Source organism: Danio aesculapii, chromosome 4 (assembly GCF_903798145.1).
Source record: "Danio aesculapii chromosome 4, fDanAes4.1, whole genome shotgun sequence".
Lineage (NCBI taxonomy): Eukaryota > Metazoa > Chordata > Actinopteri > Cypriniformes > Danionidae > Danio > Danio aesculapii.
Genome location: NC_079438.1, coordinates 16,320,472 through 16,392,114, shown reverse-complemented (window position 1 = coordinate 16,392,114; position 71,643 = coordinate 16,320,472). Strand labels below are relative to the sequence as shown.

The 71,643-nt window shown below is 36.0% G+C and overlaps 1 protein-coding gene and 6 non-coding genes across 7 annotated transcripts; 2 read left to right on the top strand and 5 right to left on the bottom strand.

Annotated features, from left to right (window-relative positions):
* Positions 1-19,195: 19,195 nt before the first annotated feature.
* trnak-uuu (transfer RNA lysine (anticodon UUU)) lies at positions 19,196-19,268 on the bottom strand. The gene has a single exon. It is a non-coding gene; the product is annotated as a tRNA-Lys (tRNA).
* Positions 19,269-19,775: 507 nt separating this feature from the next.
* On the bottom strand, positions 19,776-19,847 carry trnah-gug (transfer RNA histidin (anticodon GUG)). The gene has a single exon. It is a non-coding gene; the product is annotated as a tRNA-His (tRNA).
* A 1,900-nt stretch (positions 19,848-21,747) lies between these two features.
* trnag-ucc (transfer RNA glycine (anticodon UCC)) lies at positions 21,748-21,819 on the bottom strand. The gene has a single exon. It is a non-coding gene; the product is annotated as a tRNA-Gly (tRNA).
* Positions 21,820-25,966: 4,147 nt separating this feature from the next.
* On the bottom strand, positions 25,967-26,053 carry trnay-gua (transfer RNA tyrosine (anticodon GUA)). The gene is given in 2 exon segments: positions 25,967-26,002; positions 26,017-26,053. It is a non-coding gene; the product is annotated as a tRNA-Tyr (tRNA).
* Positions 26,054-27,489: 1,436 nt separating this feature from the next.
* Positions 27,490-27,608, top strand: LOC130224043 (5S ribosomal RNA). Its single transcript, XR_008837144.1, has one exon. It is a non-coding gene; the product is annotated as a 5S ribosomal RNA (ribosomal RNA).
* A 1,602-nt stretch (positions 27,609-29,210) lies between these two features.
* LOC130224016 (5S ribosomal RNA) lies at positions 29,211-29,329 on the top strand. Its single transcript, XR_008837118.1, has one exon. It is a non-coding gene; the product is annotated as a 5S ribosomal RNA (ribosomal RNA).
* A 29,555-nt stretch (positions 29,330-58,884) lies between these two features.
* On the bottom strand, positions 58,885-66,595 carry LOC130222177 (gastrula zinc finger protein XlCGF57.1-like; the record flags this gene model as incomplete). The annotated part of the gene is made up of 2 exons (XM_056454804.1): positions 58,885-61,348; positions 66,556-66,595. Coding segments are annotated over 2 exons (1,461 nt in total), but the record flags the coding sequence as incomplete, so codon positions are not given.
* Between the last annotated feature and the right edge of the window lie 5,048 nt (positions 66,596-71,643).

Sequence of the window (71,643 nt, the reverse complement as noted above, 5' to 3'; positions counted from 1 at the left end):
TGCCCAAAAAAGCAATCCCATCCCCCTCCCTTGGCCTCCAGCTCCACATTCAAACGAAAAGTCCAGCCCTACTCTTTCAGCCTACTCTAGCAACACCTTAGGAACCACCTAGCAACAGGTTAGCAACTGCTTGGCAACACCTTAGCAACTGCCTAGCAATACCTAAGCAACCAACTAGCAACACCTTAGCAACCAACTAGCAACACCTTAGCAACCAACTAGCAACAACTTAGCAGAGATGTATAAAGTACTGGGAGACCCAGACTTAAGTAAAAGTACAGACACTCTATCAAGTGACTTGAGTAGAAGTAAAAGTGCTCTTTAAGCACCATACTTAAGTGGAAGTAATAAAGTATTCAACATTTTTGTACTTAAGTATTGCAAGTAGTTTATTTCAAAATGTACTACTCAAGTACTGAAAGTAAAAGTACAAGTATTGTGTAATGTAGTTATTAAAGAAAGCAGTCAAAAGACATCATATTGTTTTGTTTATTTTTTTGGGGCACGTGATTAAACAGAACAAAAAGAAACATGGCGTACAATACTGTTTTTCTCTCGCGCTTGAACCACAGATCTGACAGATTATAACAGCTTTAACACACACCTTTCAAAGTTGTCACAAAAACACTCTGTAATCCACTCAAAACGCTATTGAAACCCATTTTCAGAGTGCAAATTACCGGTTGTAAACGCTGTAAACGTATGTTCTAAACATTCTACCGGAAGACGCTGGTCGCTATGGCACCCTCCATGCAGCAGCCAAGAAAAAGGTCTATAATTGTAATGAGTAGGGGTGTGAATTTACACTGGTCTCACGGTTTGGTTTGGTTACGATTATCATGCCATCGATTCAGTTCAATTCTATATCTAAACATTGACGATGCTTTCCACACATAATTAGATTTTTTCTTCACAACACAAGATTTTTTTTTCATAATAATCTATAAATATATTATTATTTATATATTATCCCTTTAACTGCCTGCTCGACCAAAGGGTTGACATATTTTGACTGACCATATCGTATTGAGAGGAGTACCTAACTTAACTAAACCTGATTGAGCCATCTCTACCCCTTGGTTGAAGTATGTTATGCCAAAAAAAATCCACTAGTTGTCACTAACTCAATCAAAAGCACTCGTCACAACATTGCTTTTACACTGAAATCAAAAACAAGGAAATCAGTCCTGACATCATGTGAACTTGTAAAAATTTACAAGGTAAGCATATTTTGTTTTGACATATTACCCTCTAAGAGCCCTAACTTTACAAAGTTATGTTACTTGGTGCCATGAAAAATATTCAGTGTGTTTGTATTAATGTTTCAAAAACATGCTCGACCAAATGGTTGATTTGTCACTTTATGGTAAGAGTAGAAAAGTAAAACTAATGATTTCATATCATGCATTTCTGCAGTCTGAATGGACTGTTTGCTGAGAAATATCAACTTTTGATCAGTCACAGAATAAATATGACACAGCTTGTTATTTATTCATGAATATACTGAGATAATTTCTTAAGTATATATATTTTTTGACACTTTTAGGATATTTTTGGAGTAAATATAATGGATTTTTAGAACTTATGTGTGGAAATTACAACTTTAAAAGATGATTACCTCTTAAATGGCAAATACTTGTGTACCAGCATTAGCACAATTGTAAGAAATTGATATTTGATTGTTTGTTTGTAGATATTTGATGGATATCAATAGTTTCTATAGTACAAGAACTCACATTGTCAGACCCTTTTACCAGAAAATCCCTTCACTCATGAGATAATTCAGCATGTTCACTCACATGCATACTCTCTCTCTTTCTCTCTCTCTCTCCCACACACACACCTAAACATTTTGTCTGATTTTGTCTAGTTTTGTTTAGTTTTGTCTAGTTTTGTCCGATTTTGTCTACTTTTGTCTAGGTTTGTTTAGTTTTGTCTAGATTTGCTTAGTTTTGTCCGATTTTGTCTACTTTTGTCTAGTTTTGTTTAGTTTTGTCTGATTTTGTCTACTTTTGTCTGATTTTGTTTAGTTTTGTTTTGTCTAGTTTTGTTTGGCTAGTTTTGTTTGTCTGATTTTGTCTACTGTTGTCTAGTTTTGTTTTGTCAGATTTTGTTTACTTTTATTTTGTCTAGATGCATTTTGTCTGATTTTGTTTTCCTTTTTCTAGTTTTGTTTTGTCTGATTTTGTCTAGTTTTGTTTAGTTTTGTCTAGTTTTGTTTGTCTAGGTTTGTCTAGTTTTGCCTAATTTCGTTTTGTCTGATTTTGTCTACTTTTGTCTAGTTTTGTTTTGTCTAGTTTTGTTTGTCTGATTTTGTCTACTTTTGTTTTGTCTACTTTTGTCTAGTTATGTTTTGTCTGATTTTGTCTAGTTTTGTTTAGTTTTGTCTACTTTTGTCTAGTTTTGTTTTTTCAGATTTTGTCTACTTTTGTTTTGTCTGATTTTGTCTAGATGTGTTTTGTCTGATTTTATCTACTTTTGTCTAGTTTTGTTTTGTCAGATTTTGTCTATTTTTGTCTAGTTTTATTTTGTCAGATTTTATCTACTTCTGTCTAGTTTTGTTTCGTCAGTTTTTATCTACTTTTGTCTAGTTTTGTTTTGTCTGATTTTATCTACTTTTGTCTAGTTTTGTTTTGTCAGATTTTGTCTATTTTTGTTTAGTTTTGTCTAGTTTTGTTTTGTCTATGTTTGTTTAGTTTTGTCCGATTTTGTCTACTTTTGTTTAGTTTTGTCTAATTTCTTTTTGTCTGATTTTGTCTACTTTTGTCTAGTTTTGTTTTGTCTAGTTTTGTTTGTCTGATTTTGTCTACTTTTGTGTAGTTTTGTTTTGTTAGATTTTGTCTACTTTTGTTTTGTCTGATTTTGTCTACTTTTGTCTAGTTTTGTTTTGTCTGATTTTGTCTACTTTTGTCTAGTTTTGTTTAGTTTTGTCTTATTTTGTTTAGTTTTGTCTAGTTTTGTTTTGTCTAGGTTTGTTTAGTTTTGTCCGATTTTGTCTACTTTTGTCTAGTTTTGTTTAGTTTTATCTAATTTCTTTTTGTCTGATTTTGTCTAGTTTTGTCTAGTTTTGTTTAGTTTTGTCTAATTTATTTTAGTCTGATTTTGTCTACTTTTGTCTGATTTTGTCTACTTTTGTCTAGTTTTGTTTGTCTGATTTTGTCTACTTTTGTCTAGTTTTGTTTGTCTGATTTTGTCTACTTTTGTCTAGTTTTGTTTTGTCAGATTTTGTCTAGTTGCGTTTTGTCGGATTTTGTTTACTTTTGTCTAATTTTGTTTTGTCTGATTTTGTCTAGTTTTGTTTAGTTTTGTCTCATTTTGTTTAGTTTTGTCTAGTTTTGTTTTGTCTAGGTTTGTTTAGTTTTGTCCGATTTTGTCTACTTTTGTCTGATTTTGTCTACTTTTGTCTAGTTTTGATTCGTCTAGTTTTGTTTGTCTGATTTTGTCTACTTTTGTCTAGTTTTGTTTTGTCAGATTTTGTCTACTTTTGTTTTTTCAGTTTTTGTCTAGATTCATTTTGTCTGATTTTGTCTATTTTTGTCTAGTTTTGTTTTGTCTGATTTTATCTACCTTTGTCTAGTTTTGTTTAATTTTTTCTAATTTTGTCTAGTTTTGTTTTGTCTAGGTTTGTTTAGTTTTGTCTAGATTTGTTTAGTTATGTCTAGTTTTGTCCGATTTTGTCTAGTTTTGTTTAGTTCTGTCTAATTTCGTTTTGTCTGATTTTGTCTACTTTTGTCTAGTTTTGTTTAGTTTTGTCTAATTTCTTTTTGTCTGATTTTGTCTACTTTTGTCTAGTTTTGTTTTGTCAGATTTTGTCTATTTTTGTCTAGTTTTGTTTTGTCTGATTTTATCTACTTTTGTCTAGTTTTGTTTTGTCAGATTTTGTCTATTTTTGTCTAGTTTTGTTTAGTTATGTCTAATTTTGTTTAATTTTGTTTTGTCTATGTTTGTTTAGTTTTGTCTAGATTTGTTTAGTTTGTCTAGTTTTGTCCGATTTTGTCTAGTTTTGTCTAATTTTGTTTTGTCTGATTTTGTCTACTTTTGTCTAGTTTTGTTTAGTTTTGTCTAGTTTTGTTTGTCTGATTTGTCTACTTTTGTCTGATTTTGTCTACTTTTGTCTAGTTTTGTCTGTCTGATTTTGTCTACTTTTGTCTAGTTTTGTTTGTCAGATTTTGTCTATTTTTGTCTAGTTTTGTTTTGTCAGATTGTATCTACTTTAGTCTACTTTTGTTTTGTCTGATTTTGTCTAGATGCGTTTTGTCGGATTTTGTCTACTTTTGTTTTGTCTGATTTTGTCTACTTTTGTCTAGTTTTGTTTAGTTTTGTCTCATTTTGTTTAGTTTTGTCTAGTTTTGTTTTGTCTAGGTTTGTTTAGTTTTGTCCGATTTTGTCTACTTTTGTCTAGTTTTGTTTAGTTTTGTCTAATTTCTTTTTGTCTGATTTTGTCTAGTTTTGTCTAATTTTGTCTACTTTTGTTTCGTCTAGTTTTGTTTGTCTGATTTTGTCTACTTTTGTCTAGTTTTGTTTTGTCAGATTTTGTCTACTTTTGTTTTGTCAGATTTTGTCTAGATTCATTTTGTCTGATTTTGTCTATTTTTGTCTAGTTTTGTTTTGTCTGATTTTATCTACCTTTGTCTAGTTTTGTCTCGTTTTGTTTAGTTTTGTCTAGTTTTGTTTAGTTTTGTCTAATTTCATTTTGTCTGATTTTGTCTACTTTTGTCTAGTTTTGTTTAGTTTTGTCTAATTTCTTTTTGTCTGATTTTGTCTGATTTTATCTACTTTTGTCTGATTTTGTCTACTTTTGTCTAGTTTTGTTTCATCTAGTTTTGTTTGTCTGATTTTGTCTACTTTTGTCTAGTTTTGTTTGGTCAGATTTTGTCTACTTTTGTCTAGTTTTGTTTTGTCAGATTTTGTCTACTTTTGTTTTGTCTGATTTTGTCTAGATGCGTTTTGTCTGATTTTGTCTACTTTTGTCTAGTTTTGTTTTGTTTGATTTTGTCTACTTTTGTCTAGTTTTGTTTGGTTTTGTCTCGTTTTGCTTAGTTTTGTCTGATTTTGTCTATTTTTGTTTAGTTTTGTCTAATTTCTTTTTGTCTAGGTTTGTTTAGTTTTGTCCGATTTTGTCTACTTTTGTTTTGTTTTTCTTCTAATTTCTTTTTGTCTGATTTTGTCTACTTTTGTCTAGTTTTGTTTTGTCTAGTTTTGTTTGTCTGATTTTGTCTACTTTTGTGTAGTTTTGTTCTGTCAGATTTTGTCTACTTTTGTTTTGTCTGATTTTGTCTACTTTTGTCTAGTTTTGTTTTGTCTGATTTTGTCTACTTTTGTCTAGTTTTGTCTCATTTTGTTTAGTTTTGTCTAGTTTTGTTTTGTCTAGGTTTGTTTAGTTTTGTCTAGATTTGTTTAGTTTTGTCTAGTTTTGTCCGATTTTGTCTAGTTTTGTTTAGTTCTGTCTAATTTCGTTTTGTCTGATTTTGTCTACTTTTGTCTTTTTTTTGTTTAGTTTTGTCTAATTTCTTTTTGTCCTGTTTTGTCTACTTTTGTCTAGTTTTGTTTTGTCAGATTTTGTCTATTTTTGTCTAATTTTGTTTAATTTTGTCTAGTTTTGTTTTGTCTAGGTTTGTTTAGTTTTGTCTAGATTTGTTTAGTTTGTCTAGTTTTGTCCGATTTTGTCTAGTTTTGTTTAGTTTTGTCTAATTTCGTTTTGTCTGATTTTGTCTACTTTTGTCTAGTTTTGTTTAGTTTTGTCTAATTTCTTTTTGTCTGATTTTGTCTACTTTTGTCTACTTTTGTCTGATTTTGTCTACTTTTGTCTAGTTTTGTCTGTCAGATTTTGTCTACTTTTGTCTAGTTTTGTTTTGTCAGATTTTGTCTATTTTTGTCTAGTTTTGTTTTGTCAGATTGTATCTACTTTAGTCTACTTTTGTTTTGTCTGATTTTGTCTAGATGCGTTTTGTCGGATTTTGTCAACTTTTGTTTTGTCTGATTTTGTCTACTTTTGTCTAGTTTTGTTTAGTTTTGTCTCATTTTGTTTAGTTTTGTTTTGTCTAGGTTTGTTTAGTTTTGTCCGATTTTGTCTACTTTTGTCTAGTTTTGTTTAGTTTTGTCTAATTTCTTTTTGTCTGATTTTGTCTAGTTTTGTCTGATTTTGTCTAATTTAGTTTCGTCTAGTTTTGATTGTCTGATTTTGTCTACTTTTGTCTAGTTTTGTTTTGTCAGATTTTGTCTACTTTTGTTTTGTCAGAATTTGTCTAGATTCATTTTGTCTGATTTTGTCTATTTTTGTCTAGTTTTGTTTTGTCTGATTTTATCTACCTTTGTCTAGTTTTGTCTCGTTTTGTTTAGTTTTGTCTAATTTTGTTTAGTTTTGTCTAGTTTTGTTTTGTCTAGGTTTGTTTAGTTTTGTCTAGAGTTGTTTAGTTTTGTCTAGTTTTGTCCGATTTTGTCTAGTTTGTTTAGTTTTGTCTAATTTCGTTTTGTCTGATTTTGTCTACTTTTGTCTAGTTTTGTTTAGTTTTGTCTATTCTCTTTTTGTCTGATTTTGTCTACTTTTGTCTGATTTTGTCTACTTTTGTCTAGTTTTGTTTCGTCTAGTTTTGTTTGTCTGATTTTGTCTACTTTTGTCTAGTTTTGTTTAATTTTGTCTAATTTCTTTTTGTCTGATTTTGTCTACTTTTGTCTAGTTTTGTTTCATCTAGTTTTGTTTGTCTGATTTTGTCTACTTTTGTCTAGTTTTGTTTTGTCAGATTTTGTCTACTTTTGTCTAGTTTTGTTTTGTCAGATTTTGTCTACTATTGTTTTGTCTGATTTTGTCTAGATGCGTTTTGTCTGATTTTGTCTACTTTTGTCTAGTTTTGTTTTGTTTGATTTTGTCTACTTTTGTTTGGTTTTGTCTCGTTTTTCTTAGTTTTGTCTGATTTTGTCTATTTTTGTTTAGTTTTGTCTAATTTCTTTTTGTCTAGGTTTGTTTAGTTTTGTCCGATTTTGTCTACTTTTGTTTTGTTTTTCTTCTAATTTCTTTTTGTCTGATTTTGTCTACTTTTGTCTAGTTTTGTTTTGTCTAGTTTTGTTTGTCTGATTTTGTCTACTTTTGTGTAGTTTTGTTTTGTCAGATTTTGTCTACTTTTGTTTTGTCTGATTTTGTCTACTTTTGTCTAGTTTTGTTTTGTCTATTTTGTCTAGTTTTGTCTCATTTTGTTTAGTTTTGTCTAGTTTTGTTTTGTCTAGGTTTGTTTAGTTTTGTCCGATTTTGTCTACTTTTGTCTGATTTTGTCTACTTTTGTCTAGTTTTGTTTTGTCAGATTTTGTCTACTTTTGTTTTTTCAGTTTTTGTCTAGATTCATTTTGTCTGATTTTGTCTATTTTTGTCTAGTTTTGTTTTGTCTGATTTTATCTACCTTTGTCTAGTTTTGTTTAATTTTTTCTAATTTTGTCTAGTTTTGTTTTGTCTAGGTTTGTTTAGTTTTGTCTAGATTTGTTTAGTTATGTCTAGTTTTGTCCGATTTTGTCTAGTTTTGTTTAGTTCTGTCTAATTTCGCTTTGTCTGATTTTGTCTACTTTTGTCTAGTTTTGTTTAGTTTTGTCTAATTTCTTTTTGTCTGATTTTGTCTACTTTTGTCTAGTTTTGTTTTGTCAGATTTTGTCTATTTTTGTCTAGTTTTGTTTTGTCTGATTTTATCTACTTTTGTCTAGTTTTGTTTTGTCAGATTTTGTCTATTTTTGTCTAGTTTTGTTTAGTTATGTCTAATTTTGTTTAATTTTGTTTTGTCTATGTTTGTTTAGTTTTGTCAAGATTTGTTTAGTTTGTCTAGTTTTGTCCGATTTTGTCTAGTTTTGTCTAATTTTGTTTTGTCTGATTTTGTCTACTTTTGTCTAGTTTTGTTTAGTTTTGTCTAATTTCTTTTTGTCTGATTTTGTCTACTTTTGTCTGATTTTGTCTACTTTTGTCTAGTTTTGTTTGTCAGATTTTGTCTACTTTTGTCTAGTTTTGTTTTGTCAGATTTTGTCTATTTTTGTCTAGTTTTGTTTTGTCAGATTGTATCTACTTTAGTCTACTTTTGTTTTGTCTGATTTTGTCTAGATGCGTTTTGTCGGATTTTGTCAACTTTTGTTTTGTCTGATTTTGTCTACTTTTGTCTAGTTTTGTTTAGTTTTGTCTCATTTTGTTTAGGTTTGTTTAGTTTTGTCCGATTTTGTCTACTTTTGTCTAGTTTTGTTTAGTTTTGTCTAATTTCTTTTTGTCTGATTTTGTCTAGTTTTGTCTGATTTTGTCTAGTTTTGTTTCGTCTAGTTTTGTTTGTCTGATTTTGTCTACTTTGTCTAGTTTTGTTTTGTCAGATTTTGTCTACTTTTGTTTTGTCAGATTTTGTCTAGATTCATTTTGTCTGATTTTGTCTATTTTTGTCTAGTTTTGTTTTGTCTGATTTTATCTACCTTTGTCTAGTTTTGTCTCGTTTTGTTTAGTTTTGTCTAATTTTGTTTAGTTTTGTCTAGTTTTGTTTTGTCTAGGTTTGTTTAGTTTCGTCTAGAGTTGTTTAGTTTTGTCTAGTTTTGTCCGATTTTGTCTAGTTTTGTTTAGTTTTGTCTAATTTCGTTTTGTCTGATTTTGTCTACTTTTGTCTAGTTTTGTTTTGTCAGATTTTGTCTATTTTTGCTAATTTTGTTTAATTTTGTCTAGTTTTGTTTTGTCTACGTTTGTTTAGTTTAGTCTAGATTTGTTTAGTTTGTCTAGTTTTGTCCGATTTTGTCTAGTTTTGTTTAGTTTTGTCTAATTTCGTTTTGTCTGATTTTGTCTACTTTTGTCTAGTTTTGTTTAGTTTTGTCTAATTTCTTTTTGTCTGATTTTGTCTACTTTTGTCTGATTTTGTCTACTTTTGTCTAGTTTTGTCTGTCTGATTTTGTCTACTTTTGTCTAGTTTTGTTTTGTCAGATTTTGTCTATTTTTGTCTAGTTTTGTTTTGTCAGATTGTATCTACTTTAGTCTACTTTTGTTTTGTCTGATTTTGTCTAGATGCGTTTTGTCGGATTTTGTCTACTTTTGTTTTGTCTGATTTTGTCTACTTTTGTCTAGTTTTGTTTAGTTTTGTCTCATTTTGTTTAGTTTTGTCTAGTTTTGTTTTGTCTAGTTTTGTCCGATTTTGTCTACTTTTGTCTAGTTTTGTTTAGTTTTGTCTAATTTCTTTTTGTCTGATTTTGTCTAGTTTTGTCTGATTTTGTCTAGTTTTGTTTTGTCTAGTTTTGTTTGTCTGATTTTGTCTACTTTTGTGTAGTTTTGTTCTGTCAGATTTTGTCTACTTTTGTTTTGTCTGATTTTGTCTACTTTTGTCTAGTTTTGTTTTGTCTGATTTTGTCTACTTTTGTCTAGTTTTGTTTTGTCAGATTTTGTCTATTTTTGTCTAGTTTTGTTTTGTCAGATTGTATCTACTTTAGTCTACTTTTGTTTTGTCTGATTTTGTCTAGATGCGTTTTGTCGGATTTTGTCAACTTTTGTTTTGTCTGATTTTGTCTACTTTTGTCTAGTTTTGTTTAGTTTTGTCTCATTTTGTTTAGTTTTGTTTTGTCTAGGTTTGTTTAGTTTTGTCCGATTTTGTCTACTTTTGTCTAGTTTTGTTTAGTTTTGTCTAATTTCTTTTTGTCTGATTTTGTCTAGTTTTGTCTGATTTTGTCTAGTTTTGTTTCGTCTAGTTTTGTTTGTCTGATTTTGTCTACTTTTGTCTAGTTTTGTTTTGTCAGATTTTGTCTACTTTTGTTTTGTCAGATTTTGTCTAGATTCATTTTGTCTGATTTTGTCTATTTTTGTCTAGTTTTGTTTTGTCTGATGTTATCTACCTTTGTCTAGTTTTGTCTCGTTTTGTTTAGTTTTGTCTAATTTTGTTTAGTTTTGTCTAGTTTTGTTTTGTCTAGGTTTGTTTAGTTTTGTATAGAGTTGTTTAGTTTTGTCTAGTTTTGTCCGATTTTGTCTAGTTTTGTTTAGTTTTGTCTAATTTCGTTTTGTCTGATTTTGTCTACTTTTGTCTAGTTTTGTTTAGTTTTGTCTATTCTCTTTTTGTCTGATTTTGTCTACTTTTGTCTGATTTTGTCTACTTTTGTCTAGTTTTGTTTCGTCTAGTTTTGTTTGTCTGATTTTGTCTACTTTTGTCTAGTTTTGTTTTGTCAGATTTTGTCTACTTTTGTCTAGTTTTGTTTTGTCAGATTTTGTCTACTTTTGTTTTGTCTGATTTTGTCTAGATGCGTTTTGTCTGATTTTGTCTACTTTTGTCTAGTTTTGTTTTGTCTGATTTTGTCTACTTCTGTACTTTTGTCTAGTTTTGTTTAGTTTTGTCTTGTTTAGTTTTGTCTGATTTTGTATATTTTTGTTTAGTTTTGTCTGATTTTGTGTACTTTTGTTTAGTTTTGTCTAATTTCGTTTTGTCTACTTTTGTCTAGTTATGTCTGATTTTGTCTGCTTTTGTCTAGTTTTGTTTTGTCTGATTTTGTATTCTTTTGTCTAGTTTTGTTTTGTCTGATTTTGTCTACTTTTGTTTTGTCTGATTTTGTCTACTTTTGTTTAGTTTTGTCTCATTTTGTTTAGTTTTGTTTTGTCTAGGTTTGTTTAGTTTTGTCCGATTTTGTCTACTTTTGTCTAGTTTTGTTTAGTTTTGTCTAATTTCTTTTTGTCTGATTTGTCTAGTTTTGTCTGATTTTGTCTAATTTTGTTTCGTCTAGTTTTGTTTGTCTGATTTTGTCTACTTTTGTCTAGTTTGTTTTGTCAGATTTTGTCTACTTTTGTTTTGTCAGATTTTGTCTAGATTCATTTCGTCTGATTTTGTCTATTTTTGTCTAGTTTTGTTTTGTCTGATTTTATCTACCTTTGTCTAGTTTTGTCTCGTTTTGTTTAGTTTTGTCTAATTTTGTTTAGTTTTGTCTAGTTTTGTTTTGTCTAGGTTTGTTTAGTTTTGTCTAGAGTTGTTTAGTTTTGTCTAGTTTTGTCCGATTTTGTCTAGTTTTGTTTAGTTTTGTGTAATTTCGTTTTGTCTGATTTTGTCTACTTTTGTCTAGTTTTGTTTAGTTTTGTCTATTCTCTTTTTGTCTGATTTTGTCTGATTTTGTCTACTTTTGTCTGATTTTGTCTACTTTTGTCTAGTTTTGTTTCGTCTAGTTTTGTTTGTCTGATTTTGTCTACTTTTGTCTAGTTTGTTTAGTTTTGTCTACTTTTGTCTGATTTTGTCTACTTTTGTCTAGTTTTGTTTCATCTAGTTTTGTTTGTCTGATTTTGTCTACTTTTGTCTAGTTTTGTTTTGTCAGATTTTGTCTACTTTTGTCTAGTTTTGTTTTGTCAGATTTTGTCTACTTTTGTTTTGTCTGATTTTGTCTAGATGCGTTTTGTCTGATTTTGTCTACTTTTGTCTAGTTTTGTTTGTTTGATTTTGTCTACTTTTGTCTAGTTTTGTTTGGTTTTGTCTCGTTTTTCTTAGTTTTGTCTGATTTTGTCTATTTTTGTTTAGTTTTGTCTAATTTCTTTTTGTCTAGGTTTGTTTAGTTTTGTCCGATTTTGTCTACTTTTGTTTTGTTTTTCTTCTAATTTCTTTTTGTCTGAATTTGTCTACTTTTGTCTAGTTTTGTTTGTCTGATTTTGTCTACTTTTGTGTAGTTTTGTTTTATCAGATTTTGTCTACTTTTGTTTTGTCTGATTTTGTCTATTTTTGTCTAGTTTTGTTTTGTCTGATTTTGTCTAGTTTTGTTTATTTTTGTCTAGTTTTGTTTTGTCTAGGTTGTTTAGTTTTGTCCGATTTTGTCTACTTTTGTCTAGTTTTGTTTAGTTTTATCTAATTTCTTTTTGTCTGATTTTGTCTAGTTTTGTCTGATTTTGTCTACTTTTGTCTAGTTTTGTTTCGTCTAGTTTTGTTTGTCTGATTTTGTCTAATTTTGTCTAGTTTTGTTTTGTCAGATTTTGTCTACTTTTGTTTTTTCAGTTTTTGTCTAGATTCATTTTGTCTGATTTTGTCTATTTTTGTCTAGTTTTGTTTTGTCTGATTTTATCTACCTTTGTCTAGTTTTGTTTAGTTTTTTCTAATTTTGTCTAGTTTTGTTTTGTCTAGGTTTGTTTAGTTTTGTCTAGATTTGTTTAGTTTTGTCTAGTTTTGTCCGATTTTGTCTAGTTTTGTTTAGTTCTGTCTAATTTCGTTTTGTCTGATTTTGTCTACTTTTGTCTAGTTTTGTTTAGTTTTGTCTAATTTCTTTTTGTCCTATTTTGTCTACTTTTGTCTAGTTTTGTTTTGTCAGATTTTGTCTATTTTGTCTAATTTTGTTTAATTTTGTCTAGTTTTGTTTTGTCTAGGTTTGTTTAGTTTGTCTAGTTTTGTCCGATTTTGTCTAGTTTTGTTTAGTTTTGTCTAATTTCGTTTTGTCTGATTTTGTCTACTTTTGTCTAGTTTTGTTTAGTTTTGTCTAATTTCTTTTTGTCTGATTTTGTCTACTTTTGTCTACTTTTGTCTGATTTTGTCTACTTTGTCTAGTTTTGGTCTGTCAGATTTTGTCTACTTTTGTCTAGTTTTGTTTTGTCAGATTTTGTCTATTTTTGTCTAGTTTTGTTTTGTCAGATTGTATCTACTTTAGTCTACTTTTGTTTTGTCTGATTTTGTCTAGATGCGTTTTGTCGGATTTTGTCAACTTTTGTTTTGTCTGATTTTGTCTACTTTTGTCTAGTTTTGTTTAGTTTTGTCTAATTTCTTTTTGTCTGATTTTGTCTAGTTTTGTTTCGTCTAGTTTTGTTTGTGTGATTTTGTCTACTTTTGTCTAGTTTTGTTTTGTCAGATTTTGTCTACTTTTGTTTTGTCAGATTTTGTCTAGATTCATTTTGTCTGATTTTGTCTATTTTTGTCTAGTTTTGTTTTGTCTGATTTTATCTACCTTTGTCTAGTTTTGTCTCGTTTTGTTTAGTTTTGTCTAATTTTGTTTAGTTTTGTCTAGTTTTGTTTTGTCTAGGTTTGTTTAGTTTTGTCTAGAGTTGTTTAGTTTTGTCTAGTTTTGTCCGATTTTGTCTAGTTTTGTTTAGTTTTGTCTAATTTCGTTTTGTCTGATTTTATCTACTTTTGTCTAGTTTTGTTTAGTTTTGTCTATTCTCTTTTTGTCTGATTTTGTCTGATTTTGTCTACTTTTGTCTGATTTTGTCTACTTTTGTCTAGTTTTGTTTCGTCTAGTTTTGTTTGTCTGATTTTGTCTACTTTTGTCTAGTTTTGTTTAGTTTTGTCTAATTTCTTTTTGTCTGATTTTGTCTACTTTTGTCTAGTTTTGTTTCATCTAGTTTTGTTTGTCTGATTTTGTCTACTTTTGTCTAGTTTTGTTTTGTCAGATTTTGTCTACTTTTGTCTAGTTTTGTTTTGTCAGATTTTGTCTACTTTTGTTTTGTCTGATTTTGTCTAGATGCGTTTTGTCTGATTTTGTCTACTTTTGTCTAGTTTTGTTTTGTTTGATTTTGTCTACTTTTGTCTAGTTTTGTTTGGTTTTGTCTCGTTTTTCTTAGTTTTGTCTGATTTTGTCTATTTTTGTTTAGTTTTGTCTAATTTCTTTTTGTCTAGGTTTGTTTAGTTTTGTCCGATTTTGTCTACTTTTGTTTTGTTTTTCTTCTAATTTCTTTTTGTCTGATTTTGTCTACTTTTGTCTAGTTTGTTTTGTCTAGTTTTGTTTGTCTGATTTTGTCTACTTTTGTGTAGTTTTGTTTTGTCAGATTTTGTCTACTTTTGTTTTGTCTGATTTTGTCTACTTTTGTCTAGTTTTGTTTTGTCTGATTTTGTCTCATTTTGTTTAGTTTTGTCTAGTTTTGTTTTGTCTAGGTTTGTTTAGTTTTGTCCGATTTTGTCTACTTTTGTCTAGTTTTGTTTAGTTTTATCTAATTTCTTTTTGTCTGATTTTGTCTAGTTTTGTCTGATTTTGTCTACTTTTGTCTAGTTTTGTTTCGTCTAGTTTTGTTTGTCTGATTTTGTCTAATTTTGTCTAGTTTTGTTTTGTCAGATTTTGTCTACTTTTGTTTTTTTCAGTTTTTGTCTAGATTCATTTTGTCTGATTTTGTCTATTTTTGTCTAGTTTTGTTTTGTCTGATTTTATCTACCTTTGTCTAGTTTTGTTTAGTTTTTTCTAATTTTGTCTAGTTTTGTTTTGTCTACGTTTGTTTAGTTTTGTCTAGATTTGTTTAGTTTTGTCTAGTTTTGTCCGATTTTGTCTAGTTTTGTTTAGTTCTGTCTAATTTCGTTTTGTCTGATTTTGTCTACTTTTGTCTAGTTTTGTTTAGTTTTGTCTAATTTCTTTTTGTCCTATTTTGTCTACTTTTGTCTAGTTTTGTTTTGTCAGATTTTGTCTATTTTTGTCTAATTTTGTTTAATTTTGTCTAGTTTTGTTTTGTCTAGGTTTGTTTAGTTTTGTCTAGATTTGTTTAGTTTGTCTAGTTTTGTCCGATTTTGTCTAGTTTTGTTTAGTTTTGTCTAATTTCGTTTTGTCTGATTTTGTCTACTTTTGTCTAGTTTTGTTTAGTTTTGTCTAATTTCTTTTTGTCTGATTTTGTCTACTTTTGTCTGATTTTGTCTACTTTTGTCTAGTTTTGTCTGTCAGATTTTGTCTACTTTTGTCTAGTTTTGTTTTGTCAGATTGTATCTACTTTAGTCTACTTTTGTTTTGTCTGATTTTGTCTAGATGCGTTTTGTCGGATTTTGTCAACTTTTGTTTTGTCTGATTTTGTCTACTTTTGTCTAGTTTTGTTTAGTTTTGTCTCATTTTGTTTAGTTTTGTTTTGTCTAGGTTTGTTTAGTTTTGTCCGATTTTGTCTACTTTTGTCTAGTTTTGTTTAGTTTTGTCTAATTTCTTTTTGTCTGATTTTGTCTAGTTTTGTTTCGTCTAGTTTTGTTTGTGTGATTTTGTCTACTTTTGTCTAGTTTTGTTTTGTCAGATTTTGTCTACTTTTGTTTTTTCAGTTTTTGTCTAGATTCATTTTGTCTGATTTTGTCTATTTTTGTCTAGTTTTGTTTTGTCTGATTTTATCTACCTTTGTCTAGTTTTGTCTCGTTTTGTTTAGTTTTGTCTAATTTTGTTTAGTTTTGTCTAGTTTTGTTTTGTCTAGGTTTGTTTAGTTTTGTCTAGAGTTGTTTAGTTTTGTCTAGTTTTGTCCGATTTTGTCTAGTTTTGTTTAGTTTTGTCTAATTTCGTTTTGTCTGATTTTGTCTACTTTTGTCTAGTTTTGTTTAGTTTTGTCTATTCTTTTTTTGTCTGATTTTGTCTGATTTTGTCTACTTTTGTCTGATTTTGTCTACTTTTGTCTAGTTTTGTTTCGTCTAGTTTTGTTTGTCTGATTTTGTCTACTTTTGTCTAGTTTTGTTTTGTCAGATTTTGTCTACTTTTGTCTAGTTTTGTTTTGTCAGATTTTGTCTACTTTTGTTTTGTCTGATTTTGTCTAGATGCGTTTTGTCTGATTTTGTCTACTTTTGTCTAGTTTTGTTTTGTCTGATTTTGTCTACTTCTGTACTTTTGTCTAGTTTTGTTTAGTTTTGTCTTGTTTTGTTTAGTTTTGTCTGATTTTGTATATTTTTGTTTAGTTTTGTCTGATTTTGTGTACTTTTGTTTAGTTTTGTCTAATTTCGTTTTGTCTACTTTTGTCTAGTTATGTCTGATTTTGTCTGCTTTTGTCTAGTTTTGTTTTGTCTGATTTTGTATACTTTTGTCTAGTTTTGTTTTGTCTGATTTTGTCTACTTTTGTCTAGTTTTGTTTTGTCTGATTTTGTCTACTTTTGTCTCGTTTTATTTAGTTTTGTCTGATTTTGTCTACTTTTGTCTCGTTTTATTTAGTTTTGTCTGATTTTGTATATTTTTGTTTAGTTTTGTCTAAGTTTGTTTAGTTTTGTCAGATTTTATCTACTTTTGTCTAATTCCGTTTGTCTGATTTTGTCTACTTTTGTCTGATTTTGTCTACTTTTGTCTAGTTTAGTTTTGTCTAGTTTTGTTTGTCTGATTTTGTCTAGTTTTGTTTAGTTTAGTCTGATTTTATCTACCTTTGTCTAGTTTTGTTTAGTTTTGTCTCGTTTTGTTTAGTCTGATTTTGTCTAGTTTTGTTTAGTTTTGTCTAGATTTTTTTAGTCTATGTTTGTTTAGTTATGTCTAGATTTGTTTAGTTTTGTCCAGTTTTGTCTATTTTTGTCTAGTTTTGTCTGATTTTGTCTAATTTTGTCTAGTTTTGTTTTGTCTAGGTTTGTTTAGTTTTGTCTAGATTTTTTTAGTTTTGTCCGATTTTGTCTAGTTTTGTTTAGTTCTGTCTAATTTCGTTTTGTCTGATTTTGTCTACTTTTGTCTAGTTTTGTTTAGTTTTGTGTAATTACTTTTTGTCCTATTTTGTCTACTTTTGTCTAGTTTGTTTTGTCAGATTTTGTCTATTTTTGTCTAATTTTGTTTACTTTTGTCTAGTTTGTGTTTTGTCTACGTTTGTTTAGTTTGTCTTAATGTATTTTGTTTAGTTTGTCTAGTTTTGTCCGATTTTGTCTAGTTTTGTTTAGTTTTGTCTAATTTCGTTTTGTCTGATTGTGTCTACTTTTGTCTAGTTTTGTTTAGTTTGTCTATTTCTTTTTGTCTGATTTTGTCTACTTTTGTCTGATTTGTCTACTTTTGTCTAGTTTTTGTCTGTCTTAATTGTTGTCTACTTTTGTCTAGTTTTGTTTTTGTCAGATTTTTGTTCTATTTTGTCTAGTTTTGTTTTGTCAGATTGTATCTACTTTAGTCTACTTTTGTTTTGTCTGATTTTGTCTAGATGCGTTTTGTCGGATTTTGTCAACTTTTGTTTTGTCTGATTTTGTCTACTTTTGTCTAGTTTTGTTTAGTTTTGTCTCATTTTGTTTAGTTTTGTTTTGTCTAGGTTTGTTTAGTTTTGTCCGATTTTGTCTACTTTTGTCTAGTTTTGTTTAGTTTTGTCTAATTTCTTTTTGTCTGATTTTGTCTAGTTTTGTCTGATTTTGTCTAGTTTTGTTTCGTCTAGTTTTGTTTGTCTGATTTTGTCTACTTTTGTCTAGTTTTGATTTGTCAGATTTTGTCTACTTTTGTTTTGTCAGATTTTGTCTAGATTCATTTTGTCTGATTTTGTCTATTTTTGTCTAGTTTTGTTTTGTCTGATTTTATCTACCTTTGTCTAGTTTTGTCTCGTTTTGTTTAGTTTTGTCTAATTTTGTTTAGTTTTGTCTAGTTTTGTTTTGTCTAGGTTTGTTTAGTTTTGTCTAGATTTGTTTAGTTTTGTCTAGTTTTGTTTAGTTTTGTCTAATTTCGTTTTGTCTGATTTTGTCTACTTTTTGTTTAGTTTTGGTCTATTCTCTTTGTGTCTGATTTTGTCTAATCTTTGTCCTGATTTTGTCTACTTTTGTCTAGTTTTGTTTCGTCTAGTTTTGTTTGTCTGATTTTGTCTACTTTTGTCCTAGTTTTGTTTTGTCAGATTTTGTCTACTTGTGTCTAGTTTTGTTTTGTCAGATTTTGTCTACTTTTGTTATTGTCTGATTTTGTCTAGATGCGTTTTGTCTGATTTTTGTATACTTTTAGTCTAGTTTTTCCTCGTTTTGTTTAGTTTTTGTCTGTATTTTGTATATTGTTGTCGGTTTTGTCTAGGTTTATTTCGTTTTGTCTAGTCGTTTTGTCTGATTTTTGTCTAGTTTTGTCGAGTTCGTTTGTCTGAGTTTTGTCAACTCTTTGTCCTAGCTTTTTGTTTAGTTTTGTCTAATTTCATTTTGTCTGATTTTGTCTATTTTTGTCTAGTTTTGTTTTGTCTGATTTTGTCTACTTTTGTTTTGTCTGTTTTTGTCAACTTTTGTTTGATTTAGTCTACTTTTGTTTTGTCTGACTTTGTCTACTTTTGTCTAGTTTTTTGTTTTGTCTGATTTTGTCTACTTTTATCTACTTTTGTTTTGTCTGATTTTGTCGGATTTTGTCTACTTTTGTCCAGTTTTGTCTGATTTTGTCTACTTTTGTCAAGTTTTGTTTAGTCTGATTTTGTTTTGTCTGATTTTGTCTCTTTTTGTTTAGTTTTGTCTCATTTTGTTTGTTTTGTCTGACTGTCTATTTTTGTTTAGTTTTGTCTCGTTTTGTTTTGTCTAGGTTTGTTTAGTTTTGTCTAGATTTGTTTAGTTTTGTCTAGTTTTGTCCGATTTTGTCTACTTTTGTCTAATTTCTTTTTGTCTGATTTTGTCTTCCTTTTCTTATTTTTGTCTGATTTTGTCTAGTTTTGTTTTGTCCAGTTTTGTTTGTCTGATTTTGTGTACTTTTGTATTGTTTTGTTTTGTCTGATTTTGTCTACTTTTGTCAAGTTTTGTTTTGTTTGATTTTGTCTAGTTTTGTTTTGTCTGATTTTGTCTATTTTTGTTTAGTTTTGTTTTGTCTAGGTTTGTTTAGTTTTGTCTATATTTGTTTAGTTTTGTCCGATTTTGTCTACTTTTGTCTAGTTTTGTCTAATTTCGTTTTGTCTGATTTTGTCTACTTTTGTCTAGTTTTGTTTTGTCAGATTTTGTCTACTTTTGTTTAGTTTTTTCTAGTTTTGTTTTGTCTCGGTTTGTTTAGTTTTGTCTAGATTTGTTTAGTTTTGTCTAGTTTTGACCGATTTTGTCTACTTTTGTTTAGTTTAGTCTAATTTCGTTTTGTCTGATTTTGTCTAGTTTTGTCTGATTTTGTCTAGTTTTGTCTACTTTTGTCTAGTTTTGTTTTGTCAGATTTTGTCTACTTTTGTCTAGTTTTGTTTAGTTTTGTCTAATTTCGTTTTGTCTGATGTCTGTGACCCGGATTCGAAGCGGGGTTGCTGCAGCCACAATGCAGAGTACTTACCACAATCAGATCATGGCGAGTTACCGGACAGCCGTTGTGGCCCCTGTGCGGTATGTTCCATCCTCTGATTTGCCCCTTTCGGTTCAGTAAGCGCACGCTGTTGTTTTTCTCCTCCTACCAGCACGACGCTTTTCCCAAGTAACACTGGAATATCAAACATTTGATGACTGGTGCAATTTTAAAAAGGAAGAGGACAAGCACGTGGTCTGCAGGACTCGAACCTGCACGAGAAGACCCCAATGGATTTCTAATGCACCACCTTAACCACTCGGCTGCGACTACAAGACTGCCATGTCCTCATGCCTAGTACACATGTTGTGCATCCAGATGAAACTTTCAGCAAGTAATAGCTCACTGGCAAAAGCTGCGGCTCCACAAGAAGAGCCTTATACGCCCGAGCAGGGACTTGAACCCTGGACCCTCAGATTAAAAGTCTGATGCTCTACCGACTGAGCTATCCGGGCTCCATGGCAGTGCCTTGCAAGTAGGCAAGGTTTAGGGTTGTGGTCGGCGCAGACCTGTACGGTACACAAAAGTTTACCGTGAGGTGAGGTTTAGACTTGTGGTTGGTGTAGATGTTGCTAAAACACAACAGGTCACTGTGAGGTTGGGTTTATGGTTGTTGTAGGTGTAGACATCAGTAAAGCACAGTAGTTTGGACTCCATGTCACGTGGGAGACATTAAAAAGATCAGTGACAACTGCAGAAGGTCTTTCTGTTGTTGTGGCAATAAATGGAGACTTAACCATTGAAACGATTACTTCCATGCCTTAGAAGCGTGACTTGATCAATGCTTACCTACACAGCATGCTGGCATCAAAGGACCCGCTGCTCATATCGAATCCCTAGTCTTCCACACTTTAGGAAACGTAAACATTCAGGACGTGCCATTAGCACAGCCTGCACCAAAGGGAGGCTGGAGATTACAGATGGCATCACAGAGTGCAACATCAATGCCACCTTGAAAAGCATGCCGTGACCCGGATTCGAACCGGGGTTGCTGCAGCCACAACGCAGAGTACTAACCACTATACGATCACGGCGAGCTACAGGACAGCCGCTGGAGCCTCGCTCTCTGTCATACGTCTTTGAAAATGGAGGGACCCCAGGGCAGTCAGTTTGCGCGCGCTGCGGTTTTATTTTTGTTGCTTTTGCCTAGCAGCACATCCCTTTTCCCCAGAAACACTGGGGTTGCAAACAATCAAGGAAAGTCGCAAACTAAATCCTGCGCTCAGCCTGGACGTAGTCGGCAGGATTTGAACCTGCGCGGGGAGACCCCAATGGATTTCTAGTCCATCACCTTAACCACTCGTTCACGACTACTAAGCTTGAACATTCCATTGTGCTCTTGCCTGGCGCATTGGTTGTGCTGCCTGATGACATGTAGAGCAAGCAAAAGCTCACCAGCAATAGATGTCGCTTATAGGGATGGTATGCAGTTTAACCCAAAGAATGACCAGTCTGTCAGACGAAGAAGAGCCGGAGTCAGAGATTTATATAAATAAATAAAGGTTACTGAAGATAGTTTGCAGTTACATCAGCAGAAGCCAGCTTCAACACTCGCCATGACTTCCTAGGCCGCTCTGCTTACAATCACAAATCAATAACAATTTTACTCTCACATAAGGTCATTAACTGCGTCACGCATATAGGTGTTCTAATCTGATTGGATAAAACACAGATAGACTAAGAAAATTTCCACGTGGGGTGCGTGCGTACAATTCTGAACAGTATCTCAAGCATAAACGTCAGACATCCACTAGACTGTTCAGAGCTGACTCCAGACCTATGAAACGGATCCACAATCAAATAGAACACACATACTTAAAGTATAATCTGTTTCTTATCCGAGGCTGAGTGTAGTCTCAGCCGTCTTTATCAAAACTGGTTAAAAACTGGTATAATCTACATTCAGGCAGTTATATCCTTACTACACAAAGTCTATCTTGAATAAAAAGTAGAATCACCTTAAAAGAATTAACCGTAAAAACAGCAAGATCCCTTAAGACATTTTAGATAGTATTAACTCTTAGAAATAACAACGGAGACAGTTGCTTCCGGTCCTCAGCCCTCAGCTCCACTCAAGGCCTCCGTGACCTCTGACTTAGTTTGGTGGCTCCTGAAAAAGTTATAAAGAGACAGGCAAACGCACTGAACGTTCTTATATTAAGCAATGTGTTCACTTATTCATTAGTTAAAATCAATTCAAAGTTAATTACTCATTCAGATAATCAAATAATTATATAAAAATAATGAGAAACAAGATGATGAGGAAAGGATAAACGCTGATTCATGCTGAGATGGATAGGAAGGTAGAAATCCGAATCCTCCACGCTCTACAAAAGTTGGCTTACATGCCCAAACAGGGACTTGAACCCAGGAACGTCAGATGTAAAGTCTGACGCTCTACCGTCTGAGTTATCCAGGATCACTGGGTAATTAGCTTAGATTTAAGCGCTTGTGACGTGTCACAGTAGCAGCGTGCACTGAAAAGTGGGCTGTACAAAACAGATGGCAAGAGGGGGGCATGATGCCAATGTCACCGTAAGGAATCCTGCCGTGACCCTGATTCGAAGCGGGGTTGCTGCGGCAACAATGCAGAGTACTAACCACAATGCGATCACGGCGAGTTACCGGACAGCCGTTGTGGCCCCTGTGCGGCATGTTCCTACCTCTGATTTGCCCCTTTCGGTTCAGTGAGCTCACGCTGTTGTTTTTCTCCTCCCACCAGACGTCTCTTGCCAGAGGAGCTCTTACTCCTCCTAAGGGTGCTCTTACACTGCAGATCCTTGTTAGTATAGTGGACAGTATCTCCGCCTGTCATGCTGAAGACCAGGATTCGATTCCCTGACGGGGAGGCCCTTTTTTGTCTTTTACTTTTTGGCTGTTGCCTTTCACAATGGTGGCAACGGACTAAGTGATATATACAGCAGCCAAAGGAAATGCAATGGCCGGGAATCGAACCCGGGTCAACTATTTGGAAGGCAGCTATGCTCACCACTATACCACCACTGCTTGCAGATGTCTCGTGCCAGAAGAGCTCAAAAAGAATGCTTTCAGCCAAGGCCCTCTTTGTCTTGGTTCTGCACTGAAAAACATGTCCAGCATATGGATCCCAACCATCTCAAGATGCACTAAACTACCCACATGTCATGGGACATCTTCACAAGAGTGGCACCTGGCCATGTAATGTTACGGCAGCCAAAAGGTATACATTGGCTGGGAATCTACTTAGAAGCCAGCTATGCTCACCACTATGTTACCAACGCTTGCAGACATCCTCTCACAGAAGTGTTGAAATAGATAGCTTTCGACCAAGGAGTTCTTTGTGTGAGCGAAAAAAATGTCAAGTATGGATGCCATCTCTTTCTGACTTTGAGGTTGGATAAATCGTTCAAAGGTACAACCTCACCAAAAAAAAAAACAGAGGTCAATAATTTCACTCTGCAGTGGTGGAGTTCTCATCTTCTGTCACCCAGTATTCACTGTAATGAGCTCCCCCGGTTTGAATGTCATTGCAAGGGTTGACTGGATGCAGCTCATGAAAGGGCAAGCTGACATTTTGTGCAGTAAAAGCTGGGCTATGTGTAAGATTGAATGGGGTGCTTTGTTTGCTGCAAAACATGCTAATAATGTTCTGTGTGATGCACTGTTCATGTTACTGCTGATGACCAGTCGAAGGCTGATGAAGAATTAAGGAATATTAATGAAGAAAAAGCTGTCCAAGCCCAGTTTTCAACCCTCCTCTTGCCTCCTCGACGTGAAGCCGCCTATTTTTAAATAGCCAACTCTTGACAGCTGCTCTCGCTTACAGCCGTACCACCCTGGAATGCTAGAGGGCAATAGTGCACTTGCAGCAAAGGAAGTGGTAGGCAGAGAGTAAGAAAGGATCACTCGATTTTTGTTTTGTTTGTTTGTTTTTTCAGAAAAAATTTGAGTTTTTTTGAGTTTTTCTTTTTTTGATAATTTTGTCCACTTCCCAGCAGCACTTTGCTGTCTGGGAAGTTTGTGTTCTGTTATGAGTGCAAATGTGGAAGGACTCAAACATAAAGATATGGACATGGATAGAAAACGAAGAGGGCAACTGGATAATGGACAGGAAGTAGGACAACACTTTGGACACGGACAAATGGGCGATAAAAGGATCTATACTAAAGAAGCTACAGTGATTGTTCATATGACAGAAGTGAATGATGCTAGAGCAGAAGACATAAAGGCTCTGACTGAGAAGATAGGAAAAGGGAAGGTTCTGGCTGTAAGACCAAGAAAGGAAAAGGAATGTGAAATAACTCTGCCAAGTAAAGAGGACGGCGAGGATTTGGAAGATGGACCCATGATAAAAGGGAAGAATTGTGAAGTAAGACACTTACAAGTAAGAGAGTATATTGTATCTTTTATACATTTGCCGGCTTATATTGAGGATGATGAAATTCTGGATAAACGTAAGTTTTGGGGAGTAACACCTGCATCTGATATCAGAAGGCGAATGTATCCGGATACAGACATTGCAGATGGTACAAGGTATTTAAGGGTTAAATTCCCAAAGGAGGTGATATCACTCCCAAACAGTGCAAAATTTGATACTGAAGAAGGAACACAATATTTCCGAATTATGCATGACCGTCAAGTGAAAACTTGTCGCTTGTGTATGGGTCCTGGACACGTGTTTAAAGACTGTCCTGATTTTAAATGCTTTCAGTGTGAGGAGCAAGGACATTTCACAAGGGATTGCGATGCAGTGAAATGCCTGGATTGCAGAAAGGTGATGGTAAGATGTGAGCGTTGGATGGAGAAAGAAAATGTTACACAAATCCCAGAGACTGTTAAGGAAGCAAGGCAAATGATGGATGAAACAGAATTGGGAAAGATTGGTGAAGTTGAGAAAGTAATTATTGAGAATACAGAGAGTAATGCGGGAAATCGAGATGAAATGGAAGATAATTCACTGGGAGGAGCAATGGCTGAGTGGGAGGTTAAAAAAAATTTCAATAGAATATAGTAAATGTATGAAAAAACTATAAGAAAATGAAATAAGAAAGAAGCTAGATAAAGAGTTAAGAAAAGGGACAGAGGGTGAGGGAAACGAAGATATTGAAGAAATTGTAAGGTTACAAGAAAAGTAAAAATAATAGAAGAGGAAAAATGCAAAGGTGCAATAATAAGAAGTAAAGCAAAATATGCAGTAGAAGGAGAAAGTTTGGAAAGCAATAGGCAAAGAGCTGAATTAATAAAAGAGGTATTAAATAAAGAGGGGAAAGTAGAAACAGAAACTGAGGGGGTTTTAAAAACAGTAAAGGATTTTTATAGTGATATGTTCAAAAAACAAGGAACAAATGAAGAAGAGAAAGAATATTTTATAAAACAGATCAAATCAAAGGTAACCGAAGAAGACAAAAAATGTTGTAATGAAGAAATTCAAAAATAAGAAATAGAGGTGGCTATTAAGCAATTAATGCCAAGAAAAAGTCCAGGTGTAGATGGCATAACAAATGAGTTTTATAAAGAATTTAAAGATATTTTAGTACCGATTTTAAAAGAGATCTATGAAGAGGTTTTTATTAAAGAATTATTGAGTGAAAAGATGAGAATAGGAATGATAAAAATGATATACAAAGGAAAAGGGCCAAAAAAGATGTAAAGAATTTTAGACCAATAACAATGTTAAATACAGATATGAAGATTTTAGCAAAAGTTTTAGCAAATAGGTTAAAATATTTTTACCCAAGATAATTAAAACGACACAGGCTTATGGGGTGCAAGGAAAAAACACAACAGGTGTGGTGAAAAGTATAAAGGATACAATAGACTATATGAAAGAAAAAGAGAAAGGGTTTTTTAATAGGTTTAGATCTAGAGAAAGCTTTTGACAGGGTAGAGATTTTTTATTTGCAGTTCTTAAAGAGTTTGGATTTGGGGAAAATTTTAGGAAGTGGATTCAGATTTTTTCTACAGATATTTTAACATGTATAAAATGTAATGGCTTTTAACAGAATGTCTTCAACCAACAAGATCAATAAGGCAGGGATGCCCATTGTCTGCTTTATTAAACACGCTGGTAGCTGAACCACTGGGATTGGCAATAAAATCAGATAAAAGCATTAAAGGGATACAAATAGAAGAAAAAGACAACAGAGAAGCTGTGTATCAATACGTGGATGATACTACATTGTTGGTTGAAGATATTCAGAGTATTAAAGGGGCGATGGAGATTTTAGAGCGATATTGTAAAGCATCAGGAGCTAAGGTTAATGTTGGAAAAAGTATATGCATGAGGGTGGGAAGAGTAGAATAAATAAGACAACACATACCCCTTAAAGAAGAAAAGCAACATACAAACATTTTGGGAATTTGGGTGGGGATGGATTCTAATAAAGCAGATATTTTAAATTGGCAGGGAGTTTTAAATGGAATTGAGAAAAGACTTAGATTTTGGAAAGCTCAAAATTTGACGTTAAGAGAGAAAGTATTAATCTTAAATGCTTTCATGTTGACAAAGGTCTGGTATGTGTTAAGTGTAACTGCATTGCCTGAAGTATACTATAAAAAATGAAGGATGTAGTTTTAAAGTTTGTGTGGGGAAATAAAAGAGCCAAAACTGTTTATAATACTTTGATTGGGAAGGTAAAAGAAGGAGGTCTGGGACTTTTAGATAGCTTTTTAAAAATGAAAACATTAAGAGTTAAGATTATTCAAAGGTTTTTGGAAGGGAAAATGGATGTGATTTGTTAGACTATTATTTGAAGAAATGTGGACATTTTGATATGGGATGTAATGTTTTATGGATGAAAATGAAAAAAAAAATGGATGATCTGCCAAGATTTTATGTTGAGGTCTTAGAATCATGTGGGGAATTTTTAGAAAATGTTTTTATTATACCAAAAGGAAGGGCTCAGATTGTAGAACAACCACTTTTTCTGAATCCAAATATTTTAAATGAAGGAAAAAAATGATTTTTGTCAGAGCAGCTGCAGCATACTTGCGTGAAGGCCCACAGCTAGGCTTGAGGGCAAGTTTCTGCAGGACCTTCCCTGGTGGTCTGGTGGTTAGGATTCGGCGCTCTCACCGCCGCGGCCCGGGTTCGATTTCTGGTCAGGGAACTTCCTTTTGAGCTCTAGCTATGAAGATATATGCGAACTGCACAGGCATGAAAGGGCAAAAGACCTCCTTCGAGCCGGAGTCGAACCAGCGACCTAAGGATTGCAAACAACACACCTACAGTCCTCCGCTTTACCAACTGAGCTATCGAAGGCTTATGAGAGTCCCACACAAGCCCACCCCTTTAAAGTTGCTGCAGTCCGACTGCTGGGAAAAAAAGGGCAGTGGCAAAAATACTCTAGGCTTCCAATACCGGGAGTCGAACCCGTGCCACCTGAGTGAAAACCAGGAATCCTGACCGCTAGGCCATATGGGAGCTGCCACTTATGAAGGCAGTCTTGGCAAAAACTTCAGTTCTTTCTGAAACAAAATTACAAAGACAATATCATGATTTGAAAAAAGCAATGCCAAAAGATTGTATTGAAATAATTGAAAAAAATGAGTTGGGGGATGAGGAAGAATTACCAGCGGTCTATTTTAAGAAGAAAAATGGAGAAAAGATCAATATGAGCTTATGTACAGTTAAGGGTTTTTATGTTGTTTTTAGATCAAAGGCTTTTATAAGACCTATAGCATTCAACTACTGGAAGGAAAGATATGATGATGTAAATGAAAAAGAAATATGGGGAAATGTCAGAATGGAACCATATATGGAACCAGTTTTAGACTATTTTAATTATTTATTGGGACATAATTGCATATTAACAGAAATGAGATTGTGTAAAATGGGAATTGAACAAGATATAATATGTAAGGTGTTTAGGAAGGAAGGGGAAGGTTTATTACATTTGTTCTTCTACTGTGAAAAGTTGGAGGAATTTATGAAAAAAAAATTAAAGAAAATTGCTAAATTGTTAATAGGGGACAAATATGTGGATGAACAAAAGTGTTTTTACTTGGTCAAAATGAATGTGGTATTTATGCTGTTAATCTATGTATAACAATTGCTAAGTATGTGATATGGATAAGGAGAAATATGGCTAAACATGATGGGAAGACAGTGGATATATGGCGTATGTTTAAAAACAGAATGGAGATGGCTGTAAAATTGATATTCAACTATTTTATAGTACAAGAAAAGGAGGATGTATTTATAGAAATAATGGTAAAAGGGAATGTAAATGGTTGAATACAACGACAACATTTTAAGTTGGTTATGGGAAAACTATGAAGTCTAATAATGAGTGTTGTAAGTATCATGTGATTTTTATGTGATGTAATCATTTCTTTGTAAAAATGTAAACTTTTGAGTTTAATAAAAAATAAAAAAAAAGCAATGCCTGATCTCATCTGAACTCGGAAGCAAAGCAGGATGGGAGACCGCCTGGGAATACCAGGTGCTGTAAGCTTTTTGAACTCCTTCATTTGGCAGCTAATACACTTCCCCGTGTCACAGCACTGCTGCTGGTGTCTTTTCTCGCATTCATTTTATTTGGGAGGGGTGGGACCAAAAAAAAAAAAAAACACAGGTAAACAGTTGAGGGGACAAGGGCCTTGTTTCTGTCGGTGCTGTGTCAATGCAAGCTGAGCTGTGCTCGGCTCCTGGTGCTGTGCCTATTTTTAAATAGCCAACTCTTGACAGCTGCTCTTGCTTGCGGCCATACCACTCTGGCAATGCCTGATCTCATCTGAACTCACAAGCAAAGCAGGGTTGGGCCTGGTTAGTACTTGGATGGCAGACCGCCTGGGAATACCAGGTGCTGAAAGCTTTTTGAATTTCTTCATTTGGCAGCTAATACACTTCCTAAAATACAAAAAAAAAAAAAACTGAATTCCTCACTGATCTCTGGAACCAGCTAAGTCATTGTACCCACTTCCCCTGATTCCATTCGGGGCAAAGTGAGTACACTGACTTGGCTGGTTTAACCTAGCAAGAACTGTTGGTGCCCCGGAGCAGAAACAGAAAAAAGCTGCGCTCGGCTCCTGGTGCTGCGCCTATTTTTAAATAGCCAACTCTTGACGGCTACTCTTGCTTACGGCCATACCACCCTGGCAATGCCTGATCTCATCTGAACTCGGAAGCAAAGCAGGGTTGGCCTGGTAGGGACTTTTTCAACAAGTAGGCTTGGTTTACGGTTGGTGTAGCTGTAGTAGACGTTTATAAAAATCAGCAGATGGGGCAGCCTTTGAAACCAGGGGAGCACCCCACGGGCTCTGTGCTGGCAGCCCCTTAAACTCGACTCACTCCAGAGTGGAACTGAACAGCTCCAGCGGGAGCGAAAGGCGACCGCAGTCTTGGCACACTTGACACGCTCTCATACACAGTCTCATGGTTTCCATAGGTTAGAATCCTCTGATGCATAGTCATTAGCGTTATCCTTTGTGCCACTGGCACTCTGTTCAGCACCTTGTTAGCACATTGTTTGAAACAAGGACAAGGCTCTTTCAACCTGGAGTTCCGTCACCACACATTCTGCTTTGTTTTTATGGCAAGAGGTTGTGTGGATGGGATGCTCTTACAGGATTCCTGACAGTCCCTCCATAGAAGACCTGAGATCCAGGGTCGGAGACTCTCTCCTCTCCAAAAGGAGGTTAAAAGCCATAGTTTATTTTATGCATGTTTTATCAGAGTGCTTAGGTTTTGCTGCAGCTCAGAGACTTACAAGTGGAAGAGATTACGCTGCAAGTTGGCTGGGTGACTTCTAAGTGGTAGGGACATGCAACAAGTAGGCTTGGTTTACGGTTGGTGTAGCTGTAGTAGACGTTAATAAAAATCAGCAGTTGGGGCAGCCTTTGAAACCAGGGGACCACCCCATGGGCTCTGTGCTGGCGGCCCCAGAAACTCGATTCACTCCAGAGTGGAACTGAACAGCTCCAGCGGGGGGGAAAGGCGACCGCAGTGCACTGGCTGACAGCAAAGCAAAAAGTACAAAGCAAGCCAGCCAGGAGTCGAACCTAGAATCTTCTGAGCCATAGTCAGACACGTTATCCATTGCACCACTGGCCATGTCTGCTTATCTTTTCATCAGATGGCTCTGTCAACACGGAGTTCATTCAGCATATGCTGTGCTTTGTTATTATGGCAAGTTGTGGTGTCGATAGGATGCTCTTACAGGGCATGTGACAGTCCCTCCATAGAAGAACTGTGATCCAGGGTCTGAGACTTTCTCCTCTCCAGGAGGAGGTTACAAGCATTAGATTTATTTTTGGAGCAGAAACAGAAAAAAAAACAAAAAAAACAAACAAACAGGTAAACTATTGAGGGGTCAAGGGCATTGTTTCTGTCGGTGCTGTTTCAAGGCAAGCTGAGCGGCGTTCGGCTCCTGGTGCTGTGCCTGTTTTTAAATAGCCAACTCTTGACGGCTGCACTCGCTTACTGCCATACCACCCTGGCAATGCCTGATCTCATCTGAACTCGGAAGCAAAGCAGAGTTGGGCCTGGTTAGTACTTGGATGGGAGACCACCTGGGAATACCAGGCGCTGTAAGCTTTTTGAATTCCTTCATTTGGCAAAATAAATAAATAAATAAATAAATAAATAAATAAATAAATAAATAAATAAATAAATAAAAGAGGTAAACTATTGAGGGGCCAAGGGCATTGTCGGTGCTGTTTCAAGGCAAGGTGAGCGGCGCCTGGCTCCTGGTGCTGCGCCTCTTTTAAATAGCCAACTCTTGACGGCTGCTCTCGCTTACGGCCATACCCCCCTGTGCATGTGTGATAGTGGTACATTCCAGGAAGTGTTTGGCTGCAGTTAGTGAGAGAGGCTCACCACATTTTCTTCTGTTTAGTTTATTTTTGACTCAAATACATTTTGTTAAACTTTTTTTGAGTTTGTTTAGTTTATCCTCCCAGCAGCGTGAGCTGTTCGGGAGGAGTGTTTTTTATTCCTATTTTTTTTGCAACGGACGGATCTACGGTGACAGACCTGGCAATGGTGGACGGATTTGAGAAGGCAAATGACAATAGACTGGACAGACGACAACGAGAAACAAACCGATCGGAGAAAGAAGCAAGGAAAAGGATTTATCTAAAAGAAGCAACTGTAACAGTGGATATGGGACAAACAACTGAGGTGAGAGCAATGGATTTAATTAAAGCAGTGACGGAGAGGATTGGGGATGGAAAGATTTTGGCTGTAAGACCAAAACAAAACAAGGAATATGAAGTAACACTTGAAAGAGAGGAAGATGCTGATGTGTTAACAGACAGATTGACTATTAAAGGGATAAACTGTACAGTAAAGAGGCTACAAAATCGAGATTATGTTGTCTCCTTCATGCATCTGCCTGTCTATGTTGCTGACAAAGATATTTTAGACGAATTGGATCATTGGGGAGTTTGTCCCATTTCAAAAATTAAAAGAAGGTTTTATCCGGGCACAGATATTGAAGATGGGATGAGGTTTGTTAAAACCAGATTCCCCAAAGAAGTGGCGTCCCTCCCGTACAGCACAAGAATAGAGACAGCAGAAGGACCACAATACTTAAGGGTGATGCACAGCCATCAGGTGAAAACTTGCAGGCTGTGCATGAGCCCAGATCATGTGGTGAAAGACTGTCCAGATTTTAAGTGTTTTAAGTGCGAGGAAAGGGTGCATTTCGTAAGGGATTGTGATGCGGTGAAGTGGCCGGATTGTAATAAGGTTTTAAATAAATGTGAATGTTGGATGGGGGAAGAGGAGGAGGAGGTAGAGCAGCGGGTAGACAGAGAGATGTATGAAGGAGACAATATACAGTCAGAGGACAAAACAACAACACAAGACAGAAGAACAGAATCTAAAAGTAAAAAACTACAAGAGAATGAGGCTAATGGAAAGGACAGTGTCACTGAACAGGAAGGGACAACATGGACACAAATGGATATGACGGACAGTTTAAGGAATGTTTTGGAAGCAGCAGAATTGAGCAATTCGAATAATAAAGACTTACAACAAGGACAACAGGAAGACATATTTTGGACACAAATGGCCATGACAGACAGTTTTCAAAAGGCAATGGACACAGTGGAGACAAAAGACCAAAGTAATGAGGAGCAAGACGAGTTAGAGGAACATTTACAAAAGGAGGGAAACAAAGAGACACAGGTGAAATCATCAAAAAGAAGAAGATCGATAAAGATAAAACCTAATTTAGAGACTGCAAGAAAAAAACTGCTAAAAGATGGAGAAATTGAATGCGAAAATAAGTATGAGTTGCTAAAGGGCTTGGAAGAGATGGACTGAGATGATGGTTTTTATGAATGTTTTTATCTTATTTATGGTTTTAGGAATTGTGTCTTTTAATGCAAGAGGGCTTTTAGACATCAGAAAATTTGAAAAAGTGAAAGAAATGTGTAAACGAGAAGATGTGATTTTATTACAAGAGACAAACTGGAAGGAAGAATACATGAAGGAAATAAGAAAAAGGTGGAGTGGGGAGATTTTATACAATAATGGGGATGGGAGGCTGGGGAGAGGAGTTGCAATTTTAATAAAAGAAAACAGTGGGGTTTTATGTAAAACAATCTATAATGACAAAGTGGGGAAGTGTATGATATGTGAAATGGAGTATGAGAAGAAAAAAGTAATTATGGTGAACGTTCATGCCCCAACAGAGGAGAACAGAAAGAAAGAGTATTTTAATGTACTAAGAGATTATTTAAAGAAACATGAAAGAGTTATTATCATGGGGGATTTTAACACTGTTTTTAGTAAATTAGAAATGGCTGAGGGAATGGTTTTTAAAACGGATAAGGGAAGAAAAGAACTGAAAATATTGATGGAGGAAATGAATTTAATTGATGTATGGAGAGAAAGGAATGAACAGAAAAAGAGTACTCAAGAAGACAGTTAGTGGGGAATTTTTTTTGTCAAACAAGGATTGATTTTATTTTATGCACAAGAAATGTGGAAGGGTTTATAAGCAAGATCAAATATGAAGAAACAAGTCTGAGTGACCATAAGCCAATTTTTATGAATCTAGACTGGAGTAATGTGAAAAGAGGGCCAGGGGTGTGGGTTTTAAACACAGCGGTTTTAAAGAATGAAGACTATGTTTTAAGTATAAAGGAAATTATTCAAAAGGAAAAAGGGAATGAAATTTATAATGAGGACAAAAGAATGTGGTGGGAGAATGTGAAACATTTAGTTAAAAAGTTTACTATAAAATACTGTAGACAATTACAAAATTGTAAAAAATATAAGGAAAAGGAGCTGAAAGAAAAACTAGAAAACGAATTGAAAAATGAGAATGGAAAAGATATACAAAAGATAAAAGAACTGGAAGGAAGACTGAAAGAAATGGAGGAGGAGAAATTTGAAGGTGCAAGATTAAGAAGCAAAGCTAAATTTACAGTGGAGGGGGAAAAGTGCACTAGATGTTTCTTTGATCTAGAGAAGAGAAGAGGGAAGGCAGAAATTATTAAAGAAATAAGGAGCATAAATGGGAACATAGTAGAACAAAATGAGGAGATTTTGGAAGAAATAAGATCATATTATGAGAAATTGTTTTGCACAGAGGGAGTAAAAGAAAAAGAAAAAAGGGAATTGCTAAAGCTAATCAAATCAAGAGTAGAAGAAGAGGAAAAAAGAGAATGTGACAAGGAGGTAAGAGAAGAAGAAATAAAAAGAGCAATTAGTGGTATGAACAAAAAGAAAAGTCCAGGAATTGATGGGTTGGGAAGTGAATTTTATATTGTTTTTAAAGATATTTTATCTAGTATTTTAAAGGAAGTATATGATGAGATTTTTGAGAATGGTGGGGTAAATAAAAGAATGGGGATGGGCTTAATGAAAGTGATATACAAAGGAAAGGGGGATAAAGTAGATTTAAAAAATTATAGACCTATAACAATGCTCAACACTGATTTGAAGATTTTAGCAAAAGTTTTAGCTAACAGACTAAAGGAAGTGATGCCAAGCATAATCAAAACAAACCAAGCATATAGTATAAAAGGACGAGACATTGCTGACACAACTATGAGTATTAAAGACACAATAAGATATATAAATGATAAGAAGAAAGATGGTTTTTTAATTAGTCTGGACTTTGAGAAAGCTTTTGATAGAGTCGAGCATGACTTTTTATTTGGAGTGTTAAAGAGTTTTGGTTTTGGGGAAAATTTTATTAAGTGGGTTCAGATTTTATATAGAGGAGCTATAACCAGGATAAAATGCAATGGTTTTTTAACAGACTGTTTTAAAATAACAAGATCAATCAGACAGGGTTGCCCGTTATCTGCACTTTTATATGCCTTAGTTGCAGAACCACTGGGATTAGCTGTGAAGCATGAGGAACGAATAAAAGGAATAGAGGTAGAGGGGGGAGTGAACAAAATTTTTCAATATGCTGATGATACCACATTAATACTAAAAGATCTGGCAAGTGTAAAGCAAGCAATGGAAACAGTGCAACATTTTTGTAAGGGTTCAGGAGCTAAAATAAACGAAGACAAAACAGTATATTTGAGATTTGGAGGAACTGAGGATTTATCTGGACATTTTACGTTCAAGGAAATGGATGAAATTAAAATTTTAGGCATTGTAGTTGGGAGGGATGAAAAGAAAGCAGAAGCAACTATGTGGGAGGAAATGTTAGGAGGGATTGAAAGAAGGCTGAGGTTTTGGAAATTAATGTCTTTAACTTTGAAGGGGAGGGTTTTAATTTTGAATGTTTTAATGGTTTCTAAATTATGGAATATTTTATATGTGTCATCAATGCCACTGTGGATGGAAAAAAGGCTGAAAAAATGTTTTTTAGATTTTTTTAATGGGAAGGGAAGCCTCCAAGAATAGCATACGCAACGTTGATTGGAGAAGTGGGACTAGGTTTAATAGACGTCGAACAAAGAAAAAACAGCTTAAGAGTGAAAATGGTAAAGAAATATTTGGATGAAGAAAATAAGGCAGCATGGAAAAGAACAATGGAATATTTTTTAAGTAAAAGTGGGAATTTTAATATGGGAGATAATATTTTATGGATGAGGATGAAAACATTCATGACAGAGGGTCTACCAGACTTTTATAAAGAATTGATTGGAGCATGGGGGAAATTTTAACTTGTGTACATTTTAATATACAAGGACGCGAGAACATTTTAAATCAGCCTTTATTTTTAAACAGTGACATTCTTAATCAAGAGAAAGTGGTGTTTTTTAGGAAATGGTGGGAGGTGGGAATAACAAGAGTAAGGGATATTTTATATGAATTTAAGGAAGGATTTTTACCTGTGCAGTATGTTATTGATGTGATGGATGAAGCGAAGGAGGATTTTAACAGACAAGACTTAATAAAGGAATACAACATAATTAAAAATGCCATACCTGCAGAATGGTTAACAAGAATAGAAAACATGGAAGAAAATAAACAAAGTAAAGATGTGAGTGTAAGATTTGGAGAGAAATGGTGGGATTTTAAAGATTGTACAGTGAAAATGATTTATGGGTTTTTTAGAGATGGGGTTTTTAAGAAACCTGGTGCAAATCAGTACTGGATACGGCGTTTTAAAGATGTAAATGAAGACAATATTTGGGCTAATATAAATGGCAAATTTGTACAATCAAAACTGGAGAATTTAGAATATTTGATCAGGAGTAAAGCAGTGTTTACAGATGTCATTTTAAACAAAATAGGGATGGAGGAAAGTCTCACATGTAAAGTATGTCAAGATGCAGATGAAGGATTCTTACACTTGTTTTTATATTGTAATGAGTTAAAAGATTTTAATGAGAAATGCAAAAACATGATTTTAACTTTGAAAGGAGAAAGAGACGACAATCTAGAGTGGGAAAAGGTGTTACTGTTGGGGCTGAACAAAGAGTGTAATAATAAAAAACTCATAAATTTACTTGTGATTTTAATGAAAAGTGCAATATGGGAGAGAAGAGTTGTAGCAAAAAAGGAAAAAGTTTTATTAAATGTGTGGAATGTGTTTAAGAGGAAGGTGGAGAAATATTTTGAATGTCTATTTTATTATTTTAAGTTAGAGGAAATGCAGGGGGCTTTTTATGATGTTTTTACTCAAGAAGTCACAAAGATTTTAAATGACACAGGAATAAAAATGTCTTTTTAAAAATGTGATTTTACCTTTTAAGGAATACAACTTGCAACATTTTATGTGAAAAAAAACACATTGTTTTGAAGCTATGATGTAAAATGGACCTTTTTAATGTTTTGTCTTAAGTGTAATCTGTATAAATAAGTGAATTGTATGAATTTTGAACAGTATAATAAAAGAAAAAAAAAAAAAGAAAAAAAATTTAAAAAATGTGACCACCTGGGAGAAAGATAGCGTTTTGGTCAAATGGAAGCAGGTGGACTTGAGGGTGAAGCAGCTGGACTTGAGGGTCCTAGAAAATCCATAGTAACTGTTATTCTCTGGCCTTCAAGGGAATAGAATGCTATTTTAGCTTTTTTGTGCGATGCTGGCAAAAAAAACAGGTCCCACCTAGATTTGAACTTAGATCGCTGGATGCAAAGTGCTATCCATTACACCATGGAACCTCAAGATGATATAGAGCTGCTGCCCGACATGAAGATGATGAATTAAAAAAATGGCCTTGCAGGAAAGTAGCAGAAGGTCCATCCAAGGCAAGGCCAATGTGCATTGATTTCCGAGTAACTCGTCATTCGGCATGCAGGGCTCCTCACACATTTACTGGAGCAGGACTAGGTAGGGCCTTCAAAACAGAAGCACGCTATTCTAGGCAATTTGACGACTAAATGGCAGGCAGGGCAAAGAAGCCACCACAGAACAGATGTGATCTTATTTTTTCTTTTTTGACCACGTCTAAAATGTTCAATTTGGCTTGTGAAAAGGGGAATTAGCTCAAATGGTAGAGCGCTCGCTGTGCAAAGGAAGGGGCCCAATCTTCTCGCTCACTCGCAAGCGAACAAGTCGCAAAAAACGAAAAAATGCGACAAATTTCGCTTGCAGTAGTGTTCGCGGCTTTGTGACTGTGCATAATGTGGTATTTTGGTTGCATATTGCATGTCATTCTAAATGTCATTTTTTGCGTGCTGGATTCGAACACACGATCTGTGTAACACAATATCCAATCAGTGTCGGTTTCAGCGGAGCCAATCAGCTGCGCTCTTATTGAAATTTTACTGACGTAACACAGGCAATTATATTGATATTACTATTATTATGTGGATATTGTTCTTAAAAAGCATATTACGTTAATTAAAAATTAATGAAAATGTTTCAATTAAACATATGTATGCATGCTTATGTATATATAAGTATATTATATATATATTTATGTATTAATATATAAATATATACTATACTATATATATATATTAATATATGTTATATTTCTTTATGTAATAATAACTTTAAATGAATGCACATGTTACATGCCTGGGGGTGTTGCTCTGTTGCTCTCTCCTCCCCTCTCTGTTTTTATTTGCTGTCTGCTGTCCTTCTGAAATCTAGGTGTTCCGATTGGTTGGCTGAGTTCTCCCGAGTGGACCAATCAGAAGAAGATTGGGGTTATTTAAGGACTCCTCCAGTGAACACTCAAGCCAGATTAGAGGGGGATCCTTGTTGCTGCTGTGCTTGTTTGTGTGACATTTTGTGCCAATCTTGTTCTCCGGTTCGTTTTAAAGTTTTCTTTGTGAGTTGTACATCTGTTTAGAACATCTTATCCTAAACTTGCTTTAAATGTACTAAAAGGGAAGTGAAAGTTCAGTATGTCACGTGACTTACATTTTCACACACGTAGTTGATTCTCTGTTAATCCACTAGGTTAGAAGCGGGTGCTATTGTGTGTATGTTTGTTCCAGTGAGTGCAGTTGAGTAAGGGGCGTGTGACGCTGAAGATGTTTTTTTTTTCCCTATTTACATATTTCTCTTTAGTTATTTAGAGTTGGGGGAGGGATTAGTTAGAGGGTGTTTAATTTGTTATTTTCTTTGATTTGGCACCGCTTATTTTCCTTCCCTCTATCAGGTTTGTTTGTTAACTTCATTTTGCATTTATTGTACACATTTGTAAATACATTTTGGGTGATTTAAATATTTTCCTTTATTGTAATAAAACGAACCACTTTTTTTGACACATTGTTGTCTGTGTCCATTCATAGCAGCTAACGTCTCAGGGGAATTCATAAAAGATTGGGTTGTCATAATTATGTTAAGCCCTTTTCATCCTCCGAGCCACACGGGGCGTAACAGCACACAAAAACAAGTAATATGCAAAATGGTTTATTAAAATGAATACAAATATTAAAATCGCAAAACAATGTAAAAAATGTAAAAAAAAACTAAATAAAAACATATCTTAATATATAAACTATATAATATACAATAAATAAAAACAATACAATATATATTTATTTATTTTGCACATATAATATATTAAAACAATACTATATATATTTATTTATTATACACATTATATAAAAACAATACTCTATATATATATATATATATATATATATATATATATATATTTTATACACACAATATATTAAACAATAATATAAATAAAAAATAAAATGCAAGAGTAGGGGCACGTAATATATAAAATATAGTATTTAAGCAATGTATAAAATGTTTTTTTTTTCAAGAAATATAAATATGTTTTTACATAAAATGCACACAAATATTAAATAAGTACACACAAGACAAAATAAGAGTGGGCCTATGTAATATATAAGTGCTACTTTAAAATGCTACATATTAACACACAAAAATTAAATAAAATGAGAGAGAGAGAGTACCCATGTAACATTTACAAAAATATATACAGCAATTTGTACTTTATTCTGGAGCTGGAGTTTGTCCTTTATTTTGCTGGCGCTGTTCTGCCAACCAGTCCTCTAAGGATTTGCCATTTGAAGTTTGCAGGCAAAATGTGGCATTACCAAATCGGCTATGGCCAAACTCCTTAGTCTTGGGTTGCCCACATTTGCTGCAAACATTAAAAGTAACCGCACGCACATACTTCCTTTTGTGGACTCCACTTTCCTTCTCCTGTTCCTCTGGGTGTAACGGGACACAGGAACAGCAGGCGCAGGTAGAGCAGGTGCAGGTGGAGGAACAGCAGGTGCAGGTGGAGCAGGTGGAGGAACTGCAGGTGCAGGTGAAGCTGGGACTGCACTGGATGTTAGTGCAGCAAATGATAGAATCACCATTGATGCACTCATGTCTGGGTTAAAAACAAGTGTGCCAAACAATGATCCAGGTCCTGAAATGGGCTGCACAACACCTGGTGCTGTGGGGGGGGGGGGTGCAATGGGGCACACCGTGCTGGGGGCCGGTGGAAAGGAGCACACCGTGGTGGGGGCAGACACAATGGGGCGCACTGTGGTGGGGGCCGGTGCAATAGGGCGCACTGTGGTGGAGGCTGGTATGATGGGGCACACTGTGGTGGAGGCTGGCGAGATGGGGCGCACTATGGTGAAGGTCGGTGTGACGGGGCACACCATGGTAGGGGCCGGTGCAATGTGGCAGACTGTGGTGGGGGTTGGCGCGATGGGGCATACCGTCGTGGGGGCCGGTGGGAAGGAGCACACCGTGGTGGCATCTGGCAGGAAGGAGCAAACTGTGGTGGTTGCAGAAGCAGACTTTCGACCAGGTCGAAGAAGAGGTGCCTGTCCTTCTTTATTTGGAGGAAAGACAAACTGGTGTTTATGGCCTGATGTTGATGGTGCCTCGTCCAATTTTTCCCTCGGCAAAGGAAGCTGCGTATCTGCCACAGCAATTGGATCAAGTGGAGTCAGTCCCTGAGTGAGTACACTCATTTCCTGATCCTTTTGCCTCCGTTAAAACCTGATAATAAATGATATGTATTATACATATATATTAATTTAGAAGTATTCAGGTACTTTAAAGAAAATAATGTGCTTTGCTTACCACTGAATGAGCGTCTTCTGGTTTAGCTCAAAAAGCTGGATCACCGTTTCATCCATCAGCCTGCGACTGCCAAGCACCAGATCCCGGATGTGGTGGTAATCAGTCAGTATTTTAGACCACCTGGGGGTGCAAACACCAGCCTTCTTGGAAGTGGACATGTGTACGGCACACAGCTTTGTACAAATGGCCTCAACCAAGCAGCTGGTGCTAGGCCACTGTGCTGGACCCCCAGGATGTCCAATCAGACAGCGCTTGACGCTCTCCACACCTGGAGTGACTCCGGAGCGCTTCGGTGCCTTAAAGCGCCCATATGTCAGCTGAGGCTTATGTCGAGGCTGGTAGTTGATGAGCTGTTTATCAACATCCAGGAGAGCTGTCCACAGCTGGATGGCCTCTGTCACCTGCAGGTCAGTGAGGTAAGGAGCCTCACGAAGACCTACCAAATAAGCAGCCAGATCCTGGACCTTGTCCCACCCAGCAATGCCATCAGGTCCAATGACTGCTCCCTGGTAAATACAGAATAAATTTAGTATATGTGGAATAAAAAAAGACTAAATCAAATTAAGTTCTTAATGTATCTTACCTGAGCCTCAACAGAGAGACTGTCTCCAGAGTCGGATGGCTGTGACGGCACTGAGGGGGCTGAGCTAGGAAGCTGTCCTTCTCCACCAGCTGATGTGGACGGCTCAGCCAGTGATGCTGGGGACTGAGGCAGAGGCGAAGATGAGGGGCTGTTTCTGAGATCACGGCAGGGGTCATCCTCATACAGCACTGGAACTGTGATGTCCTCCATGATCTCCTCCTCAAACCCCTCATCTTGTAGATCCTCGTCATCTATTTCCTCCACCAGCCTGTCTTCCTCCTCTGGGTTCTGGAGCACCGGAGTCAGGGTTTTGCCGGTCTGGCTGTAAAGGTACTCTATTCCCAGCAATTCACCTTAAAGAATAAAACAATAAAAAAACATATATTAAATAAAACTAATAATAAAGTAAATATTTAGATAAACATTTTGTGTAGTACATTAAAGCTTAATAAATCACTTATATAACAACTAGTTAATGAATTTCTTGCCTGTATATGCTCCAGGAGGGTGATAACGGTTATCCCAGGGCTTCCCTAAGACTGCTCGGCTAAGCCTGTCCACAGCCTCTCTCATGGCACTGCCATATGACCGTATGGAGGATGCTCCTTTTATGGTGCTTTCCATCCGGTCATCATTCCAGCGCATCAAGCCCTCAAGGAGATAGGCCTAAAAATGCTAAATGTAATGTAAATGTAAATGCGCATCATTGGCACTGGTCCCTGGAAATTAAAATAGTTAAAAAGATATGAAGATTTAAGTAACATGTTATTAGGTTATGTACTAACATTAAAATTATTGTCATTATAAACAGAGTTACTTGTCAGGCAAGACAGCTTTGTCAATGCTGATAACATCACAAATGTTATTTAAATGTTTAATAATGTTACATTAAAGCAATGGAAGTAATCACAGTGCTTATATCTTTTACAAAATAAAACAACCAAAATGTATGTAATACCTGGAATAAAACGGTTTAGGTGGAGGTGGAAGCACTCCAAAGATGTAGAGCCACGGGCACACCTGTAACAACAGAGCTCCACACCGCCTTTCTTCAGTGTCCCTGTCTTCATGGGTCTTGAATGCACTGTACATGCTTCTGCTGTTCCTTCCATATCTGCTGGATCTGTTCGTGGTCCAGCAGAGGAACACCCAGAGTGTCCTTCCCATGCTCGCTGTCAAAATGGTCCAACAGCTTTCCAATCAGACAGGTGGTCTCCTCCACACCTCTGGTCCTCCTACGGCAGTGCAGTGCTAGCTCCCTCCGGTTTATGAGAGCACTGAGAGCCGTTTGTGAAATGTGGTCAGTCTTCTTTGCCGCCAGCTCACCTTCCTTTGCCTGGCGAAGAGCGGCCACATCTTCTGGATCCCACTGAAAGATGCACGTGGACAGACGTGCCATGAAGATCCCGTAGAGTGGATGAGCTTCTGTCGTGACACCTGCAGCAAACCGGCGCATAAAATGCCAGATGTCAAGGCGCACTTCAAGCTCATCCCACTCCCAAAACATGATCTTCACCGGAGACTGGCCGTGCTGACTGTAGCAATCTCTGTCCACGTACATTACTTTCGGGGCTGCCTCTCCTGCCTCCTGGTAACGCTTCATCAGCCCGGCCGCCATTGGGTCCAGTCCATGACCCTCGGCAGCTGACAGCACAGAGACAAGGACTTGGCCGTGTTCATTCCCCACATTAGTGCACCAGGCAGCTGTTCCCGCAGCAGCACCTGCAAGTTTCTTTGTGATCTATTAGGAAAAATAAAACTGTGTTAAATATGTACACACACATATCCATATCTGGCAAATGTCTGGATATAAACATACCTTTTTTGTGGAGTCCATCTTTAGAACACAGCCAAAGACGGAGGTGATTTTGGCCTTGACCTCGTGCAGTCGCCCCAGAACATCCCTTGCATAGACGGCTAACAGCCACTTAGGTTTGGGTATGGCAGGTAAGAGGGGAGGCTCAGCAAACACAGGAGGTTGCACAAGGGAGGACCTTGTGAATAGTTCACAGGCAGTCAGGTACTGCAAGACTCGCTGTGTCCATGCCTCGCTGTGTTGCTCCATCAGCTTTTTGAAAAGCTGAGTCACACTGTTGCCCAGTGTCCTCTCCCTCATCATCCTAACTACCCGGTTGTTATACTTAGAACTACAAGTTAAGAGAATGGTACTGTTAGGAAGCAAAGAAATTAGTGTGCACTTTATTGATGAAAGGGATATGGAATTAACACAATTCTCTGCGAATGAGAATCATATGAAATGGAGTAAGTAAAATGAGGCATGATTAGTATAAATTATTGAAGCACAAAGACATGAAGCATGCACACAGATACAGTAAGGAAAAACTGCTCAGCTGATAATGACAGCAATGAATCACTACCATCTAAGAGAGTGAGTGAGAAGAGCAAGCGACGTGGAAAAGTTATCTGATGAATGTTCAATAATGATTAGTTCGGAAACGCAAATAAATACACTGAAACCTTTGAACATCCTTAAGGTTTTGAAGAAGTGCACTCAAAGAATGCATCCCGCTTGAGGCATGATGTGACAACTCTGTACTGTAGATAAAAATTTGATTCATTATTTTTTGTAAAAAAAAAAATACTTAGTGTGTTTTCACAAAATATTCTTATAACATTTTCATTTGTGTCGTGTGCCACACCTGCAAAGAGCTGTGCTTCACATTGTGATGCAGCAAACACCAGTTCTTCATCATCTTCAGCAGTGGATCTGGAAGTGCCTGGAGCATAAATCTTAAAAATATTACTGTGAAAAATACACACAGCCAAATGTACAATATGATGGTGCTTACTTACCAGTAGTAAAAAGCTGCCTTTGGGCCATACGTTTGGCTGGGGGTTCTGCTGTAGGAGGAGGTACAGTGAACTGCAGTTTTGGATCTGGAAACAGAAAGTTTGACATAACAATAAATAAACACATATATAACTGCTGTTGGGATAATTCTGTATCATGCTCAGTATTCACTCTCCTACTTACAGGGTTTAACAAGTGACATCAGTTTTTTTGCCAGCTGTGAAGGAGATGTAGTGGCAATTTTTCTTTAATGAGGCATTCTCTGTGGTTAAAAAGACAAAGTCTTACCCAGGGTGTCTTTTAAAGTTTTATTCTTTGCAAAGAAGGTCACAATCATACAGCAACGACAGTTTCTGCAGAGTGAGACACTGAAACAGAGTGCTCGCTCTTTTTATCTGGTTTCTCCCCTGTACTGCTTACAAGGTCACTAAAGTCATGCGCTAGGCACATGCATCATGGATTATAGTTATCTTTCCCCTGTATAGGATTCTTGTTTACTGCTTCATTTTTGTCTTTTAATCAGGCCATATCATGTTTACGTTAGGTGTCTCAACCTTTCTGACCCATACAAAACAAGGAGACAAACAACATTACACAATAGAAGTGTAAGATGAAAAACACAGAGTATTCATGCACAGTAAAATTGAGCAATGTAGAAAATGCATTCACATCTAAAAGATGAATATAAATGAATTTCCATTACAGAGACAAGTGCTTGCCCCGTGCCAACAGCGATTTCACAGTGGCAGTCTGCTGTACACCTGTTTGGATGGCTGCAGGTGGAGGAGCAGGGACACTGGATGCTGCAGGTGGAGGTGCAGAGACACTGGATGCTGCAGGTGGAGGTGCAGAGGCAGCAGCAGAAGCCAGTCTTTTCAGGACATACGTCTTGAAAAGTGCCATGTTGGTTTTTGGCCTGGCATCTGCCTTAACCAGGTACCTGATGAGGGCTTGAGCCTCCTTTTTCTGGTCCTCAAACACATCTTTCATGGACCGGCCCTTTAAGTCACCAAACTCCACCATCAAGCACGCTGTATCTCCTTTTGCCCTGGCTTCTGCTTGCATTTCCTGTTTCCTCTGGTACTTCTCTACTTCTTCTGCAATCTCCCTGATGGAGGAAGTGTACTGAAGAAACAGGTGTTTGTTTTCTGACAAGGGTGTTGTCTGCAGCTTCTCATCAGAAATGCTAAGCACCAGGTACACCGCATACCCCAGAGCATGCTCTAGGAGCCATCTAAATCTTTGGCCCTGGTACTTGCCAAACTGAATCTTGCAGTGAGCCAGAACTAAAAACTGGTCACTGGGGTCTCCACCATTGCTGCTGACAAAAGCAGTGGCCTCTGCCAGCACCTCTTTCTTGGGTTTGGCCCTTCCAGACTCCCTGCTTACAAGGCGCTCTGCCTCTGCAGATGACCCCAAGAGGAGTCTGCTTGATGTCGCTGATTGGCGGCGGAAAATCGAGTATGCGTACATTTTATCTGAAAAAAAAAAACATTAGAGAGAACATTACCTAGAGCATTTAGAAAGATACATTTACATTAAGTGTGAAACAATAATTTAACAATGTAGACATAATCCATATTATTGCAGTAGTAAATATACTTCTGGTGAATTTTCTACAGATATGCCTAATATATGCATGGTAGTACAACTTAAAATTCATATAAATAAATGAGAAACAACAGAAATTAAAACATTAAGTTATAAAATACACATTAAACTCTTAAGTCTTTACATTATGACTATTTTATAAATAAAATGTTTGTACTTCAGCTATTTAATATAACTATTCTGTTGTGTAATATATCTGAAAACACAAGTAATAAAATAAACAAAATACAATATATGCTTTTAATATTTTTACAATAGATTTATGAAATACAATACAATCTAATTACTAAATATATATCATATATTGTCATGAACAAGTGTTAAACTCAAATGTTTTTAAAGTTTGTGCAGTCGTTTTACTTAAAATAGAATTATTTTAAAAGTATAGAATTATTTGCTAAATTAAATGTTTAAGAAAAAACTTTAACTCTGTATTTAATGCAATTACATTATAAGTAACTGTAACTGTACATTTAAATACAGTAACGTTAACTTTTTAGAGTATATAAAAAGCGATAATAGGGCCCAATATTGCTAGGTCGAATGGGGGCATTATTATTCTAAACAAATATCAGAACATTTTGTTTAATCATTTGACCAAATGGCGATGATTCCACCTTCTCTGATCACTAGCGACATTTTGCTCTGTATTTATCATGGGAAACATTACCGTTTTACAAGTTATGTAGAAAACATCTGCTATAACGTTACCTTGCTGTCGATTGTAACTTATCACTTAACAGAAATACACACAGTATAATAAACTAATAATAAAGTAGTGTTACATCTGGCTTACCTGATTCAAAGATGACGATTATAATAAAAGTGTCGTGTGATTGGTCAAAAGTAAGCCATCGAGGAAAAACGCGATTGGTCAAAAATACGTCACAGCAAAAAGAAATGCGATTGGTCAAAAGTAAGCCACTGAAGTGAAAGGCGATTGGTCGAAATGACGTCAGCACAAAGACAAACGCGATTGGTCAAAAGTAAGCCACCGAGGTGAGACGTGATTGGCTTATGTGGGCTTACTTTGGCTCTGTAGACGGGATGCTGCAGGCGCAAGCGAGAGGTAGTGGGATCGATGCCCGCATTCTCCACTTCTGTTTTCATGCCTTTCACACTGGCTTTTATTGCAAAGCTGGTTGCACCTGGAGGGTTTAGAGCGAATTTCCTTACGTCAGCTTTGCCGGTTCTGTGTAGTACTAATCATTGCAATCCTTCAGAAGCCCTATCAAGTCACAGTTTGCTTTTATTCAATGGCGCGTCTGCAGTGGGAAATCAAAGCACTAAATATATAGCAGAGTGCTGTCGATTAGCCCATAGGAATCATCACCAGAAGCGATGTGACCACCTGGGAGAAAGATAGCGTTTTGGTCAAATGGAAGCAGGTGGACTTGAGGGTGAAGCAGCTGGACTTGAAGGTCCTAGAAAACCCATAGTAACTGTTATTCTCTGGCCTTCAAGGGAATAGAATGCTATTTTAGCTTTTTTGTGCGGTGCTGGCAAAAAACAAACAGGTCCCATCTAGATTTGAATTTAGATCGCTGGATGCAGAGTGCTATCCATTACATTATGGAACCTCAAGATGGTGTAGAGCTGCTGCCCGAGATGAAGATGATGAATTAAAAAACTGGCCTTGCAGGAAAGTAGCAGAAGGTCCATCCAAGGCAAGGCCAATGTGCATTGATTTCTGAGTAACTCGTCATTCGGCATGCAGGGCTCCTCACACATTTACTGGAGCATTACTAGGTAGGGCTTTCAAAAGAAAAGCATGCCATTCTAGGCAATTTGACGACTAAATGGCAGGCAGGGCAAAGAAGCCACCACAGAACAGATGTGATCTTATTTTTTCTTTTTTGACCACGTCTAAAATGTTCAATTTGGCTTGTGAAAAGTGGAATTAGCTTAAATGGTAGAACGGTCGCTTAGCATGCATGAGAGAGGTTGCTAAGGTGTTGCTAGGTGGTTGCTAGGCGGTTGCTAAGGTGTTGCTGGGTGGTTGCTATGTGGTTGCTAAGGTGTTGCTAGGTGGTTGCTATGCAGTTGCTAAGGTGTTGCTAGGCGGTTGCTAAGTTTTTGCTAGGTGGTTGCTAAGGTGTTGCTAGGTGGTTGCTAGGCAGTTGCTAGGTGGTTGCTATGCGGTTGCTAAGGTGTTGCTAGGCGGTTGCTAAGGTGTTACTAGGTGGTTTCTAGGCGGTTGCAAAGGTGTTGCTAGGCGGTTGCTAAGGTGTTGCTAAGCTGTTGCTAGGTGGTTGCTAGGCGGTTGCTGAGGTGTTGCTAGGTGGTTGCTAGGCGGTTGCTAAGGTGTTGCTAGGTGGTTGCTAAGGTGTTGCTGGGTGGTTGCTATGTGGTTGCTAAGGTGTTGCTAGGTGGTTGCTATGCAGTTGCTAAGGTGTTGCTAGGCGGTTGCTAAGGTGTTGCTAGGTGGTTGCTAGGCGGTTGCTAAGGTGTTGCTAGGTGGTTGCTAGGCGGTTGCTAAGGTGTTTCTGGGTGGTTGCTATGTGGTTGCTAAGGTGTTGCTAGGTGGTTGCTAGGGTGTTGCTAGGTGGTTGCTAAGATGTTACTAGGCGGTTGCTAAGGTGTTGCTAGGTGGTTGCTAGGCAGTTGCTAGGTGGTTGCTATGCGGTTGCTAAGGTGTTGCTAGGTGGTTGCTAAGATGTTGCTAGGCGGTTGCTAAGGTGTTGCTAGGTGGTTGCTATGCGGTTGCTAAGGTGTTGCTAGGTGGTTGCTAGGCGGTTGCTAAGGTGTTGCTAGGTGGTTGCTAGGGTGTTGCTAGGTGGTTGCTAAAGTGTTGCTAGGCGGTTGCCAAGGTGTTGCTAGGTGGTTGCTAGGCAGTTGCTAAGGTGTTGCTAGGTGGTTGCTAGGCGGTTGCTAAAGTGTTGCTAGGCGGTTGCTAAGGTGTTGCTATGAGGTTGCCAAGGTGTTGCTATGCGGTTGCTAAGGTGTTGCTAGGCGGTTGCTAAGGTGTTGCTAGGCGGTTGCTAAGGTGTTGCTAGGTGGTTGCTAGGCGGTTGCTAAGGTGTTGCTAGGTGGTTGCTAGGCGGTTGCTGAGGTGTTGCTAGGTGGTTGCTAGGCGGTTGCTAAGGTGTTGCTAGGTGGTTGCTAAGGTGTTGCTGGGTGGTTGCTATGTGGTTGCTAAGGTGTTGCTAGGTGGTTGCTAAGGTGTTGCTAGGTGGTTGCTAGGCGGTTGCTGAGGTGTTGCTAGGTGGTTGCTAGGCGGTTGCTAAGGTGTTGCTAGGTGGTTGCTAAGGTGTTGCTGGGTGGTTGCTATGTGGTTGCTAAGGTGTTGCTAGGTGGTTGCTATGCAGTTGCTAAGGTGTTGCTAGGCGGTTCTTCAAGATTTGTGTACACCAGCCAAATTTAAATTTGTTGTTAATGTTGCCAAGCGATTAACCCAGTTTAGTCCAGGAAAAAATGAATATGGGAAACCTTCAACGGCAGTGAAAATTGGATTTTGTCTTAAAGGCGCTGTAGAGGTCCTGATTGGGCAGGCGCTAATGAAAGAGGATGATTTGTCAAGGAAAAAAGCAAAAAAATTCTACGAACTCTTGGAAAAAAACTGGAGAAACAGTGTTTCCTTAAGTGCTCACCAAACTCTACAAGAAAAAAAATGGAACAAAGCTGATGACATCCCTCTCACTAAAAATGTCATTGCTCTTAGAGACCATCTCAGGATGGTAGAAGATGATGCGAGAACAAAACTGGCACAGGAAATGAATTTGTCTGCATACAAGAAATTAAATGAGGCTGTTCTTGCCCAAGTTATTATTTTTAATAAACGCCGCGAAGGAGAAGCTTCCCGCTTAACTCTTGATACCTACAAGACAGCAAGCTCAAATGCCATCAACGAGGACATCTATAGCACTTTGTCACCACTGGAGAAGGAGCTGAGCAAGATGCTAACTCGCATCGAAATAAGGGGCAAAAGAGGAAGGAAAGTTCCAGTTTTCTTGACAGATAGAATGATGGAATCCATCAATTTGCTAGTTGAAAGGTGAGAAGAAGCTGGTGGGCCTGCAGAAAGTCCATACCTCTTTGCAAGTCCTGGTGTATTCACCAACATTCGTGGATGTGACTGTCTTAGAAAATATGCAGAACAAAGCAAAATAGAAAATCCTGGACTCCTAAGATCAACAAAGTTACGAAAACAAGTCGCCACACTGTGTCAGCTCTTAGGTCTTACGGAACAAGAACTAGAGCAAGTCGCAAAATTTATGGGTCATGACATTAGAGTCCACTGTGACTTTTACAGACAGACAGATAAAACATTTCAGATAGCCAAAATAAGCAAACTTTTGTTTGCCATGGAAGAAGGGACTGAAACCTTGAGGGGGAAGAACCTTGACACACTTCATCCTTCCGTAGGTGGTAGGTATCAAGTTTATTTCAAAGCTGTTGTATGTTGTAGTTCAACATTTGTTTTACATACAGGCTTTGGCCAACGGAGTCATTAAAAAAAAACACTGTTGACATAGCTATACCGTTTATGGGGCTATACAATCTGCTACTGTTGCACAACAACATTTAGCATGCAATAGGAATATACTTTTACGTAGATCAAGTGTATCACACTTTGCTCTCTTAACTAAAGGTGATGTATTAAGAGTTTTGGACAAGCAGTACTATATTGTTTTTTTATTTTTATTTTTTTAAAATCTTTTACAGGTGAAAGTCCTCCATCCACCTCGGTGGAAAAAAGGAGGAAGACCAAGACCAAAGGAGGAAGGAGGAAGACCAAAGAGAAAAGGAGAGTCAGATGAAGGTATGATCTGAATTTTACAAACTCATCTTAGTAAATGGTTTTTATTGTAGTAGATCTGAGATGGGCACACAGTTTTATTTTCGCTCAGCAAGCAATAATGACTCTGACAACATAAATTTAATCAACAGTACTAATTTACTGAAATTTATCTCAAGATTTTACAGAGATGCTTTCACTTCAGCAGTGCACACACATACTTGATTATTCTCACATTCATCATGGGCAATGTGTTTAAAGATGAAAAGCCCCTAAACTAACTATTTCTGTTTCCATTAATGAAAAATAATAGATGAAACATTACTAAACATGTTTAATGTCACAACATCTCCCTGAAGCAGTGTTCATGACAGTAAAGTCTCTCTCTACTTGAGGATCCCTTACAGGTGCTGATGTTTGTCTGTTGCAGATCAAACTGATGGAGTGAGTCCGCCCAAACAGCCCTCACCTCAGATCAAGAAGAAGAGGAGAGCGGTGTATGACTTCTCCCCTCAGATATCATCAGACCACTGCAGTGACGACCAGGCTTCAGAGGTTGAAGGTGAGCCAGTGTTTCTCTTATCTAGGCACGATTAGCTTTTTTAGGCATAATAAGGAGATCCAGACCTTGTTGCCGCTTCAAATTTGTGCTGAAGGTGTGGGTCCAAAGCAGTAAACTTAAGAAATCTTATAATGTCGTCATCATCTGTAAGACAGATATTTATTACAAACAACAAAGATATCAAACATTATTATTATTATTATAGATCTTTTTACTTTCCTGTATAAAAATCAGATGTACAAACTCTGCTCTCTTTTAAAATCTCACTCCATGAGAGCAGAGCAAGTGTTTTGATAAAGAGAATTACATATTACAAAACAAAGGTGGCAAATAAGCTTAGGGAAGTTTTCAATGTTATAGTCAGTCATATTAATAATAGCAAAGTACTACGCAAACACTTGCTCACCATTGCTCTCTATTGGCTTTCTCAAACGCTGCTCAAAGATGGCTGCCTGAATAGCAGGGGTTTGTATTGTTCTAGAAACTGGAGAATTCCAGCAGATTTCGTACATCGAGTACAAGTGAGCGTTAAGGCAATTCTAGAACAGAAGCATGGGCAAAATAAAATATAGGTTAAAGATTTTGATACTAATGTTAATCTTTATACAGTTTAAAATTCTGTTTGCATAATTATGTACGTTTGTATAATATACATAATACTGTTCTGGTAAAGAAAGTAATTCTTACCTTGCTCTTGTCTTCATTCAAATGACAGTGTTCTAGATTTTTGTTCTGACCAAATGCGTTTTTAAGTAACACATTTTATACTGTGTTCACCCCTGTACTTGGTGTTATATACTAGTACTTTGACCAATCAAAATGCATCTTATCAGGCGTAAACAAGGTCTCAGATGTCAGAGTCAGAATGTTTAGTGATTGTACTGAAAGTCCATTTGCAAGAAGTCAGCTTGTTGTTTAAGACTCTTAGTCATTTTCAGTGCTTCAGTAGAGTATTTGAGCTTTCACTGACAGCTGATGTTTGTCTGTTGCCGAAAAAACCCACGAAGTGAGCTTGACCAAACCCTCACCTCAGATCAAGAGGAAGAAGAAGAGAGCGGTGTATGACTTCTCCCCTCAGAAATCATCAGACCACTGCAGTGATGACCAGGCTTCAGAGGTTAAAGGTGAGCCAGTCCCAGATAGTAAGCACTTGGTTGGTTCACCTAGTGAAGTACTCTTGGTTTAGTTGCATTTATTTACCTATGGCCCAAGCACTTTTTGCCGGAACAGGTCCGCCCAGTGTTTAATTTAAACAGATTTCATAGTAACTACTGTGGTGAAGAGCGTAAATTAGCATAAATTAATGTTAATTTGGCATAAATTACTGTGATTATGACAAGAAAAACAAGAAACGTTTATAATGTTAATTTTTGTTGTTTAAAAGTTTAGTTCTCTGATCTGATCTTGTCAGTGTCGTTTAATGTTATGAAATATGACACCGTGTTGATTATACTGTACTGAGAGCAGACTGAGAGCCAGCCATAATCAGGTTTATAAAATGCACTGTACGTCTAAATCACTCAAAACACAGACATCAAGAATCAGCGTATGCATCTCGATGATGGTGACAACTACCTTGTTGCAGTGCATTGCGGCATAAAGCATGTCACCATTGTTGACTTGTACACTGATTCTTGTTGTCTGTGTGTTTTGAGTGATTAAGTGATGATTTCTTTTTAAACCTGATAAATGCACCGCTGGGTCTCAATATGCAAAATCATGATTTACTCCACAGTTCAGTGTAAATCAAGGTAGATATGCAGATCTCTCTGATAGTGCATGTTGTTTAACAGGGAGGGAACTGGATCTAAGTTTCAGTGGGTTTTTTGGGGGTTTTTTCCCACTTGGTTTCCAGTGTGTGTGCTGGTTTGGGTCGAGGACCCAGGCATATAGTGGCCCGCACCATATGCCAGGTTATGGCCTGAAAGTGGCCTAGATAGAGTTTGCTATCAGGGGTGTTTCTCATGAAATCTGAACAAACAAATTCTGGTTAGGCTAGGCTTTACTGAATCACTGACAGTGAAATCTGATCATTAGAGGTAGACGTTGACCATCCACAGTGCTGAAGCATTCACTGACCGCTGATGTTTGACTGTTGCAGATCAGACTGATAGAGTGAGCTCTTCTGAGCAGCCCTCACCTCAGATCAAGAAGAAGAGAGTGGCCTAGGGGAAAGCAAATGGTACATTTCTTAAATCTTTGCAACTAGCAATTGTGAGAATTATATATATATATATATATATATATATATGCAATTTCCTGTTAGGATGAATGTAATGATTATTATAGCAGTTATTGTACTAATATCTTTTTTTTTTTTTTTTTGTTAAAAATATTGCTTCACATAGGTGAATCCATCCATTATAGGCCATGCAAATTCAGTTTGTAGTCAGTGTAGGCATGTCCGGTATCTCATTTCCAGGATGCTATTAATTGACAGGTTTTATCACAGTATACATTATTATCATGATATTCAGTTTAATAGAAAATTGAAAAGCAAAATCCATAATAAAACTGTTTTTAAAAGAGCTTAACCAACATCAGTGTTTACCTCACAGAAACAACTTTAATTATTTAAATAACAAACAGTACCTCAAACATCTGAGCACAAATAAATGGATGCAGGTGAAGACTGTGGCTGAATCCTCTGAGACTGTGGGCTGATGATCCAGCACTGCTGCATGGCACAAACAGACCAGACATTAATCCTTTGATTAAATATGCTACAAATGTATATACATTCCAGAAATATATAATTATTTTGTTCTACAACAGTCCTGCTGCGAGAAACGATGATGATGCTGAGCTGAAATTCCCTCTTTATTTGCAGCTTTCTTGCAGTGCAATAGTAATAATGAACTCTGAAAATAGGCAAATATACAGATAACATCTTCTTTAAATGAGCATTACTGACACATACTAACTTACTGTCTGTTTTCTGAACAAGCCAGACGCTCTGCTAATTTAACCAGGTGGACTTTTATAAGCAGCAAGTTCATTTGCACTGTGTGGCAGACAGCGTCCATCATCAGCTTACAGTCTAAATTATTCTTTCACACTGCATCTTTTCAAAATTATTATATTTGGTTTGTTATTATATGTGACACATTAAACTACGCTAACACAATCTAGTTTTAAACTGTTTAACATCCTGTCCTTCAACTGGTGAATTTTAATTAATGTTAAAGATGGAGATGAGCAGTAAACTTACCTTTATCTCCCTGAACTGCACTGAATGGTGGTCGTGAAACTGAGCGCGTTAGACGTGTTCCTGTGTTTCTCTGCCAGTTTTTGTCCTCGTGTCACACAGAGTGAATCTTCCACCAGAAGTCCCTCGTCTTTTTCCAAAATAATAATTCCAATCTTTGGATAAATTGTCAGTCGTCGTCCTTTCGCCATGCTTCTCCACGTGGGGATAGTGTGCATTAGTGTGCTCTCCTCCTTTACGCAGTTAATGTAATACCTGTACATGTCTAGGTCAGGGAACAGTCCAGGAATTTGATATTTGGCCGATAGTGGTGGCCTTGTATCATGATTCAGTGTGCTGTACAATACTGAACTCTTGGATCATGATTTATTCCTATTGGTCAAAGCAGATTTGATTCCTAATGTCATTACTCTTTTAATTTACTGATTGATTAGCTCTGATACACAGGTAACATCTTTGGGGAAAAGGTTTTTAAGGATATAATTGCATTTACAGTCAAGAACTATGTAATAAAGCTACATTTTGGTCTGGTTTTTATGGTTATACCATCCATTTTGTCTTGTCAGTTGTGAAGACCACCACGATAACCAAACGCCTGTGGAGTGATGAGGAGAGAAGGGCGGTCAGTAAGCATCTGAGTAGCTACATTGCGCAACGCAGAGTTCCAGGTAAAGCCGCTTGCATAAAGTGTCTTACTGAAGAAACCGCTCTCAGGGAGAGAACGTGGACGGACGTAAAAAACTGTGTGTACAACACCATCGTTACCCTCAAGCGGAAATCTGCGACCAGAATGCTTCAGTTTTGAAAGGATTCGTTTACTTCATTAACATTTTGTATAGTGAATGCACTCACCCTCCTGCCATCTAAGATGTTCATGCCTTTCTTTCTTCAGTTTTAAAGACATTGGTTTTTAAGATAAACTGAGGAAAGAAAGACATGCACTTCTTGGATAACAAGAGGCGGAGCACATCTGTCAACTTGTTCTGGAAGTAAACCAATCCTTTCAAACCCTGTGCCTTTCTATTCTCTCTCTTATTCTGTTTGTTCCTTAATTTCTGTTGTTCATGTCAGTCAGGGGCTGGTTTGGATAAGTGATGTTTAAGGAGGTTTATGAGTAAGAAAATGTTGTAAGGAAATATTTAAGTAGCCTGTTATTGAACGTCAGTTGAAAGATTATATTGCGGCCTGTTTTGGCATTTCTCCAGCAGCTTCTTGGTGATTTTATCAGAAAAATGCTTAGTGATTCAATAAAATTGAATGTGTTTGTAAAGATTATTTGAGTATTTATTCTGGTGCTGGTGTTTAGTTCAATAAGGACTGAGAGCTGTCCACATTAAAACAAACAACATATAATGTATTAATGTTATACTTCATATAATTCCGCCTGGAATGAACTCAGTGGCGCCCCCATCAGGAATGAACTCAACAGAAAATGTCCTCGCTCCGCAGGTTAAAAACTTTTTCCTTTTATTAGTGTTTTTAAAGAATCTAAGGTGATAACCCTAATCCTGGAGACACCTAGTGTTGAAATACAGTGAACATCTACTTGTAGCTGTGTCAGAAAGGGTGGTCCTCAGTTTATAGGTTAATTTACCCGGTCCTCACTACCACTGTCATACAAGATTGTGTGTGTGTGATTGTGTATAAGACTGTGTGTGTGTGAGAGAGAGAGAGAGAGAGAGAGAGAGAGAGAGAGAGAGAGAGAGAGAGAGAGAGAGAGAGAGATAACATACTTTTATTCCAAAAAACGTTAACACTTTTTCAACATCCTCAAACTTTAAACAGTATTCAAAACATTAAAAAGACAAAACCAACTCTCCATCACTGTCCACAATACACAGAAACTTTTCAACAGACCATTTATCCACAAAAGATTTAACATTATTTGTTAATTTATAAAATGCATACTCAATTTTTAGTCGAGCTTCTAACATTCCCAAAAAAACTTTAAAAACATCTTTTGATCCATTTTTCTGAATTTAGTTTTTCCTTGAAATCCATATAGCCAGTTTAGCCACTCCAAAAACAAAGTTCAACAAGACATGTTTTTGTTTTTTCTTGACAGAATATTTCGGCCCAAAAATGAACAAAGGAAATGAAAAACATTCTCCCCATTTCATGACCCAAAGTTCCAAAAGATCAAATAACACTTTCAGTCTATTACATCCACAGAACAAATGCATCAATGTTTCTGTCTGATTACAAAAAAACATTCTATTTCTTGATTGGGATTAAAATGTGCAACATGTTTATTAGTCGCTATAGCCCCGTGAATTATTCTCCAATGAAGATCCCCCGTCCGTTTATCTATTGGCATTTTATACAAAGATCTCCATCTTCCTTTTACAAAAATTTCCTGACTAAATAGACCATACCATTATGATTCCTTCATCCCCTTAAGATATTTACTATGAATTACTTTCACTGATATCATGTATGCTTCTTTCTTGCCCAACTCTTCAAAAGAAACAAAAGACACATCCACATGTGACAGAAAATCATTTTCTGAAAAAATCCAATCTTTCACAGTCTCCGAAATATCTAAAACCGGAAAAACATATTCACATCCATCTTCCCACTGATTAATCAGATCATTATCCTTAATAAAATCCCGTATTGAGTTTGGCAGGGATTCATACACTTCTACAACAATTCTTTTCATTAGTCTTTCTGATCTTATTTTCACCAATTGGCTCAGAACGGTAATAGAAGACTGCATAGCTTTTAGTAAATGGCCCAACTTTGTACAGCCGGCCTCTCTCAATGCCAAATGAATACTATCAGAATTTAAAGAATTTACACTCAAAAAATCATTATAAAAAAGTGGCTCCTCAAAGATCCACATTCCTGAAAAAAATTTAGGATCTCTTGACACTTTTAAAACTTGCCACGCCTGCAATACTGAATCATAAAAGTATGTTAGATCTGAAATATGTACCTTTTCAGGGTTCAGCAAAAAAAGTTGTTTATCATACCCCAACTTCCCTGCCTTCTGTAAAAGCAATTTCGCAGTTTCATGCCATCTCAAACTATTTCCATATAAAAATCTTTGTGCAGTTTTTAATCTAAAAGCTGCTATTCTAGAAGTCAACAAGACCTTGACCTCCCTCACAGAGAGGAATATAGAGTACAGCAGCTCTAATCCAATGATACCCTGACCAAAAAAAATCCAAAATTTCTTTCTGCACCTTTTCAATCAAACACTTAGGTGGATTTAAAACCGTAACTTTATGCCAAAGCATAGAAGCAACCAAATTGTTTGCTACTAAAACCCATCCATGATATGACATCTGAGGGATCAACCATTTCCATTTGGCAAATTTCACAGATACCTTCTCCATTATCCCTTCCCAAATTTTTTCTTGAACTTGTTCTGTGCCCAGAAAAACACCCAAAATTTTAATTCAATTTTTCCCCCACTTGGTAACTTAGGAATATTTTCCACTCTCCATTGACCTATTATTAAAGCTTCACTTTTATCCCAATTAACCTTTGATGAAGAGGCTTTTTCATACACATTTAAAGCTTTAACAGTTTCAAATACATCATTGTCATTTGTGATAAATATATTAATGTCGTCAGCATAAGCAGAAACAACTAAAGGTGATTCATTTACAGAAGATGATAAACTAAAACCAGCCAAATGCTTTCTTAAATAACATAGAAGAGGTTCAATACATAAAGAATAAAGTTGTCCAGAAATAGGACAGCCTTGTCTTATTCCCCTTCTTATCATTATAGGCCGACTAATGCCCCTCCTATCTTAACCATACAAGAAGCATTATTATAAACAAGACTCAGCCATTTTGTAAACTTCTCTCCAAAACCGAAAGCCTTAAGAACAGAAAACAAAAATTCATGATCTATTCCATCAAAGGCTTTCTCCTGATCTAATGATAAAATTCCAACCCTCTGATTATAAACTTTACATACATCCATCACATCTCTCATTAAAAACAAGTTATCTGTTATAGTCCAATCCGGGATACAATAAGTTTGGTCCATGTGTACAATTAAACCTATAAAAGGTTTTAACCTATTAGACAAGACTCTTGAAAGCACTTTATAATCTGTACATAACAGAGCAACAGGTCTCCAATTCTTTATTTCGGTTAAATCTCCTTTTTTAGGCAACAATGTCAAAATAGCTTTTCTGCATGAGGAAGGTAGTGCATTTTCTTCATAAGAGCTCTTTAAAACCTCATACAATTCAGGTCCGATGTATTCCCAAAAATGTTTATAAAAGTCAATAGACAATCCATCTATTCCCGGGCCACATCCAGAAACCAACTGATTAACAGCAAGAGTAAGTTCTTCATAACTCAATTCTGTATCCAGTTCAACTTGTTCTGTAGTAGTAAGTTGAGGGAGATCTTCTAAAAGTTCCAGAACGCACTGCTCATTGCATTGGTCTTTTTTATATAGCTTGGTATAAAAGTCTATGGCACAACTTCTCATCTTCTCACCATCTGTTGTTAAAGATCCATCTGGACATTTAAGATATGTCATATACTCGCTGACTTTTTTTCCAAATTGAAGAAGAAAGTACTTGAAGCATCCATATCTTTTAGTTGCATATATCGTGACCTCACAAGAGCTCCTTTCACTCTTTCCTGTAACAGGGAGCTTAACTCCAGTCTTTTTGTGTGCAGCTCTTCATTATTGTGCCCAGTCTCTTCATCATTTAAAAACTTGTTTTCAATTCTTGTTATTTCCACTTCAACCACTTCTATAGCTTGTTTTAACAAAACTGATGAAAAAGAGGTATATTGTTGGCAAAAAACTCTTAATTTGAGCTTTCCCAATCTCCCACCACTGATTTAAAGATTTAAAAGCACTCTTTCTTTCTTTCTTTTCATTTATCCCAAAAAATCTTAAAACCTTCACAAAAAAAATCATCTTTAAGTAACTTATTATTAAAATGCCACTGAGATCTATTAACTTCTTGCTTTAACAAAAAAGTCACAGTAACAAGATGATGATCTGTAAAGCCCACTGGTCTAATAGAGCTATCAATTAGTTTATGTTTAAGCCCTTGTGACACATAAAATCTGTCAAGCCTAGCTGCACTCACCTTCCCATTTACTACCTTCACCCATGAATACTGCTTATCTTTAGGAAATTTAATTCTCCATGCATCTTCTAAATCAAACTGAAACAATAATTTTTTTAAGCTTTTGCTAGATTGTAAATGAGGCTCTTCACTAAGTCTATCATTATTAAAATCGACAGTGCAATTCCAATCTCCACCTAAAATCAAGTCACAAACACGTTGCTCTAAACTTTGATACTTTTAAAAAAATTCCACTCTTTCAGTCCCAATATTAGGTGAATAAACATTAATAAACAAATAACTTAAACCTTCTATTTCAGCTTTAACCATTAAACCTCGACCATTAACAATTGTAAGACAATTCAAAATATTTGCTTTTAAACTTTTAGCGAAAAGCACAGCCACACCTCCACTAACATTACTCCCATGACATAAAAATACTTGACCTCCCCAATTTATACCCCATTCAACTTCATCTTAATGCGCTGCCTGACTCGAGAAACCCATTCTCAAAGATTTATTATTTGGGTAGCAAACATATTCTGAATGCTTTCGGCAGAATTTAAATGAGCTATTTTAATCTAGATTAATTTCAAAATTAATCTAGATTAAAAAAATTAATTTATGCCCACCTATAAAACAATCGGAATGTTTAATTAAATAACTTATTACTCTTAAATTATTTACCTTAACAATATAAAAGCTAAAACTATAACCTACACACACACCACTTACAGATAGCACACAATATAATCTATCAGTGCACATGAGCAGTACAATATGTATTGGATATTAATAATAATTTGAATGAACAGACAGCTGCAGTCCTTCAGTAGTCTGTTGAGTACTGAAATTAGCATGTAAGCTAACAAATCACTCATGTTCTCATTCACAATAGCGACACTGGGTTTCCCATACACTGATTTATTTGTAGTAATGTGGGAGTTTTCACATGAACATATCTTTAAAGGCAGCCAGTTATCTACAGAAAGAAAACTTGTTTCTTTTCTCAAATTAGTCCATCAAATAAACGTGTCGTGTTTTGTAACCAAAGTCTTCATTTCTTACCCACAACACATCAAGATTTGATCAAGTCAAAATCTCATAACCTGACACAAATCTGATCTGTCGTTACTGGCAAATGGCATTGTGTAGTCTGAACAGGGCTTTAGGGAGTCTGCATTGGTCGGTCACTGTCATTGCCTTATGGCGAGTTCACACTGCATGAGTTTAGCCAGACTTTCATTCGCCAACAAGTTTTTGGAAATTGCAGACAAAAGCCTAAAATCGGAGGTAAATCAGTGTTTGTTTACGCAATTAGACAATGTGAATGATCAAAAACAACAATGTAAGGGTGTAGAACAGTGTTCCCTGCATCTCCCCAAACATTTTCTCCTCCCTAATTGTTCTAAATCTGTTCAGAGCCGACCATTTGATTGGTAAATTAATAAACTATTTGCAAGGGCACTCAAAAATATATATATATTTTTAGTTGTTCAAACTACTTAATTAAAATGAGCTGAAATAACACGATTCTTGAAATATCATTGGGACAATTTTTTTTTAATGTTCAATCCACATAAATTTGTGTTGTGACAACATGAATGAATTGTGTGGAACCCTGCAGTTTTACAGTGTATGCAATGCAAAGTTGAAGCACATTGTTAGATTTTGCTGTATTTGGCCAAACCTTTCTTGGGTGACTCGCTAATGCATAGATCACTCTAATACATCAAATAAGTAAGCTGACCAAAGTTCTTATGGGGAGAAGGCTTTATTATAGACAAGGAATAGTGCAGTTCCTCAGCAGTGATGTTAAGACGTCGGTCTTCAAGTAACTTAATCCAAAGTACTGCCTATGAGACACTACTTTGTAACTTTGTAGGTCATTTGGTTCACACCTTTTCAGATGCAGATACTTGTTTTCATAAGAAAACAAGCCACAAAATCTATCAACATATAGAGTTATTTTGCATTCTTGTAGCCCAGTAGCAACTCTCACAACCTGGTACTGGGCTGTGATCCCTGATCTACACTACAACACAGTTGTCAAAATCTTCACCCCTCTTCAGCTATTGAGTTTACATCTTCAGGTGTTCAAAGGGTTTCATTATCAGTAACTCGATATGTTTTCAAGAGTTCACACTTGTTTGGCATGCTGTCCCGGGAGAGAGCCCTAAGCTCATAATTCAATTCAATTCAAGTCACCTTTATTTGTATAGCGCTTTTACAATGTAGATTGTGTCAAAGCAGCTTCACATAAAAGGTCATAGTAAATTGGAACAGTGTAGTTCAGTTTTCAGTGTTTAAGTTCAGTTCAATTTAGCTCAGTTTAGTGTGGTTTAAAAGATCATAAGATCCTCGAGCCCTGGGCTCCCTCCCGTAAACAGGGTGAGAGGGGAATTTGAGCTCAGGTATATCTTGATGAACTCTCCTGACTTGTTTCTGTTCTAATTACAATTATAGGAATGGCTAAAGGAGATATATGGCTTACTAAGAGCTCAATGGTGCCAATTTAGAATGTTCAGTTTACTTAGGTCGTGTGTTTTTGGACTGTTGGAGGAAACATGGAAATCTTGGGAAAACAAAAATAGTTTATATATAAACTTTACGTGAATGAACAGCCAAATTACATGAAAAAGCTGCCGTTTTGAATATACCCGTGTTTGTGTGGACAAGGACTCATTTTTGAGGACTCTGCTCTCCATTGTGAATCTTCATGTGAGTGCTGAGGCTTCTTTTATGGTTAAAGCCCTTTCCACACTCACTGCATCTAAAACGCTCTCCTGAGTGAGTCCTCATGTGTTGCCTAATGTAGTCTTTGCGTGTGAGACTCTTTCCACACTGATCACATGTGAACACTATGGTTCCAGTGTGACCATCCATGTGGTTCTTAAGGTTAGTTTTGGTTGTGAAGCTCTTTCCACACTGAGCACATACAAACGGCTTCTGTCCGGTGTGACTTATCATGTGGTGTTTGAGTGTGTTTTTATATGTGAAACTTTTACCACACTGTGTGCATGTGTAAGGTTTCTCTCCAGTGTGAATCCTCATGTGGATCTCAAGGCCTTGTTTTTTACCAAAACTCTTTCCACACTGTTCACAGGTGTAAGGTTTCTCCCTAGTGTGAACTCTCATGTGAACATTCAGGTTCTGCTTTAGACTGAAACTCTTTCTACAATGTTTACAGCTAAAAGGCTTCTCTCCAGTGTGAATTCTCATGTGCAGTGAAAGGCTTCTTGGATTATAGAAGCTTTTTTCACACTGTTGGCATGTGTATGGCCTTTCTCCAGTGTGAATTTTCATGTGCTCTGCAAAGTTTCCTGAATGACAGAAGCTTTTTCCACACTGTTGGCATGTAAACGGCCTCTCTCCTGTGTGAATTCTCATGTGGGCTTTAAAGCTGTGTTTTCGACTAAAACTCTTTCCACACTGTTTGCAGGTGTAAGGTTTCTCCCTAGTGTGAACTCTCATGTGAACATTAAGGTTTGGCTTTTTTCTAAAACTCTTTCCACACTGTTTACAGCTGAAAGGCTTCTCTCCGGTGTGAATTCTCATGTGGGTTTTAAAGTCTTGTATTTGACCAAAACTCTTTCCACACTGTTCGCAGCTGTAACGTTGCTCCCTAGTGTGAATTCTCATGTGGACTTTAAAGGTGCCATTTTGCTTAAAACTCTTTCCACACTGAGTGCAAGAGTAAGGCTTCTCTCCAGTATGAATTCTCATGTGCTCTGCCAAGTTTCCAGCATGATAGAAGCTTTTTCCACACTGTTGGCACATGTATGGCCTCTCCCCAGTGTGAATTCTCATGTGCACGGTTAAGTGTCCTGTACTACTGAAGCTTTTTCCACACTGTTTGCAAGTGCAAGGTTTCTTCCTAGTGTGAACTTTCATGTGAACATCAAGGTTTGACTTTTGACTGAAACTCTTTCTACACTGTTTACAGCTAAAATTACACCCAGATTTGGATTTCCGAGGTCTTCCGTGTGATGAAGTCTTTTTAGTCAGTGTAGGTTTTTCATCAGTCATTATTTTTTGGGGTTTCTGCTGTTTCTCTTCTATTTCATTCTGTTGATGAGTCTCTTCTTTCAGCACCATCAGGTCTAAAAAAAAAAAAAAAAAGTTAACTTTAGTATGAAGGCTCAAAGTGACAAGCAAGAAATGGATGTTTTTACCCAAATATTAAAATGACCATTTACCAATACCATTTACTCTCCGTCATGTGGTTTTAAACATTTCCTTTATTGTGGAACACAGTAAGCCAAGTCTTTTTTATTGTGCAAAACTGGAATATCACATAAAAGATGTGCAAATAAAGCAGCGTTTCCATCCAATGAATCAAAGAGAACAAAATCGTCACTTCCTGATTAGACGAAGCTACATGAATCTTTTCTTTGTTTAAAGAGCCCATATTATGGGTTTTTGAAAATGCCCTTCCATGTAGTGTGTAACACAGCTCTAAGTGAAGTGAAATATCCAGCTAAGGCTTAAATCTGTAAGTGTACAGTGTTTAAAACTATTGATTCATCTATAAAAGAGTCGACTCATAGTGCTTCAAACGAGTCGCCTTGATAACGAGTCATTAGGTGTTTCGCGATGACGCAGCCACGAAACACAAGCCTCGCCAGTAGTTACGCGCGCAAACCAGGGAGATTTGAAACCTGCGGCCCCGCCCACTAACACAGAAAAAACACTAGACACACACACACAGACGCCGCCGGTCCAATGAAGTCACGCTGTGCTCAGATGGATAATATTGACAGTCTCTACCCAAAGATGAGTTGTTAACCTGGTACAGTACACGCGGTTACTCTTTATATTCTCTTATCACATGTAAGCCACGTTAAAAACGTGACGCGTGCCGCTTTGTTTACGGGTTTAACGTTAAAGGCTTTTGTGAGCTCGCGTTCCACTGCCGTTTGTCGTTGCTATGGCGATCGATCGTAAGCTAGGAGACAGGAGACTCGTGTCACGTTCCCTAGTTCTTCTGAGGAGCGTTGTGTGTGTGTGTGTGTGTGTGTGTGTGTGAGAGAGAGAGAGAGAGACTCGCGTCGCTTTCCCTAGTTCTTCTGAGGAGCGTTGTGTGTGTGTGTGTGAGAGAGAGAGAGAGAGACTCGCGTCGCTTTCCCTAGTTTTTCTGAGGAGCGTTGTGTGTGTGTGTGTGTGTGTGAGAGAGAGAGAGAGAGAGAGAGAGAGAGAGAGACTCGCGTCGCTTTCCCTAGTTCTTCTGAGGAGCGTTGTGTGTGTGTGGAGAGAGAGAGAGGGAGAGGGAGAGAGAGAGACTCGCGTCGATCTCCCCAGTTCTTCTGAGGAGGGTTGTGTGTGTGTGTGAAAAAAGCCTTACACTATGAAGCGCGTGTGCACTGTGACTACTTTTATATAGTTGATTACCAGCTGGGCATTTCACTCTGTCTCGTGCTGAAGCCTGTCACTGTCGACCAATCGCAGCAGGCTGTCATCGGTCCCATCAGCGCAGATTAGCTTCGCGCTGAGGAGGGGGTTGGGAACAAATGAATCGCTGAACGATTCATATGGGAGTCGTTGGGATAATTAGGTAAAAATAAATGCAGATTATAAGACCATCAAAGTGTTTTATGACCTTGCATGCATATTAGACTGTTGTTGGAGACCCTTACAACCTAAATATGACCCTATTTCATGTATAATATAGGCTCTTTAATAAATGACTTTCACCTCAGAGGACAATGCCAACACACAAGGAACACGTGGTGACGTTTGAAGCCCTGAGACTCAGAGAACAGACACTCTGGAGGCAATTAATAATATAATAACATTAATACTGAAACGGTTCAGACCTTTTAGAATGACCAAAACAACATTTCAGATGTTTTACAGTGTGCTCAGCCTGCTGGTTTGTGCATTCACACACATTTTCATCATCATATGATCTCTTATAACAAACCTTTTTTAACACACATACTGGAATTTGTTCAGTAAAAGTGCTTGCGTAGTTTACGTAAGTTTATCTTCTCTTATCGAATAAAAAGTTTGTCCTTTTCAGTTATGCGCATGTTTTTATGCCTATATTTCAAAAGTTATGTGCATCATGACGTTTCCATCAACCAATTTTTTATGCTCATAGCCTATCCAAAATGCATATAAAAATAGGTGGCTGGAAATGAAAGGCTAAGCGAGAAAAACTGCTTCATCTTTAAAAAAAAGGGGAGGAGACCGACCGAAACTCAGAGCTTAGAGAATAAAACCTGCTACTGACCAGGTTAGTTTCACAGAGTAAGTGACCACGGTGACTGACTCCGAGTTAAAGTTACCTCTCTTTCAGAAACAGGCTACTTAAACAAGTGTCTTCATGACTACACATACAAAGAAAAATAATACAATTAGAAATTATGACTTTGCAACATCAAGCAGCTTTAGGCATGGGCCAATATAAGATCCTGACAGTATGATAACCTTGCATAAAAATATCATGGTTTCACAGTACCATGCTCTAAAATATATTCTTTTAAATGTCTGGGTAAAAAACAAACACCCCCCCCCCCCCCTAAACACAATATATTTTCATTTGAGAAATTTTTTAAGTATGTTGGAGAAGTAAACATGTCAGGCTGAATAATTCAAATGCATCATTGACTTCTGCTGTCTTCATTTGTTTCAAAAACAGATTTCTTTACAATTTAAAATGGCATCTTTGGAGATCTTTTCTGCTGGAGATACTGTTGTCCTGAAAAATGTAAAACAAAATGTAAAAAAAACCTTACATATACCGTAGGAACGGTACAGCAGAAAATATTGGCGGTTTTAAAACCGAGTTTTTTTTCAAACCGCGGGATACCTTGAAAACGGTTATCGTCCCACGCCTAAGCAGCATAACACTGTTTTTAGGATCTAAAAACTCATTCCTTGAAAAAAGTCTCAAGCAAAAAGATTCCAATGGCGGCGCCTGCTGGTACGTGAAGAATATGGTGAATACTGATGAACTTTACACTCAAATGTTTGCATATCATCAGCATGCTGTAATCTATTTCTTAAGCAGCAAAAGTCATTTTTAGACTAGTTTGTTGGCCAGTTGTAGTTATTGTTCCACTATAATTTGTTAGTTTTGTCTCACGTCGTCCCACAGCAACATCATATAGTTTAGAATACTGTACAATGTTTTATAACAATTAATTATTTTTGTGTCCATTTCATTCAGCATTTTTAATATTGGGGACATTCACGCTTTCTGACATACTGTAAACCAGGGTTTCTGCAGGTTTCACCAAGATAAATGTAAGACTTTTAAAGACATTTTTAAGACCATTATACTGAAATGTTAGACTCATAAAGGGCTAAAGGCTAAGGAATTTTCAAATGGCCCAGATGGAAAGATTTTTAATTGCCCTATCAAAAAATTATATAATTTAATACATTTAATAACACAATAATAAATGACTTAAAAAAAAAAAAAAAAAAATATATATATATATATATATATATATATATATATATATATATATATATATATATATATATATATATATATATATATATATATAGATATTTTTTTTTTTTTTTTTTTTTTTTTTTTTTTAATTAATTTATTGTTTTTAGATATTTCTTAGGCAAAAGATAAAAGATCTTAAATATTGTGTAAAAATAAGCAAGCTCTACTTGTATCCCCACCACTTTTTTTCCAACTAAACTTCTTTTAAAAAATAATAAAAATGAACAAATGCTTTAAAAGTTTTAAATATATATAAACTAAATCTATACACAACATCTGTCCAGGGGTCAATGTCCTCAGCAGTAAATACATGAAGCATGTTGAAACAAATGTATTGTAAGGAAAATAATTAAACCATTAATGATAAATAGAGTTAAAATGACCTTTGGAATAAAAAGTTGAAAGTTTATTGAGATGGATTGTTGGTGATTGTATGGGTTTTGGCCAGATTGGGTAGCAAAACATAAACAAAGGAAAATAAAGACTTGTTAAAATAAGATTTAAGACCTACAACACAATATTTCAGTAAATTTAGACTTTTAAGGCCTAAAATTTGATTTTGGAATTGAAGACATTTTAAGACCCCACAGAAACCCTGTTTAAACACAATAGCCCTGGTAAATTAGTTATTATAATAATGATGTAATTCTAACACAGATTCTATCTGTGAGAACTAGTAACAACTACTAAAAACAAGTTTAAACATAAAGAAGTTGATGAAAAAAAGGGAATTGTGATCAACGAGACATATGCAAATGGAAAGTACTAAGCCAACACTATCACTGTAATAGCAGATATCTTCTATGAGAATACTGTAGATCAAATATCGTCAGCTCAGTCAAACTTTTTTAATTTATTGTTTTTGTTTATTTTATATAGCGCCAGTGCTCAAGGATGCTTTACAAACAGTAGGAGAACAAGAAAAGCAATAACCTTAAGAAGGTAGAGAAAATGGGAGACTAATAATACATAAAATGTATTATTAAAAAGACACGAGGACAAGTAATGAAAGAAACTCATTCCTGTCTTTCAACGGCTGTTTCCATCCACCTATTTTGCATATGCGCATAAAAAAACAGTTGATGGAAACGTCATGCTGCGCATAAATTTTGAAAATGCACATAAAAAACGGATGCGCATAACTGAGTAGGATAAACTTTTTATTAGATAAGAAAAGATGTGCATGAATCACGATGGAAACACTTTTACCGAACAAATTTCAGTATGCGCATTAAAAAAGGTCATGTGATTTTGTTATTAGAGATCATGTGATTGATAAAAATGTGTGTAAAATGGACAAATCAGCAGGCTGAGCACACTGTAGGAACCATCTGAACTGTTGTTTTGGTCATTCTAAAACACCTTACCGTTTAAGGTATTAGTGTTAATTATTATTATATGACCTCCATAATCAAGAGCGTCTGTGCTCCGCATCTGACACCTTCAAACGCTGACCCGCGCTTACACTGCGGTCAGGATTGCCTTCTGAGGGCGCAAGTGAAGAAAAAATTGAGGCAAGCTTCTCTTATTGCAAGCAAATTTCATTTTTACTGTTGATATTTGGTGCCAGTTAATCAGGAAGTGACTACTTTGTTTGCTTTGACTCTTTGAATGGAAATGCCTGCTTTAATTTGCAACAGTCTTTATATGTGATAATCCAGTTTTGCGCATAAAGTTCATTTGCCTTTTGGATGGAAACATAGCTCCTGAGTGTTTTGTGCATTTTAGGAGAACTGGCAGCACACTCAGGGCTGCAAGATGGATTTAATTTAGTATCCTTCTTATTAAAATATTCTGAATGAGGATCAAATGACTGAGTTGGTCTTTGAGAATGAAAAATTCAACCTGTTTGTTCCTGCAGATCTTCCTGTTTGACTCTGAATGTTTCTTCACTGTTTGTTCCTGCAGATCTTCCTGTTTGACTGTGGAATGTTTCTTTCTTCAATCTTCAGGGTCTTCACTCTCGCACTTTAATAAACGCATCTTATAACAGTGTGGAGATCATGTCGCTTTCAGCAGGATTTTTCTCTGTGTTTGGACCCTTTAATCCTGTTTAAAATGAACAAAACAATGAACAGTAGCAAAATAACTTCTCTTCAACACTTGCTTCAACAGTTTCTTTATATGAGAGTAATTGACAAAAAGAAATCAGGTAAGTCTGAGTAAGAAACAATAGCCACAAATGAGCTGATTAAAACTAGTACTCCATTTCTTATATATAGTGAGTGTTTACTTATGCTGTTTAATATAGACATTATGCTATTTAATAAATTGAACCTTCATTAAAAACACTTATTACACCATCTCTGTAACTTTAGGTATGTTGGTTTCTTTATTGTTTGTTTGTTTTATTTACTTTATTGTCTGCTTAACGAAATGTTGTAGCTCTTTTTTTGCACAAGACAAATTCCCTCTCTGGGGACAAAAAGTTTATCCTATCTTTACTCAAACAATACCCTCATCACTGTGAGTAAAAGAGTACTTTGTTGTTTAAAAAGGGTTAAAATAATATTGTCAACAGCAGGTACATTTTTACCACGGAATGAAAAAACATGAAACTTTAATCAATCGCTTTATAAGTGTGAAATCACTTCAAAACAAACCTTTCTCCAGTTGATCACAACGGGAGCGGCGCAGGCTTATGACGTCACACACGCCACGTCCAAAATAAAAGTCTTTTTTTTTACCTTTTTTGCCACTCTTCTTCCCTTCTTGTGTTTTTTTTTGGCGGTTTGGCACTAGCTTTTGGAGCATTACCGCTACCATCTGGATGGAGTGTGATCAGGAGTTAACTAACCATGTATTTCTTATAATGAAACAAAGCACTCACAATTTATATATATATATATATATATATATATAATATATAATATATATATAATATATATATATATATAATATATATATGCACACATATAAAAAAAAAATATATATATATATATATATATATATATATATATATATATATATATATATATTATATATATATATATATTATACCATATACATACATTCCCTCCTTCTGCATATTACTGCTACCATAGATAACTATTCTGCTATATACTAAATTATATTACTTAACCCTGTGTCTTTCAAAATGTTATAATCTTATCTAAAACACACATCATCCGTGCTCAATTTTAAGATATTCTCTATGTTAGGTTCCACTTGTTTTTCCTGTAACTGTGTGAATAATCTATTTTCTTTCTGTGTGACATGTTGGGCAGTGCATTATTACATGTTTTACAGTCTCCTGTTTGTTATTACACTCACACATCCCATCTGCATGTTTATTGATCATATGTAATGTACTATTGAGTGCTGTGTGATTAAATCTCATTCTTGTGAACTTGTCTTCTTCCTGTTTGCTTTTCCTTGTTCCCTACCGTCTTCCTACTTTGTTCTGTATGGTGTAATAATGACGTCCTGTACTCCATTATTCCATATATGTTACCATTTTCCCCAATACTTTAGTTTTAACAATACTTTTGATTTTTGACTTGCTGTATTTGATGTTAATGTCTATCATAGTTTGATGTGCTGCTTGTTTTGCCAACTTGTCTGCCATCTTATTCCCACTGACCCCTATATGTCTGATACCCAAACAATATGATAACTCCTGATTTTGAGATTATTTCTCATCTGCACTATTTCGTAAATGATGTCCTGCCGTGACTCTGATACTAAATGTTTTATACTCATAAGTGCTGAACTTGAATCAATACATGACTGCTTTAATTGGTTTATTATCCTCAACCCACTTAGAGCCAACCATATCGCTACCAACTCTGCTGTATACACTGCTAAATTATTACTTTTGCAGCTTCAATCTTTAACTTTGAAATACTATATGACACTCCTACTCTTGTCCAATTCTTGATGCATCTGTGTATATTTCAGTTGTTTCATTGTATTTTTCCTTTATATATTTTTTTTACTCGTTTACTGTCAATCTCACTTTCTTGTTTTTCTTTCAGTATTTCAAAATCAACTTCCAAATCACCAAGCAGCCATGTGGGAACTACTGGAAATACTATAGTGGGTGAAATTGTTAGTGTGTCTATTTCCATATCATTTATTTGACTTCGTATTATCCATCCATAAACTTTAACATCCTGTTTCTCTCGTTTCTCTCTGCATCAGAACTGTTTGTGTTATGTGATTGAGCTTCTCACCCCTTCTACTGTGTTGTTTAAATGCAAGCCGGCTGATGGGCTGCAGCTAGGGACCAATCAGCCTGTGATGAGGGCATGCAGTTGTTTCTTCTCTTCGTTTATATATATATATATATATATATATAATATATATATATATATGAGATAAACTTTTTGCCCCTTCTGTTACAGACCTTGGAGAAGGAAGTGTCTTCAGATGTGTTCTCTACACAAAGCAGTGGGGAAAAAATACTTTCACTGTGCTTTGCCATCTCAGCCCTGTTTTTTTATATCCCAGAATGAATGGCAGGCACTTAGGAAACAACAAAAAGGGAGACTTTATCAGAGTCTTCAGTGGACCAACATTATTTCCAGAGGCATCAATTCTCTCCACCCCTATTGCAGAGTCAAAACTCTGATGTCGAAAATACCAGGGCCAGTTTTCACTTTATGTGGGTTACTGCTGGTTCACAGATTGCCCAGTGAGCGCACGTCACTATCTGTGGTGAAAAGATTTTAAAAGCGACAGTGGTTCTTTGTGGTGATGTGCGTCATGGCACTCATGAACTCAGAAGAAGGCCAGTCCGTGCAGATGCTCATATGTTCATTGCACAGCTCCTACAAACGAAACTCCCTAGAAGTTTATATTTGGAGTCAATGAACACACATCCCCACACTGTCAGAAAAAAATGTGCAAAATTTGTACCTTTAGGGGTACAATGGCTTTTCACTGGGGCAGTACCCTCAAGGGTACACCTGTTGTACACTTTCACATGGGTACATATTTGTAATTGTAATTGACTAATTTGTACCTTACTTGGGCTATGGTACAATAATGTACCTTTAAAAAAGGTACAATTTCTCTTCCATAGGGATGAATTTTGTACCTTTTCATTTCAGATTTGTACTCCATACACAGCACATTAAATTTCATTTATCACATTTATTAAACATTAAATATCAACATTTTTACAGGGTGAATGTTTAAACATTACATTTTAAAAGAATAAAAAGCTTTTTCCATGAGTACAGACTGCACGAAAATTGTAACTTTATACCTTTAACATTTTATCACAAACACACACTTAAAGATTCAAAACAATTACATTGTCACTTTTTCAGAGGATGAACGTTTTAAGCTATCACAATGTCATACCAGATGCATAAACTTTAAAAAATAGCTGCTTTAAACATTTTAAAACATTTTATGAAACTGCAAAAAGCTTAATATTAATTTTTTTTTCAACATCAGTACATACAGCCCATTTCACTGTGCATTTTTACCAATGTAACAAAGTAATTTTTCTAAAACAGCACTAGACCTCATGAAGTACATTTTTGCTAGTGCACTGCATTCTACATTTTCTAAAAGCATCAAGAATCTCAAAGCAATCTTTTTCAGTACAGTAAATTGGAAGATGTCACTTATACCCTTTATAATTTTAGATCTCAAAAACACATTTGATCAAACAGTATTACACATTTGATTTAACATTTCTAAACATTCTTAAGAAACTGTTTATCAGCAGAGTATGTTTCAAGAGCCTGAAAGTCCGTCTGTCTTGGTTTATAGCACCCCATTCAAAGTCAAACTCTTACTGTATTTGCATGGAATTATGAATCACACAACACCAGTATTAAAAACTTGCCACATAGAAAACAGTGCAGTATTGACGTTTAAAATGTATTTCATTAGGAAAGAGTCATTTCTTCTCTATTAGCATTAGCACACGAAAACAGTTTCAATTTGAAACCCTGAAAGTGTCAATCTCTTCAAGGATGTTGGGCGGAGAAAATTCTTAGCATTGTTTCATCTTGTGCTTCTCAGTTGATTTGGGCAATGTTATTGAAATGTCTATAGCTGCTAGTCTTAAAATACTGATGCACAGACTCGAAACGCATGCACCAAAGTAAATGCAAAGATCCAAGCATTGCTGTTTGTTGAAGACCCAGCAATACCAGTTCTCTCGAACAGCTTGACTACAGGTTGTTTTTCTTGTAATTTTGGATCTCTATCTTTACATTGTTGCTGATGTTCAAATTCAAATTGTTGCTCCATCTCGGGGAGTTGCTGATGTTCATCTTTTGCATTCTTTATGTAGTGTGAATAAGCCAAGTTGAAAACACAGTAAACAGCGAAGGATGCAATAATGTCTTTTAACTTATATTCTCCTAGACTTTGCAGAGGACTTTCAACCATCTGTAGAGTTGGGTATGGAGCATCATCATCATCCCACTGTGAAAAGAAAAAACATGACATCAATAAACAATGTAAAATCTGTTAGAACTGCATAACATCTATTAGAGTATTAAAGTGTTTAACCAACAGTTCCAAACCTCTCCCAGTGTAATTATTGTAAGCAATCAACTTTCTCTGCTCGAAAGTCAGAATCTATTGCAAAATAAAATCATCCATTCATTTATTTTCTTTTCGGCGTAGTCCCTTTATTAATCTGGGGTCGCCACAGCGGAATGAACCGCCAACTTATCCAGCACACGTTTTGCGCAGCGGATGCCCTTCTAGCTGCAACCCATCACTGGAAAACACCCATACACACTCATTCACACACATACACTACGGCCAATTTAGCTTACCCAATTCACCTGTATCACATGTCTTTGGACTTGTGGGGGAAACCGGAGCACCCACAGGAAACCCACGCCAACATGGGGAGAACATGCAAACTCCAGAAATGCCACATGACCCAGCCGAGGCTCAAACCAGCAACCTTCTTGCTGTGAGGCGATCGTGCTACCCACTGCTCCACCGTGACACCCT